Source organism: Miscanthus floridulus, chromosome 10 (genome assembly GCF_019320115.1).
Source record: "Miscanthus floridulus cultivar M001 chromosome 10, ASM1932011v1, whole genome shotgun sequence".
Classification (NCBI taxonomy): Eukaryota; Viridiplantae; Streptophyta; class Magnoliopsida; order Poales; family Poaceae; genus Miscanthus; species Miscanthus floridulus.
The window spans coordinates 83,771,893-83,843,981 of NC_089589.1; the positions used below are offsets into that span (position 1 = coordinate 83,771,893).

The window sequence follows — 72,089 nt, forward strand, 5'->3', positions numbered from 1 at the left end:
GGACGATGACCTGCTCATCATCCGCAACCTCCCCTTGCTCTTGTCAGACTCGGCGTGAGCCTGGCTCGAGCACCTTCCTCCCTCACAGATCCACGACTGGCGCGACTTGGTTAGGATCTTCGTTGGGAATTTCCAGGGCACATACATGTGCCCTGGAAACTCCTGGGACCTTAAGAGCTGTCGCCAGAAACCGGACGAGTCTCTCCGAGACTTCATCCGGTGCTTCTCCAAATAGTGCACCAAGTTGCCCAGCGTCAGCGACTCAGAAATCGTCCAGGCTTTCCTCTCTGGCACCACCTGCCGAGACTTGGTCCGAGAGTTAGGCCGGAACGTGCCGCGCTCGGCCGCTGCGCTCCTCGACATCGCCACCAACTTCGCCTCGGGCGAAGAGGCTGTTGGGGCCATCTTCCCTGACAACGATGCCAAAGGGAAGCAGAGGGACGAGACCCCCGAGGCCTCGGCTACCCACCTCCCCAAGAAAAAGAAAAAGGGTCGCCAGGAGAAGCAGGAGGTCCTCGAAGCCGATCTGGTCGCGGCCGCAGAGCGCAAGAATCCCTGAGGCCCCAGGGGCCCTAGGCTCTTCGACGACATGCTTAGGAAACCCTGCCCTTACCACCAGGGCCCGGTAAAGCACGCCCTTGAGGATTGCTCCATGCTCTGGTGTTACTACGCCAAGCTCAGGCTCCCCAACGATGATGCCAAGCAGAAAGGCGCCGGCGACCGGGACGATGACAAGGACGACGGGTTCCCCGAGGTGCACAATGCCTTCATGATCTTTGGCGGACCCTCGGCGTGCCTTACGGCGCGCCAGCGAAAGAGGGAACGCCGAGAGGTCTTCTCAGTCAAGGTGGCCACTCCCCGATACCTCGACTGGTCTTGGGAGGCGATCACCTTTGATTGAGATGACCACCCCGACCATGTCTCGAATCCTGGGTAGTACCCACTCATTGTCGACCCAATCGTTGGCAACACCCGACTCACCAAGGTGTTGATGGACGGAGGTAGCGGCCTCAACATCCTCTACGCCAACACCCTGGAGCTCCTGGAGATCGACCGGTCGCGGCTCTGGGGTGACTCCGCGCCTTTCCACGGCATCGTGCTGGGGAAACACACGCGACCCCTCGAACGCATCGACCTTCCTGTTTGCTTTGGCACCCCCTTCAACTACCGCAAGGAGGTCCTTACCTTCGAGGTGGTCGGATTCAGGGGAACCTACCACGCCATCCTGGGGCGACCGTGCTACGCCAAGTTCATGGCAGTCCCCAACTACACCTACCTCAAGCTCAAGATGCCGGGTCCCAACGGCGTCATCACGATTGAGTCCACGTACGAACATGCATACGACTATGACATCGAGTGCATCGAGTACGCCGAGGCTCTCGTGGAGGCCGAGACCCTCATTGCCAACCTCGACCGGCTCAGTGGCGAGGCGCCTGACTCCAAGCGTCATGCCGGGACGTTCGAGCCCATGGAGGCCATCAAGCTCGTCCCAGTCGACCTCGCCTGCCCCGACGACCGGGCGCTGAGGATCAACGCCACCCTCGACATCAAATAGGAAGCCGTGCTTGTTGACTTTCTCCACGCGAATGCCGATATGTTCGCATGGAGTCCCTCGGACATGTCGGGCATACCGAAGGAGGTTGCCGAGCATGCCTTGGACATCCGGGCCGGCTCCAGACTGATGAAGCAACGCCTACGCCGATTCGACGAGGAAAAGCGTAGGACCATCAGCGAGGAGGTGCAGAAACTCTTGGCGGCCAGGTTCATCAAGGAAGTATCCCATCCAGAGTGGTTGGCTAACCCTGTGTTAGTTAAGAAGAAAAATGGGAAGTGGAGGATGTGTGTAGACTACACCAGTTTGAATAAAGCCTGTCCAAAAGTCCCCTTCCCATTACCTCGAATCGATCAAATCGTTGACTCCACTGCGGGGTGCGAGACCCTGTCTTTCCTTGATGCATATTCTGGTTACCACCAAATCAAGATGAAAGAGTCCAACCAGCTCGCGACTTCTTTTATCACCCTGTTCGGCATGTACTGCTATGTGACTATGCCTTTCGGCCTCAGAAACGCAGGGGCCACATACCAGCGGTGCATGACCCAGGTCTTTGGCGACCACATTGGGTGAACCATCGAGGCCTATGTGGGCGACATCGTGGTCAAGTCCCGAAAGGCCGGGGATCTCATCGATGACCTGAAGATAGCCTTCAAATGCCTTAGAGAGAAGGGCATCAAGCTCAACCCCGAGAAGTGTGTGTTCGGGGTCCCCCGAGGCATGCTCTTGGGATTCATAGTCTCGGAACGCAGCATCGAGGCCAACCCAGAGAAGGTCTCGGCCGTGACCAGCATGGGACTGATCCGAGACCTCAAGGGAGTGCAGAGGGTCATGGGATGCCTTGCGGCCCTGAGCCGCTTCATCTCACGCCTAGGCGAAAAAGGCTTGCATCTGTACCGCCTCTTGAGGAAATCCGAACGCTTTTCTTGGACCCCTGAGGCCAAAGAAGCCCGCGCCAAGCTCAAAGCACTGCTCACCAATCCTCCCGTCCTGGTACCACTGGCCAGGGACGAGGCCCTCTTACTCTACGTCGCCGCAACGACCCAAGTGGTCAGCGCGGCCGTAGTAGTAGAGAGGCAGGAAGAGGGGCATGCTCTACCCATCCAACGACCTGTCTACTTCATCAGCGAAGTGCTCTCCGAGACCAAAACGCGCTACCCCCACATCCAGAAGTTGATCTACGCCATAGTCTTGGCTCGGCGCAAGCTGCGTCACTACTTCGAGTCCCACCTAATAACCGTGGTGTCGTCTTTCCCCTTGGGAGAGATAATCCATAACTTGGGAGGCCTCGGGTAGGATAGCCAAGTGGGCCGTCGAACTCATGGGGGAAGCCCTGACCTTTGCGCCTCGAAAGTAATAAAGTCTTAGGTCTTGGCCGATTTTGTGGCTGAGTGGACCGACACCCAGCTGCCACCAGCTCAAATTCAGACGGAGTGCTGGACCGTGTACTTCGACGGGTCCCTGATGAAGACCGGGGCAGGCATGGGTCTGCTCTTCATCTCGCCCCTCGGAGTACACATGCGCTACATGGTTCGGCTCCACTTCGCTGCCTCCAACAACACAGTCGAGTACGAAGCCCTCGTCAATGGCTTGCAGATCACCATCAAACTTGGAGTACGGCGTCTCGACATCTGGGGCGACTCGTAGCTCGTCGTTGATCAAGTCATGAAGGAGTCAAACTGCCTCGACCCCAAAATGGAGGCGTACTACAAGTTGGTACGTCGCCTAGAAGACAAGTTCGACGGTCTCGAACTCAACCACATCGCGCGGAAATACAACGAGGCCGCGGACGAACTGGCAAAGATGGCCTCGGCATGGGCTCTGGTCCCCCCGAACGTCTTTGCCAGGGACCTCCACAAGCCTTCCATTGACTACGCCTCGGTAGCGGAAGAGGCCCCACCGGTCGAACCCACCGCGGGCTCGACGCCCCCTCTGCCGCCGAGACTCTTTCAGCCGAGCCCGAGGTCATGGAAGTCGACAAGGAGCCTCCCCAGACCAACTAGGACATGGACTGGCGAGTCCCGTTCCTTGATTGGCTCGCTTAGGGAGAGCTTCCTAGTGACAGGACCAAAGCCCGACGGCTTGCGCGACAAGCCAAAACTTACGTCCTCTGCAACGGCGAATTATACAGGCGAAGTCCATCCGGTGTCCTCCAACGATGCATCACCACCGAGGCAGGCCAAGCCCTACTTTGGGACTTGCACGCGGGGGCCTGCGGGCACCATGCGGCGCCTCGGACGCTCGTCGGAAACGCCTTTCGCCAAGGGTTCTACTGGCCGACGGCTGGTTGCCGACGCCACCAAGTTAGTACGCTCCTGCGAGGGATGCCAGTACTATGCTGGCTAGACGCACCTCCCGGCCCAAGCCCTCCAAACCATCCCCATTACATGGCCGTTTGCTGTGTGGGGGCTCGACATGGTCGGGCCTCTATCAAAAGGCCCCCGGGGGCTACACCCATCTACTGGTAGCAATCGATAAGTTCTCCAAATGGATCGAGGCTCGTCCGATCAATCAAATCAAATCCGAGCAAGCAGTGCTATTCTTCACTGACATCATCCACAGGTTCGGGGTCCCAAACACCATCATCACCGACAACGGGACACAGTTCACCGAGCCAAAAATTCCTGACATTCTGCGATGACCACCACATCCGTGTGGCCTGGTCGGCCGTAGGACACCCAAGGACAAACGGCCAAGTAGAACATGCCAACAACATGATCCTACAAGGCCTCAAGCCAAGAATTTACATCCGGTTGAAGAAGTTTGGCAAGAAATGGCTCGCCGAACTCCCATCGGTCATCTAGAGCCTGAGGAACACACCAAGCCGAGCCATGGGGTTCACACCTTCCTTCCTGGTCTATGGAGCCGAGGCTATCCTCCCCACTGACTTGGAATATGGTTCCCTGAGGCTACAGGCCTACAATGAGCAAATCAACCGCACCACTCGCGAGGACTCCCTCGACCAACTGGAGGAAGCCCGAGACGTCGTGTTGTTGCATTCGGCCAAGTACCAGCAAGCCCTACAGCGCTATCAGGCCCGGCGCATTCGAAGCCGAGACTTGAAGGTAGGCGACCGGGTGTTGAGGCTGAGACAGAGCAACAAGGGCCGCCATAAGCTGACCCCACCGTGGGAAGGACCTTACAACGTCGCCCAAGTGCTAAAGCCTAGGACCTACAAGCTAGCCAATGAGAAGGGCGAAATCCTCACCAACGCTTGGAACATAGAACAGCTACGTCGCTTTTACCCTTAAATTTCCAAGCATTGTATATATTGTTTCTCGGAATACAATTGAGAAGTGTTCTTTAGTTGTTCTAATTTTTCGAGAAACCCCCCGAGCCCATCACGGGTCTCGGCAATACGATAACACTGTAAGGGAGACTTGGCTCTGCCTCTACAGAACCGAGCCTCCCTCAGGAGCTAGATGGGGGACTCCCCCCTAAGTCCCACGCACCATTTTTAGTCGTTTTTTGAAAAAATTCCTACGCCAAACTCTCTAGCACGCTTTGACGAATCGGTTGTAAAAAAACCCAAGGACCGAAAAGTCTGTTCCAGGGACAGAAGGCCGGTAGAGTCATGAGACGGCCTACGCCCCCGGGCTATGGCACTCCCTCACCACCTTTCGCCCAAGGGGTGGCTTAGGTTCTAAGGAGGTTATTTGCAAAAGAAATCTGATCAGAGACAACAGAGGGCAGAGGCTCGGAAATACAAGAAAAACGATTAAGAAACACGAGTACTTTAAAAAGAGGCCTCGACGGCCACAAGTGTTACGATACAAATTTAATCCATATTCTATTTACATGGCCTCTGGGGCCCAGGTCAAGGCTCAGGGCCTCCAGCATCGGCAGACGGCGGGGGAGGGACCACCTCCTCTTCGAACAGCTTGGCCAGCGCCGTGTCGGGGCCCTTCGCCGCCTCCATCAGCTTCGCGACCACCTCGTCAGCCTCCTCGTCATCGTCGGGTAGGACGTAGCCATCGCTGATGGCTTGGAGGTCAACGCCGATGTAGTGCGAGGCGATGATGGCCAGCGCATGCTTGACGCCCGTATGCAGCGCTCCTCAGAGCTGCTCGCGCACTTGACCGCTCAACGCAATCAGACGGCTCCCAAGGGAGCTGCCTAACTGAACCCCCTCAACCTCCAGGGCCTCGCAGGTGGTGCGGGCGACACCTTTCAGCGCGTCGTGCTCCCCGATCTCGGTCTCGAGCACCGCCTGCACCGCGATGGAAGCCTCGGCTGCCCGGGTGACCTCCGCCTCTGACTCTGCGCCACAGGAAACAGAATGGGGTTGAGCGCAAAGGAAAACAAGCCAAATAGGGACGGAAGCCTACGGGACTCACCCTTGGCCTTCTGCTCCCAGCGTCGGGCCTCGACCCGAGAGGCCTCGGCTTTCTCCTTCCAGCACTGGGCCTCGACCCGGGAAGCCTCGGCCTTCTCCTTCAGGCGCTGGGCCTCGACCCGAGTAGCCTCGGTCGCCCTGGAAGCCTCTCTCCCCAGCTCTGCATCACACCAGAGAGTTAGGGGGCAAACACAAGAAAAGCAAATAAAATGAGGGGAATAGGACTCACCCTCGGCTTTTCCCCTCCAGACCACAGCCTCGGTCCGGGAAGCCTCAGTCACCTTAAGGGCCTCATCCAAGGCGCCTTTCGTTAGCTGGTGCGCACTCTGCTCCGCCCCTAGCTGCCCAGCGAGGACCTTGCCCAAGGCCGTCGCTTCTTCGGCCCGGGACCTGAAGGCATCCCGATCACTGGCAACGCGGGTCAGCTCCTCCTCCAACTCCTTGACCCGCGCCGCCAAAGGGGTGACCTGCTCCTAGGCCGTGGCCGCCTCGACCTTCGCATCGGCACAACGGAGGCGGAGGTCCTTCACCTCCGCGCTCCGCGCAGATAGGAGCTTGTTGGCGCCCGCAAGCAGGCCCTTTTGCCGCTGGAGTTGGTCCCAGACGTCCCTCTCCCACCGGAGAAAGACCGACTTCCCAAGGGACCGGGTCTCGAGCTCCTGGGGAAGCAGAACTGGGGTCATTCACTACAAGAAAACTCGAAAAAAGACAACACCACACGAGAAAAGAAAGCACGAACCTAGGTGACTCCGGGCAGGTCGTCGGCCACCACGGACAGCGCCGTCCGTAGTGACCGCTCCGCCAGCTCGCGGTATTGCTCGAAGGTGTCCCAGCGCCCGCCCTCGGCCACGTCCTTGAGGGCGAACAGAGGCTCCCCCTTAGGGTCATCTCGGCTCTGCCACAGGACACGCGGGTGATCCCACCCGTGGGGCTCGGGTCAGAACCGGCTGTTCCACGGCGCCGGCCACCTCGGCATCGACCACCTCCTACACCCAGGAAGTATCGTCGGAGGAGATCGGATGGACCTCCACCTCCTGGGCGCTCTCCCGCAACGACGGCGGGCCTTGCACCAAGGGTGCCACCAAGGGATCCGCCGCCTTCATCTCCACTTCCTAGGCCAACGGCCTCACCACCGTCACGTCGGCCTCGGTGGTCTTGGGGGCTCCGGCCTCCGCCATCGTGGCCTCAGTGGTCGTGGAGACTCCGACCCCCGCCGCTACGGCCTCGGCGGTCTCGGGCGCCCCGGCCTCCATCGCCTCGGCCTCAGTGACCCTAGGGGCCTCGACCTCGGTGGCCTCAGCAACTAAGGGCACCTTGGCCCCATCCGACTCACGAGCCTCGCCCTCACGGGGCAGAGGCGCTCCCTCCCCCGTCTGTGTCGGGGTCACCTCGGCAGCCCCTCCTTGGGTGGCCAGCTTGCGCCTCTGCCACCCAGTGGGCGGTGGAGCCGGGATTCACCTTGAGCGCCTTAAGGGGCGCCAAGGTAGGCACCTTCGTAGGTCGCTTCTGACTAAGGACAAAACAATTGCAGGGTCAGCATGAGACCAAAGAACGAACAAAAGAACGCTACGGCTCTACCAAAAATACGCTTACCTCGAGCGAGGCTGCAACCGCTTCAGCATGGCAACCCTCATCTGCAAAGGCGGTGGCGGTGGTAGAGGCACGGCCTCTGTATCCGCCGGTGCCGGCCAGTCCTCGACGGATCCCGGCGCCCCCTCGGTCCTCTGCGGGGGTAGTTGCATCGCCCCCGCCGCCACCTGCTCCACTGCTGTCGTCGAGCCCACCGAGCTGACGGCACGCTTGCCCAGCGCCCGCGCCTCGGGCGTGTCGGCCTCGGCCCCGGGACGAGCGATTGCCGATCCCGGGACAACTCCTCCTCCTCCCCCTGGGAGCGCCGGGCTGCTTGCCGACACCCCCGGCACCATCTCCCCTATGTCAGGGAGATGGTCCAGGGGACCCTGCCCCATCTCACCCTCGTCATCTCCGTCCGAGGCATCCGTCGATAGCGACGGCAACGAGGACTCCTCCAACGGGAGACCGTCCTTCCTTTGCTGTCGACGGCGCTTATCCAGTTCCTCGCGTGCAAGGATCCTCTTCGTGCGCTTCGCCACCTTGGCGTCCTTCCGCTTTTTCTGCGCCTCGGTGTGCGCCCGATTGACTGCCCGCCGCCTCGCGTCCTCGGGAACGGGTGGCGGGGAGGCTCGCACGTCCCTCATCCACTGCAAGAACGGCGAACATGGATAAGGGAACGAGAAATAATGAAAAACGGGGGGGCCTCAGGCGCTGCAGCGGCACGCGACTTACCAGCGAGAGGAACCCCCGCGACGGGCGCATCGTGATGGGGGTCAGGCCACCGCTCCTCAGCTTTGCCTCCACCATCTCCCTCACCTGGCGAAGAATTTCCTCGTCGGAAAGGGCGGAGGCAGACATCCGGATGCCCTCGATCGGCTCATCCGGCCTCATCTCGAACAGGCGCCACCGCCGAGCCATCAGCGGCAGCACCCTCCGGCGGTGGAAGGTGGCCACGACCACAGCCACAGTAAGGCCGTGGTCTCGTAGCCTCTCCAGCCCCCCTAGGAGCGGCTGTAGCTTGGGCTGATCCTCCCTCGGGATGCCATACTTCCACCTCTCCAGGTAGCTCCCCACGATCCGCCCGGTGTAGGGGGGAAGTCCATCGTTGTAGTTGCGAAGATAGAACCAGCTCGTGTACCATCGACGATTGGTTGACGCGAGCTGGACCGGGATGTAGAGGTGCTGATGGTCCTGGCGCACTTGGAGGGTGCAGCCGCCGACCCTCACCGCCTTCCTCGTGCCCGACGTACCCATCGGCTTGGTGGTATGCCCCGCCCAGAAGAGGTGGAGCCACAACTCCCAATGGGGAGCAATCCCCAGATACCCCTCGCAGATAGCGACGAAGATGGCTGCCTGCGTGATGGAATTGGGGTTGAAGTTATGGAGCTCCACACCGTAGTAGTGCAGGAGCGCCCGCAAGAACCGGTCTGCCAGAAGGTCGAGGCCGCGCTCGTGAAAAGACACGAAGCTCACGATGTAACCGTCGTGAGGCCTCGGCTCTGGCTCGCCAGACGGAGCGATCCACTCCGGCCTGTTGGGGTGGGTAACCGGACAAAGAAGTCCGCCATCAACGAGCGACTGAAGCATCTCCACAGTGACGTCGGATGAATCCCAAGGGTCCACCTCGATGACAACAATGTCGCCGGCCATGAGTACGATGGTGGGTTCGACTGCGGCGGTGAGTCTCTCTCTCTCTCTCTCAGCCTCGCCTCTCTCCCTTCTTCCTCCCAGGGCTCTCCGCTCTAGCAACAGCTCAAAGATGGCAAGGCTAATGCAGGCAAGGTAAGGAGGGGAGGGGCGAGGCACGTTGCGCATTTATGCAGGATGAAGGCGAAACGGATGGGCGACGAAATCGGGGAAGTTTCCCTCAGATCCGGCGCGGTTAATCCCGATCCGATTTTACCGCCCATGTGCCCACCTTTTCCTCGTTAATCGCGGGAACAGTTACGTCCCATCCACTGACACCACGTCACGTCCAACCGCTACAGCGGCAGGCGTTGTTCCGCCTCCCTGAGAAAATCGCCTCAAAAGGCGCGCCAGCCGTTGTCGAGCCAATGGGGGAGATATCCCCCCACCCTATTCCTTTCAGACGAAGGAATGAGGCACCAAGCCCAATACGGTCCAGGGGTTCGAAGGCTGGGCCCCTAGGGGTTTCGACAGCCGCCCCAGGGCAACAGAGTCAGGGACGACCACGGGCGAGCCCATACGGGGCCGAGACCCGAGCAAGCAAAACGCTTGGGACGCCCAAAGTCGTGTCCGAGACCAGAAGGGAGGTCTCCGAATGGGATCCCACCATAGGGAGGCACCGAGCCACCGGGGCCCAGCGAACGGCCGTGGCACCCACTAGAGAAACCCTCTGGTACTCTTGGAGTGCGTCTCTGGACCACTAGCCGACCCCCAGCGAACGGGGCATGGGCCTCCACTCGGACTTACCCGATAACAGCTCACCGGAAGTGCCACCGCTCGCGCCCACCGAGGGTAGCCTGGCACATTCCACCCCTCCTTCCGAGCGAAAAGGAAGCGCGAGGGTCGTACAAAAAGCCAGGGGAACCCCTGACAGCCCTCTTGCTCCGTGCAGAGGCTAAGGAGCTCTTCCTGCGACCTTGCCGAGACCCAGCGACCCCGGCTCGCACTCGAGGGGGCTCGGCAAAACAACTCCTCCTTCCGAGCAAAAAGGAAGCGCGAGGGTCGTACAAAAAGCCAGGGAAACTCCTGACGGCCCTCTCGCTCCATGCAGAGGCTAGGGAGCTCTTCCTGCAGATATGCCGAGACCCCGCGACCTAGGCTCGCACCCGAGGGGGGCTCGGTAAACAAACCCTCACGCGCGAGGGGCATACAAAAAGCTAGGGGAACTCCTGATGGCCCTCTCGCTCCGTGCAAAGGCTCGGGGGCTCTTCCTGCAACCTTGCCGAGACCCAGCGACCCAGGCTCGCACCCGAATGGGCTCGGCAAACAACCCCTCCGTCCGAACAAAAAGGATGTGTGAGGATTGAACAAAAAAGTCAGGGGGACCCTGACCGCCCTCTCGCTCTGTGCGAAGGCTCAGGGGCTCCTCCTGCACCTAAGACAAAGACAAGTGACCTAAGCCCGCGCTGGAAGATTCGGAAAAAATGCGACAAAGGGCATCGAGCCCGTTACGGTCTAGGGGTTCGAAGGCTAGGCCCCTAGGGTTTCGACAGCCGCCCCAGGACAACAGAGTCAGGGACGACTATGGGCGAGCCCACGTATGGCCAAGGCCCGAGCAAACGATCGCTCGGGACGTCCTAAGTCGTGTCCGAGACCGGCAGGGAGGTTTCCGAATGGGATCCCACCGTAGGGAGGCACCGAGCCACCGGGGCCCAGCGAACGGCCTCGGCACCCACTAGAGAAACCCTCTGGTACTCTTGGAGTGCGTCTCTGGACCGCTAGCCGACCCCTAGCGAACGGGGCACGGGCCTCCACACGGACTTACCCGATAACAGCTCACCGAAAATGTCACCGCTCGCGCCCACCGAGGGTAGCCTGGCATATTCCACCCCTCCTTCCAAGCAAAAAGGAAGCGTGAGGGTCACACAAAAAGTCAGGGGAACCCCTGATCGCCCTCTCGCTCCGTGCAGAGGCTCGGGGGCTCTTCCTGCGACCTTGCCGAAACCCCGCGACCCGAACTCGCACTTGTGGGCTCGGCAAAAAATGATAAAATCTCTCGCTCAGCATGAGAAAAAGACCCTGGAGGAATGAATCCACTCCCCCAGGGCCTCGGGGGCTACACCCGGTGGGTGCGCTCACGCGCACCCACCAAGGCCTCGAAGTACGAAACACTATCCCGCCAAGAGCTCCGCAAATCGAGCCTCGTCAAAACCTCAAGGAGAGCGCTCGCGCTCTCCCTAAGGCTCGGGGGCTACTGTCGGGTACCATAAAACGGGGTACCCCGAGCATATATCAAAAGAACCACTTAAACCCCATAAAAACAAAGCCAGAAGGTAAGCCATTGGTTAACCCCGGCCCCGTCCGAGCCCATCGGCTCTCCGCCTCGCCTTTGGCCTCGCACAGGAGGTCTCGACGGCCTGCCAAGTCTCCGCCTCGCGCGAGGCCTCACACGGGAGGCCTCGACGGGGAACCGATTCTCCATCTCGCCCGAGGCCCCGCGCATAAGGCCTCGGACACAGATTCTCCGTATCGCTTGAGGCCGGCTCGGCAACAACCCATCGCTTCTACCTCGACCAGTCCCCCCGACCAGGCGTCACGTCCCATTAATGCGCCAATCACTCCAGCAATATCAGCCGGACGGCGGCTCGACACTGTGGGACGGCCGACGAGACAGGAGGTCACATCGACGCCATACCATCCAGGACAGGACGGGGTAGGGGTTACCGGCCACTGTGCACTGGTGTTGTGCCCACGATCAGCGCCCGAACTACACTGTGCCACCTAATCCCTGCCCCAGGAACAACGCAGCATGGGGAGTCAAGTCCGGGTCACCATAGCCTCGGAATCAGCATACAAGCCCAACCGCTCCCTCCGAGCCTCGGCAATCTAGTTCAGGGTCTCAACAACCTCGAGATTCACGTCTGCCGAGCCTCCCATGATGGCTCGGCCTCGGCACCCACTGAGCCTCGGCTTCTCACGCAGTCAGCACACGGTGACCGACGCGTCGACCGCCGCGCCCCGCTTCAAGCAAACACTGGAGCCCCCACGACGCACAGGAACGGATGTGACCGGCGCGTCGCCCCAGTACTTCAAGGACGGGACCACTCCGTCGACCACGCCGCCACAGCAACAGGCTACAGGGCTCGGACATGCTGCCTCCGTTCGCACGACGCCATGTAACTAGCGCGTGTATCACCCTTGTCCCCTCTTCAACTATAAAAGGGAGGGACCAGGGCCGTTTCGGGGGGCAGACACTTACGATTAGGCCTAGGCCCAGGCGACGAACTTACGCATAAACGCACGGACGAACACCCGAGCTCCCCTACGGCTTGAGATCAACATCTCGAGCAATCCACGCCGCTCCACGAAGAGACCTGGGACTAAGCCCCCTCTCTCGCCCTGCTTGTAATCCCCTACTACGAGTATTTCAGTGCAAGGAATACAAGATCGATCTCTCAAACTGGACGTAGGGTACCCATTATCCGAACCAGTATAAACCTTGTGTTTCTTTGCATCACCATCTGGGATTGGGAACACGTAGTATAAATTTACTAGTTGGTTGAGGGCTCGCCGGTCCAGAACACTGACAGCACCCCTAATGTACACTATGGACTATGTATCCTTGGAGAACATGTCTGGCAAAGAAGTGATCTTGTCAATATGAGTCATCTGCTACTTCATTTGTGCTACCAAGAGATCCTATAATGAAGTTTAGAGCATCTACAAACTACAAGTCTAAGTTCACAAATGTGTGGATGTCATCTACAACACATGAAAGAGTTTATGACTGCTGCAAAATCAATTCTATCATCTCATGATCGAGGACCCGTGACGGTTTGGGCTCAAATGAGGGAATACTACCATGATGGCACAATGCTTATATATTTAAAGTAATGCTTCTCGAGGACGATGCCTATATTCACATTAACACCTTGAGGCAAGCCGGTGCTAGCTTAAGCGGGGAAGAATGTCATGACCAGGTCCTAGGCAGGTATTAGGAATAGCCAGTGGGTTTTGGATTTGGGTCTGCGTGCCTTTTGCTTGTTGGAGTGAGTCCATGTATCTACTACATACATATATGCCTTTTCCTGTATGGAGAAAGGTATCGAATATTCATAGAAACAGGACGCATTTAATTTCTTCTATGCTAGGCTATTCATTCTCTGAATCTTCGGTCCCGATGCTTCTCTGCCTACTCTGGTCGACCTGTTGCTATAATAGCAGGTTGTAAATCAACTAAATACTAAGATGAAGAAGAGAGAGAAGGAGAGAGAGGAAAAACGGGTTGTAAGCTTATAGCCGGCTTAGACACAAGAACCAAAAAAGTCTGTGAGAGAGACAAGTGGATCATGTATTAACTGTAAAGAGCTAACTACTATATGAGTGGGCTGAGAGAAGACTGCAAAGAACATTACAGCCAGCAAGCCGACTATATTATTAGCCTTGCTCTAACAAGGTGTGGCCCACTACTACAGAATTTAACTGTAGGGGTGGGGTGCCCTCTGTAGGGGTGGCTGGTGTTTTCAGCCGCCCCTACAGTGACCTCTGTAGGGGTGGCTGATAATATCAGCCACTCCTATAGTGGACTTCTGTAAGAACGGCTGTATCACCAGCCGCCCCTGCTGCGTGTATTTGTAAGGACGGTTCAATCAAGAACCGCCCCTACAGTGGATTTTTCAGCAAAAAAAAAAATAATTCAAATTCAAATCTGACCACATATATATATATATATATATATATATATATATATATATATATATAATTCAAATTCGAATTCGAATCTGACCGCCACAAATATACATATATACATCTACAAACACAAGATCATTATTTAGAACATAGTTTTGTGAGAGGCGGAAGAACATGAGACGATCCACTGAAAATGGTCTCCCAAGGCCTGTCTGAAGGGATGAATGGAACATCTGAGACCTCTTCCTATGACTTCAGTTTTTTAAGCTCTCCATAAATAGAAGCGTAGCCGATTGCTGCTGAAACAACAGACAAGAGGTTCAACGCTTTTACGAAGTAGAAAGGAAATGGGAGAAAATCATTTTTGCACAAGGTACAAATCAACAAAAATCCTGCAAACAGCTTCTGGAAAGCACAAACACATAACAAGCTGACATACTGATAGTGCATTGATACTATGTTTTGTTTGTTTACCAAAAATACCATCTGACTAACAGTTGCAAGTAACAAGGATTGTGCAGTCAGGACAATAGGTGAAAAAGTAGGCAGTGAAATATAAAAAGAATGCATTCAAGAACTATGTAACAAACCATACAGTACTCACTAGGTTCCTCAGCTTGAATCTTCTTGTGCGTGTTCTTGCTAACGACCACCTCCTCACTCTTCCGGGGATCAAAGATGACGTATTCATGAGAACCATTTACAAAAACCAGCAACACTGCCTCTTTGTCTCGAACTATCAGCATTTGCATCCAAAGAGACGTCACCTTTTACAAAAGAAATGCTGCCACCCGATGCCTGAAAAAAAGTGACATTAACAAGAGCTGTCATTATCATTATGGTCCCTGATCCATTGTGTGCTATCTAATAATACATGCAGCAAGAAATAAACAAACACGAATTTAAATAGAGAACTAAATGAATGAATAAGCAACTAAACATACTATGCTATCTAGCAATACAAGTACAAACCTGACAATATTTAAAAATACCAAAGAGCAAAATAAGTTCCTTAAAGTACATCTCGATAGAGCAATATCCCCAAACAAGTTGAGATTAGCAATATCCCCAAACAAGTTGAGATGACAAAATCAATAACTAAGATGGGACGTACCTTCTTTACCGACCAGGAGGCAATGGGGTTTAGGCTTTCTGCATCAAAAAGTAGAATTACTCCGTCTTGCTGTGTTGATGTTTCTCCATCAGGACAGCTCAGAAGAGCAAGAACAAATTCATTCCCATCTGGAGAGCAGCATGCAGCTGTACAAAGAAAATACAACTATGAAAATGAGAATGAGATCAAATGTGCTCGCTCACTGACAATAAATTAGTTTTCACAACCCCAACTGTCAGACAACACTTTAGAACAGTACTACAGAGGACCAGCTCTACTGAGGTAATAACATTCAAATGTAACAGCAGCTTAAATGAGTTACTAGATTGTAATTTGGCAGCCTTTGAGGTTGGCCAGATTCACCACGGTGATCATGCATTCATGCTGAAATTGAATTAGACAGGGAAGGAGCAACAACAAATGTATCACAGATGTCAGGTAATCTTATGTGCTTCTGTTCCTCTGTAAGCTCAAATAAGGAACATGATCCACATGCAAGCATCAGAACTACAAATTGTGTTCTCAATACGACAAACACGAAAATGCCTTGTAAAAGATGCAGGGCCAGAAAGTATTGACTTAGATAGCATAAATTATGCTACTATCATAGTTTGTACCTTCTGCATAAATGCTGTAAGACCATTGCATGGAAAGATTTGAAACATTCCATAGAGCAATTTGGGGTCTCGAACTCTGACATAGAGACATCAAAAACACCGATGTCCCAACGAAAGAAAGATTTGTCACTGGCTGCAGATACAATAAATGATACATCAAACTGCTATTCTAAGGCAGAGGTAAAACATAAAAAATATGTAAAGGAATTATCAGATACTGATAGTGTTTCTGCAATGACACCAACAAGCGCGTTATTATCAAGATCCGACAATGTGATGACATTCTCCGCTGCAACTGCAAGAACAGATCCATCGGCTGAGAAGGCTGCTGATGTCATAGGTTTCTTCCTGCAAAATTTTAAACGCTCCAATATCATATGATGGAAGACTAAATGCATGTATGACTATTTTAGTGCTTTCTAATCATCAAACATTAACAGATATTGTTCAAACGTAAACAGATTCACAACTCACTTGTATGAGCCAACTGATTGGCATCTACAACCAGAACGATTTCTTTCATCACTTGATTGTGAAGACAAACTCTGGACCCAAACCTACGTAACAGAAAGACAGAAATTATGAATTGAGGAAACAGAGCATCCTCTCCAAGGTAACAGCCATGCACACCTTAAAGTTACCACCAAAAGAAGAGCTCACAGCCATGTTCCTTCCAGGACGGAAAGCAACAGAAGAAACCCCAACATCACTGTATGAAAGATTAAATATAAAAGTTAGAACAAATCATACTTTCATTTTGTATCTATCAGCAGCCTTATAAACATGAACCAACCTGTGAGGCTCATAAATGATGGTAGACAAACAACAATGTTCAGCTCTAGACCCATGATTCCAAAATTTCAGTGTAACAAGAAATAAACAAACATATGTTAGGAACCACCTGCACTCACAAAATCAAATGATAAGCACGCACATTGGCAAAATTAATCTCGAATTCTCTCAGCTCAGCATAAAAACCAATTAATAACCAGAGCAGGTTGAGCTTACCATGGAGTGGACGGGGAGCCCGACCTGGACCTTCCGCACCACCACCTCCGCAGCCAGGAAGTCCCAGTAGATGAGCACCCCGTCGAGCCCCGCCGTCCAGCAGTAGCTCGCGAGCTTGGCCGCCGCGGTGGGCTGCGCTGGCGGCGCCATCACCACCACAGCGGTGACGTCCCCCTCGTGCCCCTCCAGCTCCGACACCTGCGAGCTCGAGCCCTCCTGCGCGAGCGGCGGCGGTGGGATTTGGCTCCAGCCGCCGAAGCCCCAAACCCTAAGCAATCCTGCGCCGACGAGGAGGTGCGGGTGACCGGGCGGACGAGGTGCGTCGGGTGTCGGCGGAGCGCACCGGCGGTGACCCGGGGAGGGGCGGTAAAGGCAGACGGCGTAGCGCAGGTGCCGGGATCCGGTGGCGGAGGTGCCTCGAGCGGCGGCGTGTCGCCGGGGGCTGAAACCCTAGTCGCCCCTATTCGCCTCGGGGCCGACGCGGGGTTTTGCGGGGTGGAAGGAGGGGAGGGGAGGGGAATGACCCTATCTTTTATTTTCACTGTAGGGGCGGCTGAGGTTATAAGTCGTCCCTATACTTGAATTTTTTTTCAAAATTCTAAATCAATATGAATTATTAATATGTAAATAATAAATAATACAGTATAAAAATTTATAATTTTTTATAGATATATTTACATATACAATAACTAAAACAACTACAACAATTTAAAATTGCAAAATTGAACCTCTAAAAATGGGGCAAAAATTTAAATTTTAAAAAATTAAAATCAAAACTATTAAAATAATTTTGAGATACCAAATGATCTCAAATGAAAACTTGATAAACATAAAAGTTGTAGAGGTCATGAAGATCTACAACTTTTATTTTGGTCATCTTGTCATTTGACAAAATTTGAACCTTTCAAATTTAAAATCTTAAAAAATGATAAGTTCGAACCAAAATTTAAGACCCAAAATGATTTCAACATCAAAAGTGATTAATACCAAAGTTGTTCAACTCATGAATATCTACAACTTTTCTTTTAGTCATCTTGTCATTTGACAAAATTTGAACCTTTAAAATTTGAAATTTTGAAAAACAACAAGTTGGAACCAAAATTTGAGACCCAAATTGATTTCAACATAAAAAGTGATAAATACCAAAGTTGTTCAACTCATAAATATCTACAACTTTTATTTTGGTCATTTCTTCATTTGATAAAATTTGAACCTTTCAAATTTGAAATTTTGAAAAACAACAAGTTGGAACCAAAATTTGAGACCCAAATTGATTTCAACATAAAAAGTGATGAATACCAAAGTTGTTCAACTCATGAATATCTACAACTTTTATTTTGGTCATTTCTTCATTTGAGAAATTCTGAGTACACATTGTTCACTAATCTTACACATGTCTCATATAGTTTATAAAACCTTATGAGATGTGTCACATGTGAACAATGTCATTATCAATTTGTTATATGAAGAAATGACTAATACAAAAGTTGTAGATCTTGATGAGTTATTCAACTTTGGTATTTATCACTTTTTTAGATGAAATCATTTGGGGTACCAAAATCTTATCTGAAGTTGCATTTTTTTAAAAATTCAAATTTTAAATTGCTCAAACTTTTCATATGTATATATTGACAAAACCAACAAAATAAATTGATAGAGAATGATTTTAGAAAGTTTTAGGAAAAAAATCATTAGATTTGGAGTTAGTATGAGGAAGAAAAACTAGTTACAAAGTTGACCCACAGATTAAAAAAAGAAATCACACTGTTCACTATGATCATGTAAGGATCATCTAGAACAGTGTGATTTCTCTTTTTAATCTGTGGGTAAACTTTGTAACTAGTCGTTCTCCCTCATACTAACTCCAAATGTGATGGATTTTTTCCTAAAAATTTCTAAAATCATGCTTCAGCGTTTAAGTTTGATCAAACTTGGATGTGACAATGTTTTACACATTTTAAAATTTGAAATTTGACAAGTTTAAACAAAATTTTCAAACCATAATGATTTCAGATGTAAAAGTGATGAATACAAAAGTTGTTCAACTCATCAAGATTTATAACTTTTATTTTGGTCATCTTATCATTTGACAAAATTTGAACCTTTCAAATTTGAAATTTTAAAAAATGACAAGTTGAAACCAAAATTTGAGACCCAAATTGATTTCAACATAAAAAGTGATGAATACCAAAGTTGTTCAACTCATGAATATCTACAACTTTTTATTTTGGTCATCTTGTCATTTCACAAAATTTGAACATTTCAAATTTGAAATTTTGAAAAATAACAAGTTGGAACCAAAATTTGAGACCCAAATTGATTTCAACATAAAAAGTGATGAATACCAAAGTTGTTCAACTCATGAATATCTACAACTTTTAATTTGGTCATTTCTTCATTTGACAAAATTTGAACCTTTTTGAAATTTGAAAATTTGAAAAACGACAAGTTGGAACCAAAATTTGAGACCCAAATTGATTTCAACATAAAAAGTGATGAATACCAAAGTTATTCAACTCATGAATATCTACAACTTTTATTTTTATTATTTCTTTATTTGAAAAATTCTTAGCACACATTGTTCACTAATCTTACACATGTATCATATAGTTTATAAAACCTTACGAGAGATGTGTCACATTTGTGAACAATGTTATTACCACTTTGTCATATAAAGAAATGACCAATACAAAAGTTGTAGATCTTGATGAGTTATTCAACTTTGATATTTATCACTTTTTCAGCTGAAATCATTTGGGGTACCAAAATCTTGTCTGAAGTTGCATTTATTTGGAATTCAAAATTTAAATTGCTCAAACTTTTCATATGTATATATTGACAAAACCAACAAAATAAATTGATAGAGAATGATTTTAGAAAATTTTATGAAAAAAAATCATCAGATTTGGAGTTAGTATGAGGAAGAAAACTAGTTACAAAGTTGACCCACAGATTAAAAAAAGAAATCACACTGTTCACTATGGATCATCTAGAACAGTGTGATTTCTCTTTTTAATCTGTGGGTAAACTTTGTAACTAGTTATTCTCCCTCATACTAACTCCAAATGTGATGGTTTTTTTTCCTAAAAATTTCTAAAATCATGCTTCAGCATTTAAGTTTGATCAAACTTGGATGTGACAATGTTTTACACATTTTAAAATTTGAAATTTGAAATTTGACAAGTTCAAACAAAATTTTCAAACCCTAAATGATTTCAGATGTAAAAGTGATGAATACAAAAGTTGTTCAACTCATCAAGATCTACAACTTTTATTTTGGTTATCTTGTCATTTGACAAAATTTGAATATTTCAAATTTGAAATTTTAAAAAATGACAAGTTGGAACCAAAATTTGAGACCCAAATAGATTTCAACATAAAAAGTGATGAATACCAAAGTTGTTCAACTCATAAATATCTACAACTTTTATTTTGGTCATTTCTTTATTTGATAAAATTTGAACCTTTCAAATTTGAAATTTTGAAAAACGACAAGTTGGAACCAAAATTTAAGACCCAAATTGATTTCAACATAAAAAGTGATGAATACCAAAGTTGTTCAACTCATGAATATCTACAACTTTTTATTTTGGTCATCTTGTCATTTGACAAAATTTGAACCTTTCAAAATTTGAAATTTTGAAAAACAACAAGTTGGAACCAAAATTTGAGACCCAAATTGATTTCAACATAAACAGTGATGAATACCAAAGTTGTTCAACTCATGAATATCTACAACTTTTATTTTGGTCATTTCTTCATTTGACAAAATTTGAACCTTTTTGAAATTTGAAATTTTGAAAAACGACAAGTTGGAACCAAAATTTGAGACCCAAATTGATTTCAACATAAAAAGTGATGAATACCAAAGTTGTTCAACTCATGAATATCTACAACTTTTATTTTGATTATTTCTTCATTTGACAAATTCTTAGCACACATTGTTCACTAATCTTACACATGTCTCATATAGTTTATAAAACCTTATGAGAGATGTGTCACATTTGTGAACAATGTTATTACCACTTTGTCATATGAAGAAATGACCAATACAAAAGTTGTAGATCTTGATGAGTTATTCAACTTTGGTATTTATCACTTTTTCATCTGAAATCATTTGGGGTACCAAAATCTTGTCTGAAGTTGCATTTGTTTGAAATTCAAAATTTAAATTGCTCAAACTTTTCATATGTATATATTGACAAAACCAACAAAATAAATTGATAGAGAATGATTTTAGAAAATTTTAGGAAAAAAATCATCAGATTTGGAGTTAGTATGAGGAAGAAAAACTAGTTACAAAGTTGACCCACAGATTAAAAAAAGAAATCACACTGTTCACTATAATCACGTAAGGATCATCTGGAACAGTGTGATTTCTCTTTTTAATCTATGGGTAAACTTTGTAACTAGTTGTTCTCCCTCATACTAACTCCAAATGTGATGTTTTTTTTTCCTAAAAATTTCTAAAATCATGCTTCAGCATTTAAGTTTGATCAAACTTGGATGTGACAATGTTTTACACATTTTAAAATTTGAAATTTGAAATTTGACAAGTTCAAATAAAATTTTCAAACCCTAAATGATTTCAGATGTAAAAGTGATGAATACAAAAGTTGTTCAACTCATTACTTTTATTTTGGTTATCTTATCATTTGACTAAATTTGAACCTTTCGAATTTTGAAATTTGAAAAAAAAACAAATAGGCACTGCAGGGGCGGCTGGTGATTAAGCCGCCCCTACAGATCAACCCCAACTGTAGGGGCGGCTCAGGTTACCAGCCGCCCCTACAGTGCCATCTGTAGGGGCGGCTGGGCTACTGGGGCCCGAGGCGCCCACTGTAGGGGCGCCCCCAACCTCAGCCGCCTCTACAGTAAAAATGTCCCCGTTCCTAGTGTAAGAATCTGGCGTAGTGGCCGGCAGCGAGTGTTCAGAGGCTAGCAAACCTGCAACAGTGCCGCTGGTGCTTATCACATTACAATTGTTTCAACCTTCTTCTGAGTAATTTAACCCAATGTATTATCTTTGTTCTCTTTCAAGAATTGTCTATTGATCAACAGAAGTACTAGTACCGAAAACAGAGGAGAAAAAGCGCGGACATTAATGGGGTCATCTTTGTTTGGCGAGGCATACATGACGGAGTAGAATCCCACTTGAGATACCGTGTGAGACGGTCTAAAGTAGTTTGGTCAGCTGTTCCTTAATGTAGCGCGCACTCCAATGTAGAACTAACTGTATCTATACTATAGTATAAAGAGCGTGCAAGCCACCGAGTTTCGTCTCTCTCACAGATCACTGTTACCGGCACAGCCAACGCGCGGCGGTTGTTTGATGAACAGTAACGGTTTTTATATAAACAGTACCGAAGTCTTATAAACAGTCACGGTTTAACGGATTTTCTATGAACAGTAACATATTTTATGAACAGTACGGGTTACTATGAACAGTGCTCGACCCATTAAGGAACCCTACTTTTTTTTTAAGCAATACAAAATTTTTTCCCCCGCTATTACCCGCGCAACGCGCGGGGTTACCTGCTTGTATGGGAGGAATATGTGAAGAAAAGCATTTGCACACGTAAAAGGATCTTTATCTTAACGGTACTACGTACGTATGGGAGTAGCTAACTAGGCTATAGTTTCGTAACTATTTTTTTGAGGAAACTGTTTCGTAACTGTTTGACAGCTGACGCGCACACTAACAGACCGTATACTGCATGCAGGAGGCAAGTCGATCGAAGGGTCATCTACACTATCATTCCAACGTTTGCATTTTCCATATATAATATATAGATATAGATCATCTTATTCTCATGTATTGATCTTTATCTCCTTTGATTTGTTTACTTTGTTTATATTTTTTTAAATTCTTGTTTTACATGGTTTTAAATAGTCCACTTTGCTATAGTTTTTTATAGGGTCTAACGCTACGGTGTTGTCAATTTTTCCAATACTGTCGCTAATGATATTTTAGTTCCCTTAAACACCCTATTTGATTTAGGCACGATATATTTTTAGCACCTTGATTCTAACCGAGTTAGATATTCATTCTTTAGTCTAGATAGAGGACTATAATATATGTTTCTCATTTAGCTTCTTTAATTAATAAATGATGTAATAAACCATTAAATAATTATTGAATAATTGAATATTGAATGTTGAATGTTGATTGCAGTTGCAGAAGTGAGTATGTTGATTGATATAAAGAATGTTAAGTAAGTAATGGACCTTGAAATATATGCTCCTAGATCTTGTACATATATTTGGCTATTTGTGTTCATAAAATTTTGTCTAATTAAATGTTTCTGTGCATAATTAATTAAGAATTTTCATGTTTCCTATAAACCACTAAATGAAATAGCTTCCGCTATAGCTTTCTATAGCTTTAATTTTAGAGGAGACCACCACTAAATGTCATAGTCCGCTATTTAAAACATTGATGTTTTATAATGCATTATATCATTTGGATTGCAACTTGGCCGGCTACTCAAATTTGTTAATTGTATCACTCGAAAAAAATGTTAATTGTAACATGTACATATATATATATATATATATATATATATATATATATATATATATATATATATATGTGTGGCTGGCTCCTTGGTTTTATGTTTTTTCTTTTCTATTGACTTCATGTTTTTTCATAATAATGGCATGAGTAGGTAATAACAAAGTATATATAAGGATATTTTGGGGTAATCTTTTGCTAATAGCTGTGGTGGCCGGTGCTTTATCTACATGTTTATGGGCATTTTTTTATTTTCTCCGCTTAGTGTGGTAATTTATAGGCCTTAAGAAGGAAATGTGGAGGCGCGTTTTATAACGTACATATGTGGTCGGCTACTTGGCCTCATGTTTCTCATTCTTTTCTATGGGCTTCATGCTTTTCTTAATAAATGGCATGAGTGGTTAAAAGTAATAGAGTAGATAAGAGTATTTTGAGCTACAGGTTTTTAGTTATGGTTGTAGTGGGTAATTTATCTATATGTCTGGGTATTTTGATTTTAATTTTTTGTGATTAAATGTGGTAATAGGGCTTGAGAAAAAGGTGGATACTCTTTCTGTTGGCTAAATACTAATAATAGATGTAGTATCTATCGGTCAGCAGAAGCATCGAAAACAACAGAACAAAAGGCATGAAAAATAATGGGGAGTCATCCAGGTTGGCGCGCGGCCGTTTGCCAGGATCAGAATCCACTTGATGCCGTGTGAGACTATCCAAGGCTGTTTGGCAAACTGCGTCTTAATGGAGTGCCCACTCCAAATCTAGAACAAACTGTAATAAGTCTACTCTCAATAGTATGAGCTAATTCATACCTCTAATAAAACAACTCCTTCAATTATCCTAACTTTTAGCACATAACTCGTAACATTAATAGACCCATATGATACTCTTACGTAATCTTGTGTGTTTACGGCACCTCCAGTGTGAGAAAAAAGTGAACCTTGGACAATATAAATTGAACCAAGAACATGGGAAAGCGTGAACCATGGTTGTCAGATCCCAAATCGACACTTGCAGACGCCTCAAACCGAAAGAATAAAATAAGACAGCAGCCGTGTGCATGCAAGTTCTGTCCAATGAAACACTGACACATAGAGGTTTGTTTATTCAGACGTAGGTCTCACGCATCGGTTTAGCACCGGAGGTTCGAAGGAATTAAACGCTGTCAGTTCGGTTCAATCTTAACGCTGGAGCCGTCCTTATGTATGAGATTAGCATTTGATCTAGAGATAGCTTTTCTCTCTCTTCTATTAAGTTATCATTGGAGCTGCCCTAAGTGAGAAATGGGCCTTCTGTTTTTTCATTAATGTGTTCCAAAAAAGATTTATTTCAATCTTTACGGCACTATGTATATGTACATAGTAGAATAATTGGATAAATTATAAACTAGCTATCAGTACGTAGCAATGCTAAAGTTCTGTAAGACTCTCGACAGCTGCAGAATCTGCTGGACAGCTGATGCCAACATTAACCGACGTATACGTTGGATGGACACTTTCAATTTGAAGATCTTTGACGATTGACATGGACATGAACTGACGTATAAGTTAGTACCAGTGACCTGATGACCGGGGCATAGAAGGGAGTTCCGGCTTCTGAGTTGGTTACTTCATCGCCGCTCATCAAGCTCTCTATATAAACCCCCGTCTTGGTGCCCTTAGACTGCACACAAGCAATACACTAGCTAGCAGTGACAACACATTACACACAGAGGCAACGTCTGCATTCCATATAGCTAGATAGCCAGGTACTTGGAGTACGTCTGGTAGTTGCAACTAGCTATCATGGCATCCTCCATTGGCAACAAAACTGTGATCATGTTCACAGCGGCCCTGACAATTCTTGCTGTGATAACCACGATTGTCGAGGCCCGAGACCTGTCCACCTCCACCGGTGGCTATGGCGTGGAGGCCATGAAAGTGAGGCACCAGCAGTGGATGGCGGAGCATGGCCGCACCTATAAGGACGAGGCCGAGAAGGCGCGCCGGTTCCAGGTATTCAAGGCGAATGCCGATTTTGTTGACAGGTCCAATGCCGCGGGACGCAACAGCTATCAGCTGGCGATCAACGAGTTCGCTGACATGACCAACGACGAGTTCGTGGCCATGTACACTGGCTTCAAGGCAGTGTCGGCAGGGGCAAAGAAGACGTCCGGTTTTAAGTACGAGAACCTTACTCTTTCAGACGCCGACCAGCAGGCGGTTGACTGGAGGCAGAAAGGTGCAGTCACCGGCATCAAGAACCAGGGCCAATGTGGTAACCATATACGTATTTGATAATTTATATTTGATAGTGCAATAGTACATCTTCTAGACATCTACGTACCATCTCATCGATCGTCCTTACTGCAAATAAAATGCATGCATGTATGTGCAGGTTGTTGCTGGGCATTCGCTGCAGTGGCGGCCGTGGAGGGCATCCACCAGATCACGACGGGCAACCTGGTGTCGCTATCGGAGCAGCAGGTGCTGGACTGCGACACCGATGGGAACAACGGCTGCAACGGCGGCTACATTGACAACGCCTTCCAGTATATCATCAGCAACGGCGGCCTCACCACCGAGGACGCCTTCCCGTACACCGCTGCACAGGGCACGTGCCCGTCGTCGGTCCAGCCGGTGGTCACCATCAGCAGCTTCCAGGACGTGCCAAGCGGCGACGAGGCAGCGCTCGCCGCAGCCGTCGCCAACCAGCCGGTGGCCGTGGCTATCGACGCGCATAACAACTTCCAGTTCTACAGTAGCGGGGTGTTGACCGCGGCCACCTGCGGCACGCCCAACTTGAACCATGCCGTCACGGCGGTAGGCTACGGCACGGCGGAGGATGGGACCCCGTACTGGCTGCTCAAGAACCAGTGGGGGCAGAGCTGGGGAGAGGGAGGATACCTCAGGCTCGAGAGAGGCACAAACGCCTGCGGTGTCGCCCAGCAAGCCTCCTACCCGGTCGCATGATGATGATCAACTATATATCTAATAAATAACGTACGGATCGGAGATAATATAGTCTACATACATGAAGGCATACAGAAGAAAGACTAATAAGGAATAAAGCATGCTCACATATTGATAGTACATACTAATTACACAATTGTTATGCAATACTCCAAAATACATGTAACATTGTAAGTTTGTATAGCATGAGTCGAGGCTGTAAGCAGTATGTGGGAGCATGACATAACTCGCATCTACTAGCACATTCTTGGATCAGCTTATGCTATTTGTTCTTTGATAAATAAATCAAGGAAAATAATTTATTCGTGGTATGGTATCTAGCATGATCAGCTGTGCTGGCTGCGGCTGCGGGAAGCAGCTAGCCGCAAGACACAGTTATAGTAAAGTTCCTGTGCAGTTGTGCCTTGCGGCTGCTGCAGCCGTAGCCGTAGCCGCAGGCAGCAGATCACTGCAGAGGATCCAGCAAGTTGTGCAGCAGACTTCAAGACTGAACCAGGCCATGTCATCTGTGATGGGGGCAGGGATAGCCAGGTAGCAACTTCCTAGATATGCAAATTGAGTAATAACCAAGATTAATTAATACCTTCAAAGATTAATGAATAGACGATAGACTTGATGGTCTCAAATTGAGTATGTATCGCTATTGGTTGCTATCGTAATTCTGTGTGTGCCAAAGGATTATAAACATAAACAATTATTCTTGTTTGGGGTTAAATATGTTAGGGTGCGCAGCAGAATCCGGTCCAACTCGTCAAAGCCATGAGCCGGCGCCCCTCGGCTCTAGGTCCACCGGAGCCCACAATATACCAAGGCCTTAGGCCTAACTCAACCTAAAATACTGTCTTATAGGTGAGGGTTGTTCCTGCTTTATATGTTGCGCTCCTCCATCATCAATTAACGATGTGGGACTAAACCTAACAATCTCATCCGTCACATGTCGGACCCAACTCTTCATATTACACAACCCCATGTGATCTCCGGAAGACGTTTTTCAAGCCCCGAGTCCATGTGACCCCTGAGATTTTCTATATTTTTTGACCATGGGCACCCATACCACTTGTTAGAGTGCCCAGCGGAATCCGGCCCAGCTCACTATACCCACGAGCCGGCGCCCCTCGGGCCCAGCTCCACTAAACCTAACAATATCCCCCACCACACAGCGAACCCAACTCTTCACATCACACAACCCCGTGTGATCTCCGGAAGATGTTTTCCAGACCTCGAGTCCAACGCTCCATATCACACACAACCTATGTGACCTCCGAGACGTTAACAGGCTCCCTCGTCACGATGTGACCCCTGAGATTTTTCAGGTTTTCCGACCATGGGCTTTGATACCACTTATTAGAGTGTGAAGCAGAATCCGGCCCGGCTCGCTATACCCATGAGGCGGCGCCCCTCGAGCCCATGTCCACCGGAGCCCACAACATACCAAAGCATTAGGCCTAACTCAACCCAAAAGACTATCCTGATAGGTGAGCACTGCCCCCGCCTTATATGTTGTGCCCCCTACCATCAATTACCGATGTGGAATTAAACCTAATAAAATCAAGCCTGTACGCATGCTGAAATATCTGCAGTGTGTAATAACCAAGATTTTTAGGCACATCAAATTGCCATATCAAAGTTCCAAATGTTCACCCAAAATTCTTATCACAAAAGAAAAATGCAGTCAAAATTAAGTGAAGGTTGATCATTTTTGAGGATCTAATTAGTCACATTGAAACATATCCTCCTATGTTTTTCTGTAATGCTTACCAGTTTCATAATTTTCATTTCGATATCAACCAGTTCTGTATTTTAGCATTCAAATAACGGACATAGGAGAGACTAGGCCCCATGTCATCCTCCGCGGGGCGGCTCGGGCGACACCAGGTTACTCCGCCATCGAGCCCCCTCACCCACCCTTTTCTGCCTTGCCGCCATCGAAACCCAATGCCGGAGTCTGGCGAACGACAAGGATGGCGGTGCTAGCGAGTCTTCTTCCTCCCTCTCATAGTTGGGGGGCACCTAGAGCATGGTGTGCATGAGGCGACGGCCAACAACGCGGATTCGACGATGGTGCCAGTGGATCCGGCTTTCCTTCACCTGATTTGCCATCCTTGCACATGGAGCTCACTTGTGCGAAGGTGGAAGTGCACGTGGCGGCGCCCGTTGGGAGAGGGCGCAGGCGCGGGAGGTGGCAGCCAGCAATGTGGCCGAAAGGATCAAGATGCCCAAGAGGGGGGGGGTGAATTGGGCTAATTCTAAATTTTCTTGTAATAATTAAATCCTACGGTTAGCCCAATTAACCCCTTGTGCCTAGAAAAGTGTTTCTATTAATCTAACGCACAACGGACTTGCAACCTATGTTCCAAACTTACTCTAGCATGGCAATTCTATGAATGTAAAGACAAGTATTGAATTGCTCAAAGTAAATAGAGAGAGAGGAACGCGGCGATGTTTTGCCGAGGTATCGGAGAGTCGCCACTCCCCACTAGTCCTCGTTGGAGCACCCGAGCAAGGGTGTAGCTCTCCCTTGATCCGCGCAAGGATCAAGTGCTCTCTACGGGTTGATTCTTCGACACTCCGTCGCGGTGAATCACCCAAAACCGCTCACAACTTGAGTTGGGTCACCCACAAGCTCCACCGGGTGATCACCAAGCTCTCAATCACCACCAAGCCATCTAGGTGATGGCAATCACCAAGAGTAACAAGCACGAACTCTCACTTGACCACGCGAAGCCTAATGAGAACGGTGGATGCAGACTTTGCTACTCTTGATTCACTAATGAGGCTACTCTCTTGGATTCACGAATCTCAATCACCTCACTAGGACCTTGCTCTTCTTGGCACTCACAAACGTGTTTCTCAGCTGTTGGAATGAGCAAAAGTAACTCCACACACGAGTGGAGCTTCTATTTATAAGGCAGCCTGAAAAACGAACCGTTATGAGCTTCTGCGGGGTGACCGGACGCTCCGGTCATGTTGACTGGACGCTCCGGTCAGTTCAACCCACACACCAGTGTTTAAGTGTTGACCGGACGCTGGCCGAGGCTGATCACCACTGACCGGACGCGTCTGGTCGCAGATTTCCTTCTCTGGAACCTTACTGGAGTCGACCGGACGCTTCCTCTCAGCGTCCGGTCACTTGACCACTCCAGCGCCTGGTCGCACCGAACGCAATCTTTTGATCAAATGAACTGACCAAACCCTACGGCCAGTGTCCGGTCGCACCAGAGCCAGCGTCCGGTTAGCATTTGACCCTCCATTCACTTCCAACGCTCGAACATATGTGAATGAAGTTTGCTCCATAGGATCATAGGGCTGTTGTGGAGCTACCTAGTGCTAGTTTTAACAAGTATGCACCACACCTAACTCACTAGACTCATCTAGGTCAAGCTACCCGTCCATAACCCCCTTAATAGTACGGCCAAAGGAAAAACAAAGTCCTAAACTACTCTAAGTGTCACTCCAACTCCAATCGACACTTAGAACTAGTCATCCTTAACCTTGTCGTCCATCCTTTGAAAACCGAAATGATTTCCATCGTAGGGGCATGACAACCTTGATTGCCCAATTGATCTCCATTACCATGACCTAACTTAATTGCCTCTGCAAAACACGTGTTAGTCATAGTAATCTTGTATTGTCATTAATCACCGAAACCCAACAAGGGGCCTAGATGCTTTCAATCTCCCCCTTTTTAGTGATTGATGACAATACCACCTCGAGTATGTGAAAGAGTGATGTTTTTGTTATGCTTGGTTCATATAAGATTTTGTCAATAAGAACAAAAGAGTTAGGCAAACTTATATGAGCCAAGCAAACACGATGTACTCAAATGATATGAAATAAGCATGAGTACAAGTAGTAAAGCTCATTTGCATCAGAGTATAAACGCGGAAGCAAAGGCAAATGAGCATTGCACAAGTGATGTGACATATAAAGGAATTTAAAATGGAGAGCACACATGTCATAAATCACAATCACGTAGATATCACTATCACATAGATATAATAGTAAACATGGATGCATAATGTATCACACACATAGAACTCCAAATGTATATAATAAGCTAATAATAGATAACTAGCTCCCCCTAAATGTCGCTCCCCCTGAGTCTACATACTCGAACCCTCTCCCCCTTTGGCGTTAAACACCAAAACCTAAGGGTCGGTCGGCGGGGCTACAGCGGATGAGCCGGGCGCTGAGGTACGAGGAGCAAGATGAAACTAGGCGCCATCATCATCTGACCCTGAGCTCTGTACTAACTGACCCTCTATGGCTAGAAGTGTCTCTAAAGCGGTCTGGGTCTGAGCTGGGGCGGGTGTGGCCTTTGATGCTGCTGGTACGTCTGTCATAGGATCTAAAGAGGTGACAGACGAAGGGAGCCTCTAAGTAGTCACGGTGACAGGGGCTGCTGTAGAAGGACCGGCGGTATGCATATGTGGCGGTGTAGGCATGCCTATCAACTCGCTGAAAGATGCTCCAAGACTCCTGGAGACTGACATGTCAGGCACAAATAGCGAGGATGACTGATCCGGTGAAGAGCCCGTATGATATGGTGTGAACTGCGGGGCTACCACAGGCGTGGATAACCACTGGGACACCTGTACTATGGGAGAGGCAAACAGAGCTAGAGGCTGTCCCTGACTCTGAAGCCTACTGGGCTATACTACTAGAGTCGTCGAAGTGGTGACCGGCTGAGCAAGCTGGGGTGAAGGCTGTGGCAGTGGAGCCCCAAGTGCTGTTACTACATGCTGCATAAATCCCATAAGCTGCTATTGCATGAGTAACTGCTGCTGATGCATCTGCTGCTGCTGCTGCTGGAGGATCTGCTGCTGTCGCTGGAACTTGTCCTGATGGGCCTAAAACTGTGCAAAGTTTGCAGCTGTCTCCTGAGCCTATCATGCCTGATCCTGCTGCATCTGCTCAAGAATAGCAATCAAAGCGGGGTCCGTCTGCGGTGCAGGTGGAGCTGAGCTAGAACTGCTGGCCTCTACATCGTGTCTGCGTGGAGGCATCTGAGGAATAGGCCGGTAGTCGTCATTCGAACTATCACTAGACTCGGTCCTCTCCTCCTAAGCCTCAAGCTGCTCCTCCTTAGTAGCGGCTATGCCTCTAATAATCTCATCCTACTGAGCTGCTGACTCTGGTATATCTGGACAATGGCGAGGCTAAGTGGGTGCCTGTGGTGTGCTATGCCTGATCCTCTATGCCATGTTATAAGCTGGAAACTTAGTGGTGGCACCTTTGTACTCTGCAACTATCTCAGGGGTCCTAACCTGCATAGCCTTAAGCATTAGGAAAGTGATCCAATGTGCATATGGAAGCTGCCTACGACCCTTGAAGCCCTCAGCTATAGTATCCTCCATCTCTGATAGAAGAAGGTCCCAAATGTCAAACACGGTCTGCTGCATCAGGGCATTGAGGAGCCAAAGCTGTAGGCGAGTCAGACCCTCTCTGTATCCCAACCTAGGAAGTAGTGTCCTCCTAATGATAGCCTCTAGCACTCGAGATGTAGGAGTAAGGTCACTGGGTTCCTCCTCGACCCCTCACCAAAGGGCTCCTTGAAGCAATGTCGCACAAGATCAGTAGGGGGCACCAACCCTCCATGAGGACGCCTGGGAGGCTCCTGCTGTCCATAACATATCTCATGTAACCTGACAGGCTACTCCTGTAGCCTCAGTATCTCCCTGGCCCTAAAACTCATAACCCTGTAGTCTCTGCCTCTGAATGCAAAGTGTATGAAGTTATGCTACGGGTCAACATAGAGCGAAGCATAAAACTACCGAACCCAAGATGGTACATACAATCCTGTCCGGCCAATCAGATCTGTCAGCCCCAGCAAATATGATAAGTAAGGGTGGATATGCTCTTCGGCTGCTGCCACAATAGCCTTAATACTGTAGACTCTCTGAGATCGGAAGACTGCCCCACTATTGAGATAAGCATTGTAGAAATCCTCTTGTAGTGGCATGTAGAAACCCTCTGCTGCTCTCTCATCCCTCCTCGGAGGAAACCACACCTCAAACTCTACAAATCTCAGCTGCCGAACCTGTCTGGCCATGGCGGCCCTCAAGTCAAGATGTACCACTGGAGGCGAACCCTGTGGTCTAGGCGGTGGACGCGATCCCCTCCACTATGTCGGCAGCCTCGATGAGACTGGAACACAGGTGCGACCAGAGCGGCGTAGCTAGGGTGCCCGCTCGGCCTCCTTAGCCTGCTGGCCCTCCTGAGTCTCCTGAATTGGTTGAGGCTCTGTAGGTGGGGGCTGCTGCTATGGCTCCTGCTGGGACTCCCCCTGAGGCTGAGGCTCCTCAATAGCCAGACGACATCCTGCCATCATAACAGTCCTAGATGGACCACCATGACGACGCTCAGCCTCCTCAACTGCTGCCCTCTGTGCTGGTGTAAGCTGCTGATCTACAATGACAACACCACTGCGAACACCACCTCTCTCGGCATGCTCTGTGACCTCAGCGACTGCTGCTGCTCTCGTTGTCTCTACGTTGGGGTACTTGCGCTTCTTAGATGTAACCTGCTTCGTCGCCTTGCCTTTGGTTCCTGTGGGCAAGCAAGGCGGGGGCCTCCGATCATCATCTCCTGGACCACCACCAACGTTCTTGGTGCGAGCCATCTGATCTGACAAGAGAAAAACTGCAGCTATCAAGATCAACCGTCCATTGACACTTTCGAGGCTTGGCCTCGATCCGTACTCACGAGCTTGGCTCCGAGTTAACTGACAACTGCACCTGTCACCTCAATGACACCGACTCGCTGCACGATGGAATAGATGGATATACGAGTAAATACGATATATCTAAAAGATACGAAACCCTATGAGAGCAAGCAATTTAGATGCGAAATTGAAGCGACTGGCTTGCTGCCTAACGAACCGACGATCCGAGAAAAGAAGAGACGTCATGCGGGGAACCTTCAGAACCGGCTAGGGTTAGGGTTCACGATGATCGGTGAATTGACAGCCCTAGATGCAATTGAAGTCAATGCTGTGACGAATTGCTAAGTCATGGCAAGAGGAAAAGTTGGATTGCTAGGGCACAAACAGGGCCTTACCGACGCTGGATGTGAACTGCACTGTCGTGGAGGACACACGGCGGCGAGGCAAGGAGTGGCTCTGGCGAGGCTTGTGCAGACAGGCGCCTTGGGAGCACGAGGAGGTGCTGGCTGAGCAGGGCGGCGGTGGCGAGCGACTACGGTGGCGCACGGCTGCAGTGGCGCTCAGTCATGGTGGCGCGTGGCTGCGGTGGCGCTCGGTCACGGTGGCGTGCGGGTCTCGGCGCGGGCAGTCACGGCTGGCTAGCGGCGGCGCGTGGAGCTGAACGGCAGCAAGGGCACGGGATTAGGCGGTGGTGGAATAGGTCAGCAAGGTACGGCCGATTAGATTAAATAGATCCCCCGACGCGACAAGAAAGGAAACAGAAAAAGAGTCCTAAAGCCGCACAAGATCTACTGACCGAACACTCCGGTGGTAGCGACCGGACGCTACCACCCAGCGTCTGGTCGATTCTAGAGAGGTCTAATTCATCTGGAATCGCGACCGGACACGTCCGGTGGTCCATGATCGGACGCAGGTAGGGTCCGGTTAGTTGCCTTGAACTCCATGTAGATCGACCGGACGCTGGAACCCTTTCTGACCGGACGCACAAACGTAGAGTCCGGTCACTCCTTCAGCTTCTGTTCACCTCCTGTGAACTGATCGGACGCTGGACTGTAGAGTCCAGTGCAGCGTCCGGTCACTCTTTTCTAGCAAATCTTCAATGTTCCTCCGCGCTACCTATTCCCAATCAAGTCCCAACATAAATAAGATCCAAATAAACACCAATTGGGACTGATGTGAGTGACCTCTCTCAAACCCTCAAATTTTTCAAAATATTTTGCCTTAGGCTATAATTCATTTTAAGAAAATAGGCAATAAGAGGGCAAATGGAACAAAACGACAAAACAACATCCATGCATATGCAATACCTTGTAAGTAAATCTAGTTGCTTGTCAAGTTTGATCCAAGGTTAAGCTTCTTCACACGCTTTTCGACGGTTATCTTAACCATGTTAGACAAGCCCTATATGCATTGCCAAAAATTAAACATGTGGTATATTACAATGAATGCAAGGGACAACTCAAGCTTAGTTTTTAGTGAAGTTACTAAAATCAAGTACATTGAGCTCATTCCGCAATCTACAAAATGTAACCTCATCTAGCGGTTTAGTGAAGATATCCGCTAATTGATCTTCGGTTCTTACACCTTCTAGTGATATATCATTTTTGACAACATGATCTCTTAGAAAGTGATGGCGGATATCTATGTGCTTGGTGCGAGAGTGTTGAACCGGATTATTTGCAAGTTTTACCGCACTTTAATTATCGCACAAAAGAGGTACCTTTTCTAGAACTACACCATAGTCTAGCAAAGTTTGTTTCATGTATAAAATTTATGCACAACAAGCACCCGCGGTAATGTATTCTGCTTCGGCAGTGGACAAAGCCACACTATTTTGTTTCTTGGAGGACCAAGACACAAGTGATCTACCAAGCAAATGGCACCCTCCGGATGTGCTCTTTCTATCAACTTTGCAACCGGCATAATCCGAATCGGAATAGCCAACTAATTCAAATATAGCTCCTTTGGGATACCAAATGCCAATGCTTGGTGTGTGCTTAAGGTACCTAAGGATTCTTTTACGGCAATTAAATGTGTTTCCTTCGGATTAGCTTGAAATCTAGCACACATACACACACTAAACATAATGTCGGGCCTAGATGCGGTTAAATATAACAAGCTACCAATCATAGAATGGTAGAGAGTTTGATCAACCGGGTTTCCTCCCTCATCTAGGTCGAGATGTCCATTGGTACGTATTGGTGTCTTGATTGGCTTACATTCATCCATCTTGAATCTCTTGAGAAGATCTTTTGTGTATTTCTCTTGAGAGATGAAGATGCCTTCTTTCATTTGCTTGACTTGAAAACCAAGAAAGAATGTAAGCTCACCAATCATGGACATCTAAAACTCCTTCGACATCAATTCACCAAATTCTTTGCATGAGTCTTCATTTGATGATCCAAAGATGATATCATCAACATATACTTGACAAATGAAGATATGCCCATCAAGCTTCTTGGTGAATAGTGTGGTGTCGACCTTCCCAAGGTGAAGCCCTTCTCAATGAGGAAGTCCCGAAGGCGCTCATACCAAGCTCTTGGGGCTTGCTTAAGCCCATATAGTGCCTTGGACAACCTATAAACATGATTAGGATATCTAGGGTCTTCAAACCCGGGAGGTTGATTAACATAGACTAGTTCATTAATAAAGCCATTTAAAAATGCACTTTTCACATCCATTTGATATAGTTTCATTTCATGATGTGATGCATATGCAAGTAGGATACGGATGGCTTCTAATCTTGCAACCGGTGCAAAGGTCTCTCCAAAATCCAAACCTTCAACTTGGGAGAACCCCTTTGCAACTAGTCTTGCCTTGTTCCTCACAACAACACCTTGATCATCTTGATTGTTGCGGAACACCCACTTTGTTCCAATGACTCTTGCACCTTTTGGTCGCTCTTCAAGAGTCCAAACTTCATTGCGAGTGAAGTTATTCAACTCTTCATGCATGGCATTGATCCAATCCGGATCTTTAAGAGCTTCTTCTACCTTAGTAGGCTCATAGCAAGAGACAAAAGGATGGCTTCTAATCTTGCAACCGGTGGAAAGGTCTCTCCAAAATCTAAACCTTCAACTTGGGAGAACCCCTTTGCAACTAGTCTTGCCTTGTTCCTCACAACAACACCTTGATCATCTTGATTGTTGCGGAACACCCACTTTGTTCCAATGACTCTTGCACCTTTTGGTCGCTCTTCAAGAGTCCAAACTTCATTGCAAGTGAAGTTATTCAACTCTTCATGCATGGCATTGATCCAATCCGAATCTTTAAGAGCTTCTTCTACCTTAGTAGGCTCATAGCAAGAGACAAAAGAGTGATGAGCAATAAATGAAGCAAGTTTTTGAGATCGAGTCATTACACCCTTTGATGGACTTCCTATAATGAGATCTTGTGGATGATCTTGTAGGAGAGGTGTATTTTTTCTATTGACCACTTGAGGAGGTGATTGTGGAGCATCAACGTCTTGTGCTTGTACCACCATTTGCTTATAGGAGATATGAGTATCTTATTTTCTACTCTCCCATCTTTTTCACCATCTTGTGGCACACTTGATGAAGAGGGTGGATTTATCACTTGTACATCATCTTCATCATCTTTAGGCTTGATGTCTCCAACCGGAATGTTCTTCATAGCCTCCCTCAATGGTTCATCACCTACATCATCAAGATTCTCATGTGCTCCTTGGGAGCCGTTAGATTCATCAAATTCCACATCATATGTTTCTTCAACCAAGCCGGTGGCATGATTAAATACTCTATATGCTTTGGACTTTGATGAGTAACCAACAAGAAAACCAATATCACAACATCTTTGGAACTTCCCTAGGTGTTGCTGCTTCTTGTAGATGTAGCATTTGCATCCAAACACCCTAAAGAAGGAGACGTCCGGCTTCTTCCCATTGAGCAACTCATAAGGTGTCTTGCTAAGGAACTTTTGAAGGAATAGGCGGTTTGATGCATAGCATGCGGTGTTGATTGCTTCCGCCCATAGAGCTTCGGGGGTGTTATACTCATCTAGCATTGTCCTTGCAAGAGTGATCAAAGTCTGGTTCTTCCTCTCAACTACACCATTTTGTTGAAGAGTATAAGTTGCGGAGACTTCATGCTTGATCCCAACTTCATCACAACAAGCTTCAATGTTTGTGTTGTCAAATTGTTTTCCATTGTCACTTTTTATCTTCTTGAGCTTCACTTCAAATTCATTTTGAGCTCTCTTGGCAAACTTCTTGAAGCAAGATGCAACTATGGATTTGTCATGAAGGAAGAATACCCATGTATACCTTGAATAGTCATCAACAATCACAAGACAATAGAGATTCCCTCCCAAACTCTTGTATGTTGTTGGTCCAAATAAATCCATGTGTAGGAGTTCTAGTACTCTTGTGGTTAACATGAAAGCTTTGGTTGGATGAGTATTTGCAATTTGCTTGCTGGCTTGACATGCACTACAAAGCTTGTCTTTTTCAAACTTCACATCCTTCAACCTTCTCACCAAATCATTCTTCATAAGCTTCTTGAGTGAACTCATACCAACATGAGCAAGTCTTCTATGCCATAGCCACCCAAGTGTTGTTTTGGTGAATAGGCAAGTCTTCAAATTTGCATCTTTGGAGGTGAAGTCCACTAGATATAAGTTGTTGTATCTAAATCCATTGAATATCATTTGATTATCATCTACCTTGGATACAACAACCTCCTTCTCGGTGAACAAGCATTGGAAGCCAAGATCACACAATTATCCAACGGATAGCAAGTTGAAGCTCAATGAGGCAACATATAGCACATTGGAGATGGAATGATCATTTGATATTGCCACTTTACCCAATCCTTTAACTTTGCCCTTTGAATTATCTCCAAATGTTATTTTCTCTTGTCCATCTACCTCTCCATCTAGTGAGGTGAACATACGAGGATCACCGGTCATATGTTGAGTGCAACCACTATCAATAACCCAATGACTTCCACCGGTCTTGTAGTTCACCTACACACAAGAGATTCAAGCTTTAGGAATCTAAACTTATTGAGGGCCCTTCATCTTCTCAACAAGTGACTTAGCCACCCAAATCTTCTTAGGCCTATTCTTGTTAGGGGGGTCCTAAGAACATGACTTTCATCTTTCCACTAGAGTCCTTTCTAAGCATGTAGTGAGCATTGAAGGCAAAGGGTCTAGCATGCTTGGGCAAGGGTTGTGGCGGTGGAGTTTGGCACTCATGAGCAAAGTGGCCTTCTTGTCTACACTCAAAACATCTCTTTGGCTTTGGCTTTGGCTTTGATTGTTGTTGTTGAACTTGAGCCTTCTTCTTCTCTACACTTGCCATATATCCAATGCCACTTCTATCCATCTTCATGATGGTGTTCATGAGTAGCTCACTTTGGAGGTGCTTGCCTCTAGCAAACTTGCTCAATCCAATCTTGAGATGCTCTTTTTCCAACTTGAGCATCTTATTTTCTTCCTTTAGAGCATCATCTTTCTTCTCTTCCTTGAGCTTCTTGTTTTCTTCTTTGAGCTTCTCATTCTCAAGGATCAACTCTTTGTCATGATCAAGAGTTTCTAGCACAATGGTGTTGTGGCTTTTCATCTCTTCAAGATCTTTCATGAGCTTTTCATTTGTGTTCTTGAGCTTGACATATTCATCATAGTCATTGCACTCAACCACTTGCTTGCCTTTGCCACTAGATCCTTGCTCAATGCTCTCATCAATTAAATCATCACATGATGTAGCTATATCAATCTTAACAACATGGTTAGTAGCATCATGTGGCTCATTTGGTAAAAATTCTTGAGCAATAATAAGAGTATTATGATTGATCTTAAGAGTGATATATTCATCTTTTAGCTTGTTGTGGCTAGTGATAAGCTCATTGTGCACCCACTCAAGTTTATCATGTTTATCTTTAAGCTCTTTCTTAGAAGATTTGAGCTCCTTGAGTTTGGATGATATAGCATCATTTGTTTCTCTAAGCTCATCATTAGCCTTTTCCAATGCATCGCACTTTGCTAAGAGTGAATCATTTTTAGCATCAAGCTTTTCATTTTTAGCTCTACTCTTTCTAATGATCTTAGTGTATTTTCTTAGTATTTTGACAAGATCATCATATGAACGTGAATCATCATCATCGCTATCACTATCATCATCACTAGCTTGCTCATCATCACTACTATCATCACTATTAGTTACCTTGCGTTCACCCTTGGCCATAAGGCATAGGTGTGCAGAGGATGATGGCGATGGTGGCGGTGAAGATGGAAGATCCCGCCACCTTCTCATTGTCACTATCATCATCGGATGATCCACTAGATGAATCAATGTCCGTGAGCCAATCACCGACGATGTAGGCCTTTCCACTCTTCTTCTTCTTCTTATGGAAGTCCCTCTTTTTGCCATCTCTCTTCTTGTATGGCTTGTTCTTCTTCTTCTCATCTTTATCTTTATTACTTGAGTCATCTTTCTTGCCCTTTTTCTTGTTCTTGAACTTATCTTTCTTGGGCTTGGGGCATTGATGTGCTAGATGACCAAGTTCACCACAATTGAAGCAATCCATTTCGGAGATTGGCTTTCTTCTAGAGCTTGTGAAGAACTTCTTCTTGCCATCGAACTTGATGCCACTCTTGTTTAGCTTCTTTAGCATCTTGGCGGCTTTCTTCACCATGAGAGCAAGATTTTCATCTTCATCTTCTTCATCACTTGAGCTCTCATACTCAAGTCTTGCTTTGCCCTTGTCTTGGCTAGCTTTGAATGCTAAGTCCTTCTCTTTCTTCTTGGTAGAGGATGAGCCATCTTGTGGCGTGATGTGCATGTACATCTCATGAGCATTGATCTTTCCCAAGATTTGTGTCGGTGTAGTGGTGGAAAGATCACCTTGGTGTAACACGGTCACAAGATGCCCATATTTGTCAATGGGGAGGACACTCAAGATCTTTCTCACAACGTCAGATGGTGACATTTGAGTAAGTCCAAGTTCATTGACTTCCTCTACAAGAACATTCAAACGTGAATACATCTCATTAGCACATTATTTGGAAAGCATCTCAAATGAATTTAGCTTTTTAATCACAAGATGATAGCATTCCTCACGCTCACTCTTGGTTCCCTCATGGAGCGCACAAACGTCCGACCATAGTGCATGGGCGTCTTTGTGGTTCCTTACGCGGTTGAACACATCTTTGCAAAGGCCTCTAAAGATGGTGTTTCGAGCCTTTGCATTCCATTTTTCATAATTAACCTCATCGCCTTGTAAGTTAGTAGCATCCCGAGGTTTTGGGAAGCCTTGTGAGGCGGCTCTAAGAATACCAACGTCTAGAGCTTCTAAGTACGTCTCCATGCGGATTTTCCAATATGGAAAGTCATCTCCCTCAAAGATAGGAGGAGGTCCATCCCCGTGAGACATCTTGCTCTAAGCGGTTAAGCTTAAAAATGTGAGCACGAGGCTCTGATACCAATTGAAAGGATCAAGATGCCCAAGTGGGGGGGGGGGGGTGAATTGGGCTAATTCTAAATTTTCTTGCAATAATTAAATCCTACGGTTAGCCCAATTAACCCCTTGTGTCTAGAAAAGTGTTTCTATTAATCTAACGCACAACAGACTTGCAACCTATGCTACAAACTTACTCTAGCATGGCAATTCTATGAATGTAAAGACAAGTATTGAATTGCTCAAAGTAAATGCTCAAAGTAAATAGAGAGAGAGGAACGCGACGATGTTTTGCCGAGGTATCGGAGAGTCACCACTCCCCACTAGTCCTCGTTGGAGCACCCACACAAGGGTGTAGTTCCCCCTTGATCCGTGTAAGGATCAAGTGCTCTCTACGGGTTGATTCTTCGACACTCCGTCGCAGCGAATCACCCAAAACCGCTCACAACTTGAGTTGGGTCACCCACAAGCTCCACCAGGTGATCACCAAGCTCCCAATCACCACCAAGCCATCTAGGTGATGGCGATCACCAAGAGTAACAAGCACGAACTCTCACTTGACCACGTGAAGCCTAATGAGAACGATGGATGCACACTTTGCTACTCTTGATTCACTAATGAGGCTACTCTCTTGGATTAACGAATCTCAATCACCTCACTAGGACCTTACTCTTCTTGGCACTCACAAATGTGTTTCTTAGCTGTTGGAATGAGCAAAAGTAACTCCACACACGAGTGGAGCTTCTATTTATAAGGCAGCCTGAAAAACGAACTGTTATGAGCTTCTGCGGGGTGACCGGACGCTCTGGTCAGTTCAACCCGCACACCAGTGTTTAAGTGTTGACCGGACGCTGGCAGGGTCCGATCACCACTAATCGAACGCGTCCGGTCATATTAACCCCTCATTGGATGCTTACTGTACTCGACCGGACGCAGGATCCTCAGGGTCCGGTCAGTATTGACCAGACGCGTCCGGTCGCAGATTTCCTTCTCTGGAACCTTACTGGAGTCGACCGGACGCTGCCTCTCAGCGTCCGGTCACTTGACCACTCCAGCGTCCGGTCGCACCAAACGCAATCTCTTGATCAAATGAACTGACCGGACCTTACGGCTCGAACATATGTGAATGAAGTTTGCTCCATAGGATCATAGGGCTATTGTGGAGCTACCTAACTCACTAGACTCATCTAGGTCAAGCTACCTATCCATACCCCCCTTAATAGTATGGCCAAAGAAAAAACAAAGTCCTAAACTACTCTAAGTGTCACTCCAACTCCAATCGACACTTAGAACTAGTCATCCTTAACCTTGTCGTCCATCCTTTGAAAACCGAAACGATTTCCATCGTAGGGGCATGACAACCTTGATTGCCCAATTGATCTCCATTACCATGACCTAACTTAATTGCCTCTGCAAAACACACGTTAGTCATAGTAATCTCATATTGTCATTAATCACCGAAACCCAACAAGGGGCCTAGATGCTTTAAGCGGCTCTGGCCCCGGTGCTGGTGGATCCGGTGTTCCCTCACTCGGATCTACCGGCATTGCACCTGGAGCTGCCCGCTGGCGGTGGATCGGTGGCGACTGGCTTGGATGAAGGTGGGGACGGCTCTTCGATGCGGTGTTTCTTGTTCATGTGCGTGTGCGGGGGCCCTAGACGCGTGGTTTTGCAGTGGGCTTGCCGGCGATGGGGCTGTGTGCAAGTGGGCATCTTCCATCACTGGATCTGACTACCTCACGTCCAGATCTGGTGGAGCCACTCCTCTGGCAGCGGTGCAGTGTTCTTCTATGTGTGTGTGCACGGTGCACGCGGTTTGGCCACTGGCGTGCTGGTGGCGGGGCTACGTGCCCATGGGCGCCCTCCGTCTGTGCCGCTCTCTCTGGTCGTCTTCGACCCATGAGGGCATAATTTTCCTCTTGATGGGGTGGGCAGAGCGTTGCTTGGGCAGACCGACAATGTCGACCATGCCTATGACCGCGGTGGCAGTGATAGCATGGTGGCGGGGTCAGGCCATTAGCTCTCGAGACCTGACGAGGCACCTATGGCAATTGTTGTCTAATCTGTGGGAGCACTTGCGAGGGTTCTGGGCAAAAGCTCAACTTAGATCTTGTTTGGGTCAGTGACGAGGGACGCCATTGGGCGGAATTTTCTTCTTGAAGACGTCACTGAAGAACCTCTTACTGCTTCCTCTCCTTGGTCGACCCGATCAATATAGTTACTCCTCGACGTAAGACTCGGGCGAAAGCCATGCCAAGTTCCTGCTTGGTCAACGATGATTACGACCTCCTTGGAGGCATCGTCGAAGAATCCCCTATGCCTTAGTGTTGCAGCCTTTTTATTTTAATGTTGCATTTATGGTTGTGCCACATTTAACCCTTGTGCTAGGGCGTGTTGTTGTTGTTTTTTCTTACTCGTGGATATGCCATAATCTTGCCCTTGCGTTGGGATTTTTTTTTGCAACTCCCTTGTGTTGGGGCTGCTGATCCTAATTTAGCTAGGTATTGGTTTTGGTCCGGTTTTTTATATGTGTTTTTTCACCATCATAAGTGCTTTAAATTAGCTACAATTACAATTGACATATGTTTACAAAAATCAAAACATACACCAAACATAATCCATGAGCATATTAGATCTTTTCGCAGCAAAGCCTCCTATTTTGGGAGTTGGAGTCATACTGCACACCAAACAAATCTGCTCTAGTGTGGAGCTCTAAGATGTAAATTTAGAGTGAAACTACTCTATAGTGGAGTTGGTAGATCAAAGGTAGATTTATAAATACTTTTTAACATGCATACACCTAAATAAATCTGTAACTAATAAGTTATACATGATCCAATGAGTATGAAATTTTTACTACATTTCAAACATACAATAATTAACACACCATAAAAATTTCACCACAATTGGACCATAAAAACTACAGCTATGAATTAATTTTAGAAAAGCAAAGATCTCAAGTACAACAAAAAAATTATAATAAAGCATACCATATTATATGTTCACTGTGTAAATCTACTCACGTAGAGTCCAACAAAATTAGATTTTCTATTTTATGATTTTTCTATGATTTACTATGATTTCTTAAAGATTCAACCAGAATAAATAAAAAAGATAAAGATAAAACTATCTTTGAAAACCGCCTATAACCGGTCATGGAGATAAAACGTATGATTTTAAAAGTTTAGGAAGATGATTTACTTGGTTTTAGAGTTTAAGGAGAAAAAACAGACTTTCACAAGAGTTGAGAGAGGTAATGTAATTTTTTTTAAAAAAAAGCTACAGAATTGGCCCTACTACAGCTTTCAGCGTGTCCCAGATCCAAAAGTTGCCAACAGCACTCTGTGGTCTGTGCGTCTGTGGCACGCTAGTCGAGAATACTCTAGACGCTGACTCAGTCCACCTGCCTTGCTGGCCGCCAGTGATTGCCGCGCTAACCGGGCTGTGCCACGATGAGGTCGTGCGGCGGGAGGGTGCCGGAGTTGTCGGCGTCGAGCTCGTCGAACTCCTCCAGGAACTCTGCGATCTCCTCCTGGCTGATCTTACCCAGCTCCTTGAGCTTGTACAGCACGAAGTCGGCGGCACCGACCCGGTGGTCGCCGTCCATGGCCGCCGCCTCGAGGTCCGTGCAGGTGGTTCGGCGCCTGAGCACCCACCGCGCTAGCGCCCGCTGGCGCCGCTCAGCGGCTAGCTCCGCCGCGTACAGGAAGAAGAGCGCCACAACCACCGTGCTCACGGTGATCCAGGCCGCCGCGAACGCGCGCCCGGGCACGGACGAGAAGCTCCGGTCGCCGTACCCGAGCGTGGTCACGGTGGCGCACACGCAGTAGAAGGCGTCCACGGGGCGCATCCCTTGCACCTCCACCAGGAACGCCATCCCGGAGGCGAGCAACGCGGCCAGGAGCTTGTAGCGGACCTTGTTGGCCTCCATGGCGCGCAGCGCCATGTGGTCGTCGGCGCGGTGGAGGTGGAGCGCGCGGAAGAGGAGCGCCTCCTACTTCTCGACGAGGTAGTCGGCGGCCTTGCTGAGGAACGTGCCTACGAGGGCCACGCCGGCGAAGACGAAGGCGCAGGCGAGCAGCTTGGCGGCGTCGCTGGCCGGGACGAGGTCGCCATACCCGACGGTCGTCATGGTGACCACGCAGAAGTAGAGCGTGTCTACCACGGGGCTCCCGGTGCGGTCGCCGGACATGTGGTCCATGGCGAGGTAGAACGCGATGGTCCCGGCCAGGAGGTACGCCAGCAGGAGGACTCCGACGAGCCGAAAGCTCGGCCGCGCGCCCCGCAGGAGCTCCTTGGGCTTGGGCGGCGCCAGCTGGGTGCCAGCGGCGCTGCCGCGCTGCAGGCTCGGGTCGTCCTGGCTCCGCGGAGGAGAATCTTGCGCCGCGTCGGTGGACGGCGCCGTCCTGTAGCGCCGGAACCTTCTTGCCCCAGCTCCCGGAGGCGGCTTCGCGTGCCCAGCGTTTGGAGGGTCACCGCCCTGTAACAAGGGCTGCTTGACGCCGTTCTCCACCATTTTTGCTGCCCCAAGACTTCACCCTCGCAAAGAGGGAAACGGCGAGCAGATGAGAGGCTTGCGAGGAGACGAGGCGAATGATTTGCTTGAGATTTTAGAGTTGCATTGAGCTGAGGATCGAACTGATGATGATGAGTGTGAAGTGTCGAATCTCTTGCTTGCTTGGGTCACTCTCGAGGCTCCACGTGTTCAGCTACATGTCACAGTCCTGCATCACAAAATTGACAGGCGCTTTCCTTCCTTAATATACAACTAGGAGTACTCAGTACTTGAGTTCTCTTCTTAGTTTGGAATACGCGTGGGTGGTTTCAATAATTGGGGCAGGGAGCATCAATCCAGAACGTTCCAGTATCCTACGGTTTCATTTCAATAATTGCGGCTGGAATCAAACAGAGAAGGTCGGACTGCTGTTTTTTTTTCAGTTATCGTCTATTATGTGAATCTGAGTACTCGTATATTATTTACCTTGATTTTGACAACAATAACCACTGCAATCTTATGTTGTTAGTAACAACACAAGTCAATCACTTCTAAGGCAAGAGGTTCGACAAGTTGTTAGTAACAGGGCAGTCTCCTTGCAAGTTAAGGCTGCAGCTGCAGCTGATGGATAGAGGCAAGTTGGACACGATCTGTGCAAAGTATGGTTTGATCATGAGATGGGGCTAAACAGGCTATCTGAATCGGAACCTGCAATTATTTCTCTGGTATAATTGACATGGAATTTTTGTTGCATATTCTTTATAATTTATTATGTTTGATCCACATGTAAAGATATAACAGAAGCAAGTATTCCTAAATTGCTTGTCAATAAGGTAGTATAGTTTATCTATCAAATAGCAACACAGTGGTATATAAAATGGTACTCATGATTAATCTGGACTACATGTAAAGAATTAAACAATTTGCAGACAACCATCCGTTTGTGAATTGTATGATCAGTCTTTTTATCCATCTCTATGATAGATTCAAGGCGTTTATAGACGACTCCCCGTCTGTAGACTGTACATGCCCTTATTTGTCATGCATCGATAGGTGAACAATACAACTTAGTACGATGGACTCTAAGAATGAGAGCACTTCTCAAAGATTTTTTTTTCCTTTACTTCTATTTCTATTTCTTTTTTTGGTGTGGCTTTTTCTTCCTTTTCTTTGCACCTTTTTGTCTTTTTTACTTTTTTATTACCAGAAAGTACCACACTGTATAAATATGAATAGTTGGGAGACCTTACTTTAAGAACTAGTAGTATCACATGTGATGGATAATTATTCTTCTCTCTTTCTCTCTTGCGGCACTGTGTAAAAAACTGTAATATCCGACAGTGTTCCCTACAGACTCCAGATGCACCAACAAGTGATGACAACCAAAATACGAAGGATCAGAACGGTTAACAAGACTCCACCCCACCAAGACTCGATTATACCAATGAGCACGACAACCCGCGAGGAACAACTATTGAATAAAGCAAACTCAAATAAAATACATTGTAAAGATGCAAACAGTTTATGGGACAATGAAAAACAACGACGAACACCAAAGTTTTGTTGGGCATTTTTTTGGATTTATAGGACAATGGCAAAATTGACTGAATTAGGGTAAAGAATGAACTTGATAACGACATCTGAAGCTCTAATTACTACTTTATGGGAGCGAGGTACCTGGTCTTCTGTTACGTAAAGATAACTCTTGATTTGGAGGAGATTTGGCACACACAATCTGGCTTCCTATCACAATGACCCAAATCCTGCAATCGTAGCACCATGCCTCTTCAGGTTATCACTCGTGCAATGCTTGGTTAACCTCACCACGAAGGCTAATTCTTTCCTACAAACCACGTGCTGAGGTATGGGGCTCGAAGAGAAGGGAACTTTCTCAAATCAAAGACCTACTCAGAGTGCTAAATGAGTAAGTGAAGCCAATGACATATAATTTTCTAATCACATAGCACATTCTAATGTCACATTCTTTCACACTTTATAATGCCACATAGAGTCAAGGAAAATATGGAAGGGGACAGGATGATCTAATTCGATGTTGATTATATGCAAATGCATACCCTAGAACACCCAATGACCAACAATGAATGTGGGTTCTACGTGGGAATCGAAATGCACCAGTGTGTATATGCTTACCATTTTATGTATATCGGTTAATTCAACAAAACAACCTACTGTTTCGTCAAACACTTGTGCATTTCAATATCATCTTGCATCAACAATAGCACAGTGAACTTAAAACCGAAAATTTGTTAGACTTCAAGATCAGAGGATTCTAAGAAGTGCTAGCAGCCTTCATCATGGACAACGTGTTGAGTGAAAACGGATCTTTCTGCATTCCTCGGGCCAAGGATAAGAGAGGTTTTGATCCAAACACGTTGAAAGGACTATTGTAATATATGCATTTTCATTATAACTTATACATTACTATAACATTTGTATTATATAACCATAATAAATAAAAAGTATCACACAAAAATAATAAAATAAATTAATTTAAGAACATGGGCAAATCATATCACTGTCGGGTCCATACATAAGCTGATAGTGATCATGGGCATATCACTGCTAGTTGTAACTGAAGACGACATGTTTTCTCAAATCAACATTGTCGGGTCTAGTCCACTGCCGGTTTAGCGCAAAGAGCCGGCAGTGATGACTGTTATCACTATCGGGACGGATGAACCAACAGCAATAGGAAAGACTCATCACTACCACTTTCCCTCTGTGGGTTCAGTTTCTGACAGTGATAGGGGTTTTGACCCAACAGTGATAGTCTATTCTGTAGTAGTGTGAAGTACCCGATAGCAATATGTTGTGATGATTTTGGAGGCATTTCCAACAACATGATATTGAGGTGGTATGAAATCCATCTGGAAGCTTCCATGAAATACTCATGTGCCTCAATCGCATCGTATGGACGAGTTATGACCTTTCTCGAGCTGCTAGCGAACAGGATGCTAAGCTTTGATGTCATGCACTTCAAGATGTGGATTGGACATGGCGTATATATGCACGCCCCATAAGGATTAGAGGCCATAGAATGAATCTTCCCAAAGTGCACATCAACATCATCTTTGTTCCTAAGCCCCTAATGGCTTGGTCTCTCTTGATCAAGCCTTCCATCAACGTGAAAGAAACCAATTTTGGAACATATTCTAGGTCCTATCATGAAACAAGATGTGTGTAGGCTACCACTACTAAGCCACTACGCCTTTTGCTCCTCGACACTGCTGCCTAGGGCCCCTCTCTTTCTTCCTCTCCGGCGACTTCGTTTAGAAAAGACAAGGAGAGGGACACATCATTCGTTTACAATAGTTCTTTAGATCTAGTTCGCTAAGGTTTAATCCAAATAAACCTATTGATGAAATCAATTCATTTCTTGTCGAGATCTTATTGCCTGTGATGATTTCATTGACTGTCAATTTGTGGTCATTATTATCTAAAGGGTAGGCATGCTCCTGAGCACTCCAATGAGGGCAGTTACTCCAAGTCATCGATATCATTGTTGATGGTCGTGGAGAGGAAATCAAGGATTGAAGGTGATAAATCTGCATTCTATGATGTACCGATGATGCAACTATCGACGTTCTTTGATCGATTTATTAGATTCGTTTGGATTAGTTCCGAAACGTTGGATCTCATGGCAAGTCCAATATATGGGGGTTGGTCATTGGATTCGGCACTTTGGCTTCTGGTTTAATAAGGTTTTGTTATGCAAGGAAAGCCGTAAGAAAAGGGACAAAAGAATCTAGATAGAATATTGTATATTTTTAATTTCAAAAATTTTAATGTGTACATATTTTAAGATAATTCCTCCTGAAGATACATGAACAACGAGTGCCTCCTGAAGAAGCTGCAGCACAAGAAGATGAGGATGTGCCTGAATGGGAACTTCGAAAGAAGTATCCAATCACCATAAGGCTAGTTTATGTTCCGATCAAAGACGTCTCGTCGGTGTCCAAGTGGTATTCCCATGACTAGTTCAAGCCTGAGAACCAAGTTAAAAAAGTCCCATCATGGGGTTCTGAGGAGGCCGTCACTAGCAAACTCCACCAAATTGCAAAGCAGTATCCAAATGTTGATGCCATCAAATGGTCAAAGGATTGCCCGAAAACATATGAAAGAGGCAAGCCCTTCCTACCAAACCGGGACATCTAGTGCCTACCACTTGGAATGAGAAGGTTCCATGATTGGTACTTGCGTGTTCTCCCAACAAGCATAGATATCATACAAGCATGCTTTCCCACCGGCACATTTGGAAGCCCAGCCGAGAAAATTGTCTTTGACTTCAATGACATGCAAACATGCTTTCACCTGGGAGAAATGGAGATGAATCTAATTCGCATGTGGTGCCTGTAAGTCCTTGTCCTCTCGATATGATATGAATGTAATCTTTGAATTTTGTTGTAACTAACCCACGCCGTGATTTGTAGAATGCAAGTGCACATTGTCAAATAAATGCCAAGTGTAAAAGTCGGGTACGTGGACCCTCAAGCTATAGCCCAAACAAATTGCAATTACCCTAAACGGTGGACACTTGATGCCAAAGAGCTAGCTGTTGCAAAGACTCTTCGGAAGAAAGAGCACATCCGTACGGCGAAACTAAGGGAAGAGTCCCTTAAGGTTACGGCATACATTGCCTTGGCTTTCAAAAATCTCCAACAACACTCTACTATATGGCTACCATACAACTTCGAGTAAGCTCAACTCTATACTTAAAACTTTGTTTGATATATTTTATTCGATAAAAAAGAGCTTATCTAGTTCTATGATTAAATCCATGCAGCAGCCATTGGATTTGTATAGCCGTCGATGTCGGGAGGAGCATGGCATGGGTCTTTGATTCATTAGATAAGGACCCGACGACATACAAAGACTTCATATCGATTCTCAAGACGTATACATATCGACAATCCTCATTAGCTTATATGTTTGTATACATACTTATAACGTTCACTTTTGGATACTAACAAGTTGTATTTGCTAAAATAATTCGAACAGGGCATTTAGGTTCTATGTCACTAATCATCATAAAAGGCATGATCCAGCAAGGAAGAAAAAGCTGGCTATAAAAACACTATGTGCGGTAAGTGTAACTTACTTCTTCAGTACTCCATTACATGGCTGTCAAAAGCATAACTTTACATTTTCATATGCAAAACACACAGTGCCCCAAGCAGAAGCCTGGGAGTGTACATTGTGGATACTATATATGTTCTATAATGAGTAATACCGGTGCCTACAAGAGACACTCCTTAAGGGTAAGTTTGAACCTCTTCACCCATAGTATAAAAACTTCGTAAATGGTATGAAATACTAAACCGAAACTTATTCTCTTGTAGTGGAGAGAAGAGAAAGGAATGAAAAGAGACCCATACAAGGATGATCAACTCTTAGAGCTCGTCGGTGACCTTTGCAACTTCATATTGGACCAGATTGTACACGTTAGAGGCGCCTACCATGGCCGAGAGTCTGAGTTAGGTACAAATCCTCAGTATCAATACCTTCGTGAGACTGAAAGACTAGCTCTAGGATGTTGATAACAATGTGTATGGAATTTATATATTTAATGATGTATTGTATATATTCTTGTGAATTGGACTTGTAATTGTAGTTTATAGAATACTCTTGTGCTTGTAGTCGCGGTCACGGGGCGTTCGGCAACGTGAACGCGGTTCGGAATGTTGGTCGCGGGGCATTCGGCAACGCGAACGCGGTTCGGAACGTTGGTCGTGGCACGTTCGGCAATGCGATTTTGAATTGTAAATTTGATTTTTTGCAGGAAAACGTACTGTAGGGCGGTTCTAGATTGAACCGCCCCTACAAATACCTATTTGTAGGGGCGGCTGGTAATACAAGCCACCCCTACAAATACGAGCCGCCCCTACAAATAGATTTGTAGGGGCGACTGGAAACACCAGCCGCCCCTACAAATCGATTTGTAGGGGCGGCCTGGGAACCGCCCCTACAAATGCATGATTTGTAGAGACCCTTACGTAGGGGCGGCTGGGCAAACCGCCCCTACAAAGGGTTACCAGCTGCCCCTAGAAATGCTTTTTGTAGTAGTGATGGGAGACATTTTTTTTTCTTAATATGCGTAGGTTATATTAAGTGGTGTATACTTATTGATTACCTAAGATATAAAATGAAAAACGAAAAGATAAGAATGAACTGTATACCCTTGCATGCTAAGGTTGTTGTGTTATAACTAGTGACTTGATTAGTGAGTCATTTCTAAACGAACCAAGGAAAAGAGGATGGTCGAGCAGCATAAGCGAAGACCGTCCCTGCAACAAGCTTGTTGATGCGTAGCAAGATACATAAGCATGCCAACCGGGCCATGTAAAACGTTGGACACACTCTCTGTGTTCCAACTATGGTTTGTCCAAGTGTGGTTACCTTTCCCCTAAGCATAAGTGAGGAGGCCATATCTGTTTCATGTGAACCTCTAACAAATCATGATGATGTGCTCGATGTGGGGCTCGACTGTAAAGTCTTGGCTCATCACTCATAGGAACAATAGACTTTTGTGTCTAGGCCTAACCAATTTTGTTACCATGTTAAGTTCCTTTATTTTCATATATGTATATAAGCTTTTGGAGTTGTGACAAATGTTGTTGATGCTAGCCAAAGTTAGTTTCAATTTGTCTGCCAGTTTTGGATGCACAGTCGCTACACGTACATACATATTTAGAAATATGGAATGGATTTCTCGTCTCTGTGTGCCCACATGCAATATTTACATTATTGCATAGTTTCAACGACATTATTGATGAATCATGGAAACAAGAAATACAAAAATATGTACATATAATATGCACCATGCAGCAGGAGGAAGATGTATGTATGACACCATCCCTTGTGCATGTCTATGTACGCACGTCACTACATGTGAACTACACTGAAGTATAAGCTAGGAATGATTATGTGTATCCATCTATTTAGCCAGCCCTTTGTCGTGCAAGAAATTCACTAAGCAATAGGATCTTCTTGTGAAGTCAGATTACAGATGAAAGAACCAAAAACCATTTGGAACAACTTGCAGGATCCTAACAATAAGAGGAAGATCATATGCAATCTCTTGCCACACCCTTTTTCTGGGAGTTAGTTGATAAAGAGAGATTCTCCACTATGGGGCTACTTGGTGTGTCTGGAATGCGTGGCTGGGGAAGACACCTGTGAAGAATATGCATCTGAAGTTCTAGTCCTCAGCCTCGGTCTGCACCTCTCATACAACTTTGCTCGGTTGGCTCTTTTGGCCCTTGGCTTGCTTCTAGACGTGCTCGCTCTACTCTCCAAGGAAGTACTCATGATGACACTCTAGCATTCATAACTCCTTTTTCATAGCTCAAGAAGGTATGTGACTGAACTAGTTTGTGTAGCATGGAGGATGGAATTCTTCCCCGATATAGCCAGAGGCCATGCCTTGAAGGAGTCTTCCTCCAAAATTCTATGCCTTTTTTCCGATTACAAGGATGATGCATGCGTGCACATACATAGAACCATAGGGTGAAGCCTATTGGTGCATCTTCCTATCATGCGCATTTTGTGCTTTTTCCTCCTTAGATATGCCTGCTTTGTTGACACCATGATGTGGCTGTAGAAACATGAAGATACATATATAGAAACTCATTAGTCATGCATGAGATGTCCTTTTACTTATCTACAACTCTTTTCTAACAGATAAAAATTAGAACTTGAAATTATATATGTACCTCTTACGGAGGTCTAGCCTCAGCACCAAATCCACCACTCTTTTCCTTGGCATATGAAATGTTGTGGCCAAAATCTATAATGCAAATTTTGCTCTAGATCATAAGACTACTCCAAGGAGCAGTACTTCCAATGGCTAATCTAATCTATCAATGTGAACTGCTCGGGTTTGAGGAATTGAGACGTCCGCTTTATAGGCAGGTGGCACAGAAACTCTTTCCTTATATCCGTCACAGTCCCTAGCTTTACCAATATTTTCAATATATGAAGAAATACCCACACACCACAAAATATCATCCTTGCGAGGGCTTTTTTTAATATGTGTGGCTTAAGTGACGTGACGTATGCTTACCAATTACATAAGTTAGAAAACTGAAACAAAAGGTGGGATGAGCAGTATCATGTATGCCAATGCTTGGGATGCGGGATCAGGCAGTCAGGTACTCATCCCATGTGAACCAGGGCAAAGAGGAAGGTCGCCAAACTAGGGAAAGAACAAGACCAAACAGCCGTAGTGCGTAGTGGCTCCGCACCAAACTAGGTGCTATGAGGATGGTTGGGTTTTACATGCCAGTTTTGATTTCCTGTAAAGTTTTGGCATGAACAAAACAGAGTGTGTATTTGGCCAAACAAATTTTGTCTCGAGTTTTGCCCCTTTTGTTAGTTTTTTTGGTAGGTGAACATTGATCATTGATGTTGAGACGCCTAACTCCTCAGGTGATAGTTGTATACTGCCCAAGTTCACTACTTGCAAGCAAAAGTTGCCCAATGCAAGTTGATTCATCTAAGAAATGCCTGAATTTAATAGATAGGGTCATGACTCTTAGTGAGAACATGTGCTCTAGATTCTCACACCTTAAGTACTCTTGCTAACAATGGTGGAAAAGCAGTGAATTTTCCTTACTCAACCTGTAAAATTTCCTTCATGCTATCAAATGATGATATGCTCATGATCTATTCTTCTTGTTTTATTTCTGATCAATCTTGTTCAATGCTACCTTGGTGCCATACTTCCTTCTATAATCAGTTTTTGGACTCACATAACAAGCCTCGAGAGAACCATTGCAAGGTAACACAACTCCTTAGCTGCTTATGCCAAATAGGGCTGAATTTACTATTGTTTCCGTTCGATGTTATTCTATGTTCAATGGATTCTACTTATCAAATTATCTTCGATAGTAGGTTTAGTGATCACTCATAAGTCCTTTTGGTGATCAATCTACTGAATAGTTCATGCTCAGTGTCACGACCCAAAGTCATTCCAACTAAAACTTTTATTAAAACCTCCTTTATAACTTTGCACAACCCCTCAAACACCCAAGAATCGCCTTATCACTCTCTTTGAAAGATTACTAGTGCTCTCTACTAGGAAAAGGACTCCAAATTCGGTCAACCTCATCAACTCTCTCAAGTCAACCGAAGTCAACCTAGAGTCAACTATGGTCAAACTACGTTCAAATTCAAGAAGATACTTCAAGAAAGATGCTAAGCAACATCTCTGCCCTTTTACATGTGTTTATCAATCTCTAGGACATGAAGAATGGCCCTAATGCTAAAAACTCCTCTAAATCAATTTCTCAAAATCAGAGTGTTGACAGAACGTCCTGATCAAATCAACAGATCATTCGTCAAATCATAAGTTCAGCAGAACAAAGATTGGATTGAGCTATCCTCAACCCACTCAAGTTGGACCCACTTGTCAGCACGAGTGGAAAGGTATAGGCACCAGAATCAGCTTCCCCTCTCACTCTCTCACCCACTCAACCATTCCTCACTCTCTCCCTCTCTCTCTATCATGAAGAACAAAGGAAGAACTAGAGAGAGAAAGTGAAGGAGAAGAAGAGAAAGAAGAGAAGGAAAAGGAGAAAAAGAAGCAAAGATCAGCACCACCTTGAGCATCAAAAGCATCTTGATCTCCATCCCTATCCATGTCAAGAGCTCTCTTCTCATTTTCTTGAGATCATTTCTCAAACCCTAACTCATGATTTTCTCCATGCATGGATGCAATTTGAAGCTTGGTAGTTGCTCCATCATCTCAAGAGTAAGCTCAAGATCGTCACTAGCTCAATCATCTTATGAATCTCTCTAATTCCTCTCTAATGCATTTTTATGGATTTTTGCAAGAAATCTCATGAATGGCCAAATCCATCCATTTGCTTGGAAGCAAGGTCGAGCAAGACCCCATCTCTAATCCTGGTGGCCTAGAGGTCACCCAATCTCAAAGATAAGTTGTCATGCCCAATTTCATGAATTAATCTCTCTTTTTCTCATGATTAAATTGATTTTTAGATCACTATGATGCACTTCTTAACTAGAGCTCAAATCCTAGCAATCACAAGCCTAACATGTCACCTAAACAACCCTAGATACCCCTTGGTAAACATCATCCATAATCTAGGCTTCAATCATAAATGACCACCATGAACCAATGAAACACAGGTTCTATCAACGCATTGACTGAGCATCCATCAAATCCATAGAGAGTCCATCAGCATAAACATGCTTAGTCAAAATTCACAGCTAGCACTTAGTCTTCACTGCTAATGACACCACGGATCATTTGTGAGAACCACATGGATTGTCCGTCAATTTAACGGATCGTCCATGAGCACAAATGACATAATATAGCTCTGTCCTTGCACCCACGGATCATTGTAGGTAATGTTCCATCCAAACCACGGATCATTCGGCAATCCACCAGAACATTCCGTCAATTCACTCAGAGCCCAACCCAAACTTATTAGCTTCAGGAAATATTTCTACAGACCATCCACCGAATTCACGTATCGTTCAATGAATATTTTAATATTTAAAATGTTTAACCCTTAACCCTAATACTCAACCACCCTATTGTATAATCATAGGAACACTAATGAACCTCTATTCTATCAATGGTTGATCAACTCTCTGTCACTACAAGTCTACCACCTTATCTCCCACTTTTCCCACTTTTCAATCTCCAACTCATCGATGCGTTAATTCTTCATGTCTGCAAAATATGTGAGGAATGTGTATGGATAGTTGTGATCTCCCTTGGTCATCGGGACTTCATGACAGACAGGCACCACTACTATACCCCTATTTTTATGCTTACATGTTCTTTCATTATGAGTTCGCATTTCATTTAAAATGATGAAATGTTAATCATGCTTCGCTAAGTTAGACCAACTCACCTAAGTTAATCATAGCCTTTACTTAACCAATGGGCTAGGAATCGTCTAATTGCTTAGTTGGCTAGCTTCGTTTGAAGTCGAGTGTGAGCGGGGTACTCAGTCTTGCGCGTGTAGGAGCTACGCCGAGATAAGTAATTACATAAAACTTGCAAGGGTGTCAATTAACTTGACTCAATTTGCTCAATGTGGCTAAGGACCAACCCTTAACTTGAGATACATAAGTGATGATCAATTGGTAATTTCTAATCAAGCGAAGGGTAAGGTCACTGTGAGTGTTGGATCTCAAGTGATGTAGCTTGTGGAGTAGCTAAGGACCGTTCATGGGATAGTGAGTTTGAGTAACCACCCGCACAGACCACATGTCACAAATGGGGGTGGTAAGCCAAGTACTTAGTGGTGACTTGCTTATCGCGCAGATTCAGAGTGAGGAGTGACATGGTTTAGATGAGATAGATGTCGTTACATCGCTACTCCATCAAACTGTTCATCGATATGAGAGCCACATTGAGGAAATGTTAGAACCATGAGGCAACCATTATCTAGGCATGGTATGGTGGTTTGTCCTTGGTGTCCATGTGGGTATAGTGTGCACCTTTGTAGAGATCTTTTCAAAAGCCTAAAGTCTTTGGTCAGACTTAATTGGTTGTTTTACTTCTAGACTCAGTGTGGTGCTAGTGATGGAACTTGATGATGAGATGAAATATGATGTTGATCACTTAACCATGTCTTTCAGTGTTAATTGTCAATATATTTACACTTGTTAAGAATTGAGTTATGAATCATGAGCATGTCATCTCTTTCAACAAACACAATGCTTTTATGCAAAGTTACAAATGCCTATTAATTCGTGCATCCACCAAATATATATGTAGGTATAAGCCCTGCGAGTACGCAATGTACTCACGGTGCTACTGATAAGTTGTTTTGCAGGTACTTCAGACTTGATGACCATTGAGCCAAGCTCAATGAAGTCAAAGTGTAGCAGACTTCAAGACGGGCGTCCCTTACTATGATGATTAGTATGAAGTGACTGAGAGTAAACTTAGTTAGCATGTGGGTTAATTAATGAACTACTCAGATATCATGATGAAGATCACATTTCATTTGTACTTTCTTTTATGGTCAATGATGTTTATGTAACTTGATAACTATTTCTCAATGAAAGATGATTGTGATATGTGAGTTGCTTGATGATTGGCTCATGTGGTGTAACTCAACCATATAAGATCTTGAAGAGGGGGTGCGGATGGCACTCTCCTAAGGATCGTTGGTGTCGGTTTAGGCTAAAGCGGTTCGATCAGGTAGATGACACCTGAGTCAACACTCCGAACCCTCACTCTCAGTGCAGAGGTGTGTTCAATGACCAAAGTTTAGTGCAGGTTTCACGGGTCAAATCTCATCCCAAGGTCGTGGGCCTATCGAGGCCCAAAGGATGGGCAAGGTCGGTCGCATGGCTAATAGGGGGGGCTGCCCCAATAGGTCGACTCCTACCCCCGCGAAGGAGTCTGGATCCAATACAAATTAGGAATAGAAATAGAGATAGGGTAGCAATAAATTTAGTTTAGGCATTAGAGATTGTTTAGGAAAAGGAGAGTCCAAATCTTTATGGACTCTTCCCGTAGATTGCTTAGGTCAAGTCTTAGGGAGTATAAATAAAGAGGGTCATGTAATCATAATATTCAAGAAAGAAGAAATATAAGAATAATCCTTGAGTTCTGTTGCTCTCTCTAGCTCCATGTGCAACCTTTCTACCTCTCAGCGCCATCGCCGCCTAGCCCTACAATGTTGTTGCCTAGTCACCACAACGACAGGTCAATGCCATGACCCTGTTCCTCGCCCACTGACCTGCTTTTCCACTCCAACCTCCATTTCCCAACTGAAACTAGTCTACACCCATCACACAATAGGGTTTAGTGTAGAGGTGTGTTCAGTGGCCACTTAGTTTAGGGGTTTATTCAATTAATATAGTATTCTTTAGTGTAGTATTCCAAAAGGCAGTATTAGGCGCTCCACTAGGTGCGCTGAAGTGCTGGGTGGAGAGGAACCACCTCACCTAGGGGGTAGGTGACGTGCCCTGAAATCCATGGAGACACTGCCTGAGTGAGGGAGTTGCACCGTCTCCGCTTGTCCCCCCTCGTCCACTTTTGTTCATGGCTTTTTGCATGTTGATGTGCATCCATTTGAAGGGGAGGGGATGGGAGGAGAGAACTACGGAAGGGGAAGGCCTTAGGGTTGTGGCAACATGGGAGTGTGTGTGGCGGCGTCATGACTCGTGGTGGTGTGGAGAGCGCACGAGGCAGCACCGTGAGTTGCATGTAGCTGCCCTCCACTAGAGAGAGGGAGAGAGAGATGCTTGGGACAATGTACAAGATAAGGATATGATAGAGCAATTTTGTGCTTTGACTCCTTACTTTTTGTAAGAATTCCTAGAAATTTCCTTGCTATGACTCCCTTTACTGATTTTTTACATTCTACTCCCTAGAAGTTCTATTTTCTCACAGGGCACCCCTAATATACACTATGGACTATGTATCCTTGGAGAACATGTATGGCAAAGAAGTGATCTTGTCAATATGAGTCATCTGCTACTTCATTTGTGCTACCAAGAGATCCTATAATGAAGTTTAGAGCATCTACAAACTACAAGTCTAAGTTCACAAATGTGTGGATGTCATCTACAAGACATGAAAGAGTTTATGACTGCTGCAAAATCAATTCTATCATCTCGTGATCGAGGACCCGTGACGGTTTGGGCTCAAATGAGGGAATACTACCATGATGGCACAATGCTTATATATTTAAAGTAATGCTTCTCGAGGACGATGCCTATATTCACATTAACACCTTGAGGCAAGCCGGTGCTAGCTTAAGCGGGGAAGAATGTCATGACCAGGTCATAGGCAGGTATTAGGAATAGCCAGTGGGTTTTGGATTTGGGTCTGCGTGCCTTTTGCTTGTTGGAGTGAGTCCATGTATCTACTACATACATATATGCCTTTTCCTGTATGGAGAAAGGTATCGAATATTCACAGAAACAGGACGCATTTTATTTCTTCTATGCTAGGCTATTCATTCTCTGAATCTTCGGTCCCGATGCTTCTCTGCCTACTCTGGTCGACCTGTTGCTAACAGATCAAGGTGTGGCCGGCAGCGAGTGTTCAGAGGCTAGCAAACCTGCAACAGTGCCGCTGGTGCTTATCACATTACAATTGTTTCAACCTTCTTCTGAGTAATTTAACCCAATGTATTATCTTTGTTCTCTTTCAAGAATCCGGTGTCTATTGATCAACAGAAGTACTAGTACCGAAAACAGAGGAGAAAAAGCGCGGACATTAATGGGGTCATCTTTGTTTGGCGAGGCGGAGTCATCCAGGTTGGCGCGCGGCCGTTTGCCAGGATCAGAATCCACTTGATGCCGTGTGAGACTATCCAAGGCTGTTTGGCAAACTGCGTCTTAATGGAGTGCCCACTCCAAATCTAGAACAAACTGTAATAAGTCTACTCTCAATAGTATAAGCTAATTCATACCTCTAATAAAACAACTCCTTCAATTATCCTAACTTTTAGCACATAACTCCTAATATTAATAGACCCATATGATACTCTTACGTAATCTTGTGTGTTTACAGCACCTCCAGTGTGAAGAAAAAGTGAACCATGGACAATATGGTCCTGTTCGCTTCTCTTATAATCCGTCTTTTTTAGCTTGTTTTTTCAGCCGGAACAGTATTTTTCTCTCACAACAAATCAGTCAAAACAGTGTTTCGGCTTATTTTTTTTTCAGGGAAGCGAACAACCAAGAACATGGGAAAGCGTGAACCATGGTTGTCAGATCCCAAATCGACACTTGCAGACGCCTCAAACCGAAAGAATAAAATAAGACAGCTGCCGTGTGCATGCAAGTTCTGTCCAATGAAACACTGACACATAGAGGTTTGTTTATTCAGACGTAGGTCTCACGCATCGGTTTAGCACCGGAGGTTCGAAGGAATTGAACTCTGTCAGTTCGGTTCAATCTTAACGCTGGAGCCGTCCTTATGTATGAGATTAGCATTTGATCTAGAGATAGCTTTTCTCTCTCTTCTATTAAGTTATCATTGGAGCTGCCCTAAGTGAGAAATGGGCCTTCTGTTTTTTCATTAATGTGTTCCAAAAAAGATTTATTTCAATCTTTACGGCATTATGTATATGTACATAGTAGAATAATTGGATAAATTATAAACTAGCTATCAGTACGTAGCAATGCTAAAGTTCTGTAAGACTCTCGACAGCTGCAGAATCTGCTGGACAGCTGATGCCAACATTAACCGACGTATACGTTGGATGGACACTTTCAATTTGAAGATCTTTGACGATTGACATGGACATGAACTGACGTATAAGTTAGTACCAGTGACCTGATGACCGGGGCATAGAAGGGAGTTCCGGCTTCCGCGAGTTGGTTAGTTCATCGCCGCTCATCAAGCTCTCTATATAAACCCCCGTCTTGGTGCCCTTAGACTGCACACAAGCAATACACTAGCTAGCAGTGACAACACATTACACACAGAGGCACGTCTGCATTCCATATAGCTAGATAGCCAGGTACACTTGGAGTACGTCTGGTAGTTGCAACTAGCTATCATGGCATCCTCCATTGGCAACAAAACTGTGATCATGTTCACAGCGGGCCTGACAATTCTTGCTGTGATAACCACGATTGTCGAGGCCCGAGACCTGTCCACCTCCACCGGTGGCTATGGCGTGGAGGCCATGAAAGTGAGGCACCAGCAGTGGATGGCGGAGCATGGCCGCACCTATAAGGACGAGGCCGAGAAGGCGCGCCGGTTCCAGGTATTCAAGGCGAATGCCGATTTTGTTGACAGGTCCAATGCCGCGGGACGCAACAGCTATCAGCTGGCGATCAACGAGTTCGCTGACATGACCAACGACGAGTTCGTGGCCATGTACACTGGCTTCAAGGCAGTGCCGGCAGGGGCAAAGAAGACGTCCGGTTTTAAGTACGAGAACCTTACTCTTTCAGACGCCGACCAGCAGGCGGTTGACTGGAGGCAGAAAGGTGCAGTCACCGGCATCAAGAACCAGGGCCAATGTGGTAACCATTTACGTATTTGATAATTTATATTTGATACAATAGTACATCTTCTAGACATCTACGTACCATCTCATCGATCGTCCTTACTGCAAATAAAATGCATGCATGTATGTGCAGGTTGTTGCTGGGCATTCGCTGCAGTGGCGGCCGTGGAGGGCATCCACCAGATCACGACGGGCAACCTGGTGTCGCTATCGGAGCAGCAGGTGCTGGACTGCGACACCGATGGGAACAATGGCTGCAACGGCGGCTACATTGACAACGCCTTCCAGTATATCATCAGCAACGGCGGCCTCACCACCGAGGACGCCTTCCCGTACACCGCTGCACAGGGCACGTGCCCGTCGTCGGTCCAGCCGGTGGTCACCATCAGCAGCTTCCAGGACGTGCCAAGCGGCGACGAGGCAGCGCTCGCCGCAGCCGTCGCCAACCAGCCGGTGGCCGTGGCTATCGACGCGCATAACAACTTCCAGTTCTACAGTAGCGGGGTGTTGACCGCGGCCACCTGCGGCACGCCCAACTTACCATGCCGTCACGGCGGTAGGCTACGGCACGGCGGAGGATGGGACCCCGTACTGGCTGCTCAAGAACCAGTGGGGGCAGAGCTGGGGAGAGGGAGGATACCTCAGGCTCGAGAGAGGCACAAACGCCTGCGGTGTCGCCCAGCAAGCCTCCTACCCGGTCGCATGATGAATCAACTACCTAAATAACGTACGGATCAGAGACAATTATATATAGTCTACATACATGAAGTCATCTATATAAGAAAGACTAATAAGGAATAAAGCATGCACACGTATTGATAGTACATACAAATTACACAACTGTTATGCAATACTCCAAATATACATGTAACATTGTAAGTTTGTATAGCATGAGTCAAGGCTGTAAGCAGTATGGGAGCATGACATAACTCCCATCTACTAGCACATTATAGGGACCAGCTTATGCTATTTGTTCTTTGACAAATAAATCAAGAAAAATAATTTATTCGTGGTATCATATCCAGCATGATCAGCTGTGCTTGCTGCGGCTGCGGGCAGCAGCCGCAAGACACAGTTACAGTAAAGTTCCTGTGCAGTTGTGCCTTGCGGGTGCTGCAGCCGTAGGCGTAGCCTTAGCCAGCAGAAGCGAGCACGGCCATCCATGACAACTTTGTATGAAGAAGATGCCTTGGCGTACGTGTTGATCTGCAGAGGATCCAGCAAGTTGTGCGGCAGACTACAAGACTGAACCAGGCCATGTCATCTGTTGATCTTATGATTTTCTGTGGCTTATGATGGATCAGAAGATCATCAAAACAGACTATCATGATGTAATAGTTGCCGTTGTAACGGGTAGCAACTTCCTAGATATGCAAATTGAGTAATAACCAAGATTAATTAATACCTTAAAAGATCAATGAATAGATGACAGACTTCATCGTCTCAAATTGAGTATGTATCGGTATTGGTTGCTATTGCAATTCTTTGTGTGCCAAAGGATTAAACAGTTATTCTTGTTTGGCACAAATCAAGCCTATACACATGCTGAAATGTCTGCAGTGTGTAGGGATGAAAATGGATCGGATACGGACGGATATCACCGATATTACATTTGTTTTCATATTTCTGTCCAGATTCGGATTCGAATACGGATAGTGTCAACTATGTCGGATAGGATATGATTGATATCGACATCATAAATATGCGATTTGAGTATTCGGATACGGATACGGTATCGGATGTTGGATATCCGGACTCGGATACGGACAGATCTCAACCCCTCTAAACGGATTCGGTTTCGAATACGGTCGGAAAATATCCGTACCATTTTCATCCCTAGTAATAACCAAGATTTGTAGGCACATCAAATTGCCATATCAGCCTCTCACTACTTGAAACGTCAAATTCCCTAAAGGTTTCAAAATTTTTGACGGTTATTGCATAAACTATCAGGATAATTAACATTATCTTGACGGTTTTTAGAAAAGACACATGAAAATTAATATTATCTTGACAATTCATAGAAAACACACATGGGAATTAAATAACCGATAGGAAAATTCCTAATTAACCTGGTCATTGTTCACAAACAGATACATCTCACACATAGTTATATGACTAAGTGAGAGATGTTTCTATTTGTGAAGGATGTATAGTCTCACTTTATTAAAATTGCCTGAATTTTTATGAAATGCTTATGGATCCAAAATACGTTATTATGTCAATTTGCTGAATTTTGTGATCAAATTTAGTTATTATTGTAATTATTCGATGAATTACCATATAATAAATGTAATAATATCTAGACTTTGTTAGGAAATCTATAAACTTTCATGACAACATGATTTTGATGTACAATTATTGCATGACAATTTCAAATAATTTTAATAAAGCAGTATTGTACATTGTTCACAAATGGATACGTCTTGCACATAGTTATATGACTAAGTGAGAGATGTATTTATTTGTGAAGGATGTATAGTCGCACTTTATTAAAATTGCTTGAATTTTTATGAAATGCTTATGGACCCAAAGTCTGTCGTTGTGTCAATTTGCGGCATTTTTTGATCAAAATCTACTTATTATTGTAATTATTCGTTGAATTACCATATAATAAATATAGTAATATCTAGACTTGGTTAGAAAAATCTACAAACTTGCATGACAACATGATTTTGATGTACAATCATTGCATAAAATTTTCAAATGATTTTAACAAAGTGGTATAACGCATTATTCACAAATGGATACGTCTCGCACATAGTATAGTTATATGACTAAGTGAGAGATGTTTCTATTTATGAAGGATGTATAGTCCCAATTTCTTAAAAATGCTTGAATTTTTTATGAAATACTTGTGGACCCAAAATATGTTGTTGTGTCAATTTGCGGAATTATTTGACCAAATTTAGTTGTTATTGCAATTGTTTGTTGCATTACCATCTATAAATGTAACAATATATAAACTTGTTTAGGAAAATCTACTAACTCGCATGACAACATGATTTTGGTATATGCTTATTGCATAAAAAATTCAAATAATTTTAATGAAGATGTACTCATGTCAAACTTTGAAGTTTGCACACCTCACATCGATTTTGAACTCGTATGAACTTCAAATTTTGACAAAACCTTACAAATACTACAAGATAATGAAATATCAGTTATAGAAAATCTTGGAAATAGTTCACTATATTTTATAGTGTAATTGAATTTCTTCATGCCAATTGAAACAATTTGCAAATTATATGCTAATGTCAAAATTGTATTGAATTTATCCTCTTTTGTTTATAAATTATATATATAGCTCTATTGTGATGCAATATAATTATCCTGTTGGTTTTGGCCGACCAAAAAGTAACAATTATTTGACAGTGATGACCACACCGACAAGAAAATTAACAATTTATTATGTTGGTTGTTGACCGGTGAAAATGTCACAAAAGTTACACTCTCAGAACATCGTCAACAACCTCGGAACAAAGGGAGAATGACATGACATAGCATATTTTACCAATAACAAGTTCCACTTGTACTTTTAGCATGTGTATGCAGGATATCACAAAACTAGAGAAAATGAGCCTGTGGACCCACCATATGGGGGTCTGCCGACCACCCTATGGACCCACCAGGCCCTGCCACGGTGGCAGGATCCATGTGAAGTACCCTAAAGACAATTCCCACCCTTGGATCACACTTGTGTTTCTCTCAAGGTGGAAGATGAAGTCACATGGATTCATGGGCCCATAAAGAAGCATCCAACATGACAAAGGTGGCCAAACATACATTATGACAGTGGGCCATCCTTCTAGAAGGGGGAGACATATCCCACCTGTCATAGGGGAGTCGACCGACGCTACTTGTGGCAGAACCGTCTAATCTAATGCCCTCCCAAGAGTACTTGTCTTCCATTAGGCACTAAGTACCCAAGAGAGTGCACTAAATCGTGCCATTCCGTCGAGCACACCCCAAGGGAGAACTCGAAAATCTACATTCTTCCGTCAGGATCATAAATGAGAGAATAAAGCTTACAACATTCTTAACCATTTCTTACATCACTTTATTACAACATTAGAGTACTTAAACAAGTTGAATACAATAGTAGAATTAAGACAGTTTTACTTGTAAAAGAGTTTATACATTTTAGGTTCATATTTTTATCTTGCAGCGGAGAACAACATATGATCAGAGTTACAGTGGAAACAAAGATTAATTTACTGAACTAGTGAAGCATTAAACATAATGACCATTTATTTACAAGATATGCTAGCAGATTTTATATCTTTTCTTATAAAAACCTTTAGTGAAGGTTATAAATAAACATTATGACCGTAGCGTGAAAGGAATCCTTTTTGAGTCCACCAGAAAGTTTCCACACACAAGAGTCAGCTCTATGTATCCTCTGGTCACCTGCAACAGGGGGAATAAAATCCTAAGTACTCAATTGTACTCAGCAAGACTTACCCGACAAGAAGAAAATAAAAGACTCCAAGGATATGCAAGGCTATCTAGCTTGTGGGTTATTGCATCTACATGAAGCATTAGTTCATTAACTAACCATTATATGTAAGCACCTATGCTACTTTCAAGGAGTTGGTAAGCAATCAGAACCATTTTACCATCTTTTGTATTCCAGTTCTTACTATGGTGCTAGACCATAGCCAAGTTGGTACCGTCTCAGAGAAACGACGATTCGCAAATCAATGTATCCCAGCTGGGTATCCTGAAACATACACCTTGCTTGTACCCTAGGCACAAACGAGACCAACCCATTCCACTCCTGTCGAGGGGTCTAGGTCCCCATCCAAACTTTGAATCTAAGCCCCCACACTTGAGACCCGGTGTCAATATGGTGCTTAGACCTCCACCTTTCCCCGCCTCCAATCATTCAGTCCGGAAAGAGCCGGAACCCACGACAAGAGTGTAACGAGCCTTCTCGCTCCCATAAGCAAGTATGTGCTTAGGATAATAAGTCTATGACCTGACTACCATCCATAGCAACGGACGACCCTCAATCGACACAGGCAGAACAAATGCAACTCGAGCCTCTCTCGAATGCCTAACCATGTCCAGATCTAAAGTACCATTCCACCCGGTCTCCAATTATCATCCTGATATATATATTTCATGTGATAGTAATATGATAATAACCACAATAATATCTTTTCTATCTCTTGCAAGTGACAGGTAATCACTCAACTTCTACCAAAATTCTTAAGCATAGCAATCTACACGATCTTGACATACTAGTAGGACTCATAGGATAAAGATATATAGCAATCTACATGATCTTAACATACTAGTAGGACTCATAGGATAAAGATATATATATATATATATATATATATATATATATATATATATATATATATATATATATATATATATATATATATATATATATATATATACAAGTGGGTTTTATTCAACTCCTTAAAACTTAATGCACAAACATAAGATAAAGTGCAAAATAATAGGGGTTGTGCACCGGAGCTTGCCTGGGTAAGATATAACCAAAAGTTAGCATTCCATCGTGGCAACACGATCACCAAGGCACCATCTTTTCTACTACTCCAGATGACTCTGGAATCCATTGTTGTTCATATTATATACGTGGATGCAACACAGAGGCGTAATTAATCAACAACAACCCATAAACTTAAAAATACGATTATGCCTCACAAGCTAACGAGCTAGCTTAAAACGGCTAATGCACTAGGCTACGTATCCATGTTGCAGAATAAGGCGTCGTTTCCCGAAAAGCGTTTTAGTCCTACAATTCAAGGTGTTTCTTTATTTCATTTCTTTGATTTAATATATATTCTCACTAAGGCTCATTAGCTATCTTAGCAAACTAATTATTATGGAGCTAGAAAAATTACAGTGAGCACCTAATAATGTTGGGGATTTACTGTAAAAGTTTTAGAGCCAACACTATCACCACTTTATCACAATAGTTCCTACAAGTTTATGTCTTAACCATATTAAGCATCTTGAATTAATTAAATAGCTCCTAAAAATACTATGACACTATGTGAACAAGTTATACTGGCAGATAGAGCATGATTTTAGGAACCTAACAAAATTAGTTTCACCATCTTTGGTCAACTACACAAATTTATTTTGAATTTACAAGTTTGCCTTAGAAACTAAATTGGAAAATGCTTAGAAAAGGAAAAGGGGCTGGCGGCAACCAATTCGGCCTGGCAACCCAGTGGCCCAGCGCGGGGCAAGGCCCACGCAAGAGACAACCCATGACGGGGAGCCCGCGTGCTGGCACTTTAGCAAATGAGCCCTCAGACTTTTCTCGAACCATGACTAAGTCCCAATACTATTTCTTCCTTTCTCTGGCGAATTCACTTAACCCCCTGGATTTTTCCAAAGTTCCCCGCGCGCACCCCCTGCCACCCTGTGCATGGTGGCATGGTGAGCGGCGGCACTGGGCGTCCACGCCAGCCACCAGGGGCCTATGTGGACCCATTTGGTGGGTCGGTCGCCATCTACGGCTAAACATGCCAAGATGGGTGGCGGTTAGGGGCTCAGAGGCACACTAGTGCGAGCTACAGCGGTGAGCGACTACCTGTAGCAGTGGCGCGATCGTTCCGACGAGAGAGGAGGACAGAGGGGGAGGAAACGTGGTGTGCGAGCACCAGTGACATACCACGAGTACAGCCAATGCATCCATGAAGTGGGAGAGGCCCCATGCGGTGCTGGCCATGTATGACTGAGCCGGACGGCGGTGCTCCACGATGGACATCGACGCATCACCACGCTGTCGATGAGCATCCTAGCCAAAATAGCACAAGCACTGAATAGAGGGAGTCAAGGTGAGCTTAGGGTTACGAGCAATCGAACTGCTACCACTCCTACATTCCTTACCTCCCAACCTACCGATTCGACGGCGCCCATGACCGACGATGAGCAAAAGGCCAAATTGTCGGTCGGTAGGGCATGACCGAGCTTGAGGGGGAAGAGACGGCTAGCCTACTTCCTAAGCTACCCACTAGAGCGAGGAATTATATGGCAAAGCCACTGGCACTAGGAAGAAAGGAGGAGCGGTGGCTCAACACACCATGCGGTCATGGAGAGGGCACACGAGCGAACCTGAGCAAGTTAAGATGGGTGGCTCTGCTCGATGGTTACAGTAGTACGAGCCTGTGCGTACGGACGATGAGACCTTGAGGCTTGGCACGAAGCATTTGTAATGGCTTGGCCAAACCCGAGCATGGCTCCCCAGCGTCGGCTAGCGAGGTCAAGTGAGGCAGGGAGTCATCCGATCACCGCTGTGACTAGGGTCGTCGACCTAGACGTGGCGGGCAACGGCACATGCTCAGAGACTCGACGTGGTAGGTAAAATGAAGGGCGAGGCGAGTGCCATGATGGCAAGGCGGCAATAGCCGTAGCTCCATCTCAACCACGTGCACAGCTCGGCGGCTGGATGTTGGCGCGCGCACATCGTGGTAGTGGGACCAGACCATAGCCAGCTGGGTCAGCCAATGCAAGGCCAGGGCGCAGCGTGGCATCGGCCTAGCGCATGAGCTAGCCTATGTCCGTAGCTCGGTCATGATGTGAGCCTAGCGCCAACAGTGTTGTGCCCGCGGTGATCACAAACTCAGACCGAGCGACTGTTATTGGTGACATGCACGTATTTTAAAGCAAAGCAAAAGCTTCTAACGTTCATAATTGAGGCCCAACTGATTCCCCTATCCATGGCCAGAGAGCAACCAGAGAGGGGGATAGAAAGATGCCAACATGAGCTCATCGTGCCGAACGCCTATTCACGACCGAAGCCCGAAACAAGATCGACAATGAGTTCTAACAAAGTTAGGGCAATTTCTACGATGCCATGACAACTCCAACTCATCCGTGGACTTCACCATGCTAAAGTACTCACTTAGAGGCAACTAACACTACAAAATCATGGAGCTAGTGATTAAGTGTTTTAGCTAGAATTCAATTGCTAAAATATCATTGTCTACATTCCTTTTCGAATTTAGAAAAGGGCAAGGGTTCAATTAGAACTAAACAACCACTAACACTTTTGCCATAATTTTTAAGAGGCCTAAACCCTATCAATTCCAACCAGCAAGTATTTCACGCAATCGTCCATACTTCATACTAACCCATAGGAGCAAATACTATGGCACTATTTAACTATTTTGCTCAATATAATTTGCCAAAAATGACACTTTAACTATAATTTCAACTTTTTGCCGATTCAACGAAAAGTTCTATTTAAATTTTGGATACGATTTTTGAGCTCCCAAAAACACTTGTTAACAATATTCACTTTCCAAAATTAAAGTTGCATTCTCATCTTCACTATTTGCTCATCATCTTTACATAAGCGCCATACACAAACCATATTTTATTTTTGTTTGCAGAGATTGTTTTCCATACCAAACCATTTAAACTACTATTTTATTCTTTTTGTTAGAATTTTCATTTCACGTGTGTTTTAAAATTTTAAAACTCAAAAACTTATTTTGCTAGATTCTCCAAGGCCTTAACCTAGGTGCTATGCGAGCTCGTAACACCCGAGGTGTTACACTACTATGGTGTCAATCAATGTCCATCTTCCACGCACCATCTTAGTGCATGCCTCCATGCACTCCAATGATCTCAACCCTTGATTTAATGGAGGTTTGATCCAATGGTGCTTGATGGAGGTGCCAGGATCCACCTCCACCAATAAATAGAGGGTCACACCGCCCTCTCCATTCATGGTGCATTCAAGTTACAAGTGAAGATTAGTGTAGTTCCACTCTCTTAGTAGTGTAGTCTAGTGTGGGAGCTAGAGTCGAGTCGAGCTTGCTCGGGGTTTCCGGTGTTGTCTTCTGGGCAGTCTAGTATAGCTCTTGTACCTTTCCTTTCTTAGCAAACTTTGCTTATTTAATATATTATTCTTACTTTACTTTACTCAATATTTACTTTGTGTAATCCTTGTTATAGTGTTGTTATGATCCATTTTTATCATACAATTGTTACATACTAGATTATGATCCAAGCCCACATGAGTACTACGATCACTACCTGTCATAGGGTGCTCTAGTTGATTTGTGTGTACGCAATTAGAGTAGTGAGAGAAGGTATAAGCGTGGTGCTTATACACTATCTTGCCTTTGATTACCACTTGTCGCACGGTTTGTTGTGGGTGCTAGTAGGTGGTGACAGCCCTGTCTAGTCTTTGCACCTCACACTACTAGAAATATCCACTTCTATGATGAAAATCTTAATGACGATTTCAAAACCGTCATAGAAGATAGCTTTTTATGAAATTTTTTTCCGTTTCATCATAGATCACTAGTGATGATCCTTCAACCCTCTCTATCTATGACGAAATCAGGCATCGTCATAAAAACATCACAGAAGAGCATAGAATTTCATCACAGATCACTCGCGTGACTCATCTATGATGATATCCTTTAATACTATGACGAACAAGTCTTCGTTGTTGAACTAATTACACATCTGTAACGAACAATATTTGATCTGTAATGAATGGTGCTTTGTCAAAGATCTCCACTTGGTACTTTCTCCATCTGACATGTACCTATGAGACCTATAGTTAATCATCCATGACGCTTGCAATTTATCATAAAAGTCTCCGCTCGATCCTGTCTCCATGCGACGTGTACCTGTGGGATCCTTCTCCATCTAATGTGTACCTATGGGACCTATAGTTACTCATCCGTGATGCTTGCAATTTGTCATAAAAGTCTTTGCTTGGTCCATTCTCCATCTGACGTGTACCTATGAGACCCTTCAACATTTGACCTGTGGGACCCAATGGCTTATGTGTCACGTGTACCTATGGGACCATTCTCCATCTCCATTCGACCTAGGGACCCGATGGCCCATCTCCATTTGACTTGTGGGACCTGATGGCTTGTGTGTCACTTGACGCTTGTAATTCATCATAAAAGTCTCCACTCGGTCCTTCTGCATCTGACCTATGGGACGCAACAGCTTATGTGTCACGTGTACCTATGGGACCTTTCTCCATCTCCATCTGACCTATGGGACCCAACGGTTACCTATGGGACCATTCTCCATCTCCATCCGACCTGTGGGACCCAATAGCCCATCTCCATCTGACCTGTGGGACCCGATGGCTTGCGTATCACTTTTACCATGTGTGCCGTCAGGGTTTAATATCTCTAAGGTGTTTTTTGTGACCTCACAACCATTTATTACATTGGTCACACATGATCACAAGCATATGTAAGTATATAAGCAACACCACATGTGATAAAGAGAAGGTGAATGAAATGAAACTTCACATGCTCATGCTCATGGATGCTTGGATGATGCTTGTGCTCATGAAATGCAAGTGCCAAATGCATGCTTAAGACTAGGGTGTTATAGCCCCTTCCTCCCTTATAGAAATCTCGTCCCAAGATTTGAAAGACCTACCATTTTTTTTTATAAAAAGCAGGATAGACCTCACGTAGATAATCCTCTCGTTCCCACGTGGTATCTTGTTCGCTGTGGTTATTCCACACCACTTTGTAGAACTTGATGATCTTGCTTCAGGTCACTCTTTCCATTTCTTCCAACACTTGGATGTGTTTTTCTTCATAAGTCAAATATGATTGGAGCTTAATATTGGTGGGTTCAATGGCTTCATCAGGTATGCGAAGGCACTTTTTAAGTTGAGAAACATGAAAGACATTGAATATGGCTTGCATCTCTAGAGGTAACTGGAGCTTGTAAGCTACCCTTCCACTTCACTCGATGATCTTGTATGGGCCTACATATCTAGGTGCTAGTTTCCTTTTCACACCAAACCGTTGCACCTTTTTGATGGGTGATACTTTGAGGTATATGTAGTCACCTACCTCAAATTCGATAGGCCTTCTTCTCTTGTCGGCATAGCTCTTTTGCCTAGACTGAGCGACTTTCATATATTGTTGGATAATACATACTTGTTCTTTAGCTTCTGTGGCAAAATCAATGCCATATTATCTCTTTTCTCTAGGCTCAACCTAATTCAAAGGAGTTCTACATTTTTTACCATACAAGCCCTCAAAAGGAGCCATCTTGATGCATGCTTGATAACTATTGTTGTAGGAAAACTCTGCTAAAGGTAGCCATTTTACCCATGAACCCTTGGAAGCAATCACACATGCTCTCAACATATCTTCTAAGATTTGATTTACACGCTCAGTCTACCCAGAGGTCTGAGGGTGATATGTTGAGCTTCGAACTAGGTTGGTACCTAACTGCTTGTGCAAGTGCTACCAAAATCGAGTAGTGAATTGGGATCCTCTATCTGACACAATGGTTCTAGGTATCCCATGTAGATGCACTATATGCATGATATACAATGCTGCGTATTCATGAGGTCAGTAGCGGGTGCTAACCCGAATAAAATGCATAGACTTTGTCAATCGGTCCATAATTACCCATATTGAGTCAAAGCCCTTTTGAGTGGGTGTGAGTCCAACAATAAAATCCATGCTGATCTCCTCCCACTTCCATCCTAGAACAGATAAAGGTTGGAGCAATCCAGTAGGTTTCAGATGATTTGCCTTGACCCTACTACAAGTATCA

General features: G+C 45.6%; 1 protein-coding gene and 3 pseudogenes across 1 annotated transcript; 2 read left to right on the forward strand and 2 right to left on the reverse strand.

The window, feature by feature from the left end:
- Positions 1-13,883: 13,883 nt before the first annotated feature.
- LOC136488965 (uncharacterized) lies at positions 13,884-16,663 on the reverse strand (annotated as a pseudogene).
- Positions 16,664-24,835: 8,172 nt separating this feature from the next.
- LOC136484982 (senescence-specific cysteine protease SAG39-like) lies at positions 24,836-26,088 on the forward strand. The gene is made up of 2 exons (XM_066481937.1): positions 24,836-25,281; positions 25,402-26,088. Exons 1-2 carry the CDS (start codon positions 24,843-24,845, stop codon positions 25,974-25,976), a joined length of 1,014 nt encoding a protein of 337 aa, XP_066338034.1. The 5' UTR covers positions 24,836-24,842; the 3' UTR covers positions 25,977-26,088.
- Positions 26,089-43,299: 17,211 nt separating this feature from the next.
- LOC136484984 (two pore potassium channel b-like) lies at positions 43,300-44,976 on the reverse strand (annotated as a pseudogene).
- Positions 44,977-60,077: 15,101 nt separating this feature from the next.
- On the forward strand, positions 60,078-61,239 carry LOC136484985 (senescence-specific cysteine protease SAG39-like; annotated as a pseudogene).
- The last annotated feature ends 10,850 nt before the right edge of the window (positions 61,240-72,089 follow it).

Bases quoted from the DNA above. Each gene is read 5' to 3' on its own strand.
- LOC136484982 (XM_066481937.1), top strand. From the start codon at position 24,843: ATGTTCACAGCGGCCCTGACAATTCTTGCTGTGATAACCACGATTGTC. The intron at 25,282-25,401 runs GTAACCATATAC...ATGTATGTGCAG, and splicing joins CAAGAACCAGGGCCAATGTG to GTTGTTGCTGGGCATTCGCT.